We start from the raw sequence: 72089 nt of genomic DNA on the forward strand, positions 1-72089 counted from the left end.
TGCCAGAACATGTGACCTGAGCTGCCACTTCAGCATCTGTTCTGAGTGTATAAAACTTAGGGGCTGAAAACAATAACCATTCACTTTTCTCAGGAATCTGCCATGTGGGTAGAGCTGGATAGGGATGAAGTCTTTCTGCTTTCCAATGTCTGGTATGTTATTTGGGATCACTTGAATAGCTTAGACTGGAATGGCTGGAGGTGTACTGGGCATCTCTTTTTGAGGCAGTTTTAGGCCATCTCCCTTTAAACTCTCCAAGGGTTCTCTTCAACAAGATGGCCTCGGAATAGTTCGTGAGCAAGTATTCCAAAAGACAGAGGCTGATGCTGCAAACTTCTCATGTCCTAACTTTGGAAATTCCAGAACACCATTCCTGTTGTTTCCTATGCAAAAGCAAGTCACTAAGACCACCCAGATTCAAGAGGAATAGTGTCAATGAATTTACAGCCATTTTTAATCCATGATAACATTCCATCATAATTCATCCTCTTAATTTCTCAACTCTATACTCTTCACAGAGGCTTACAAAAAAAGCAACCAGGAGGGATTTGTTTTGGACAAATTAGCCCTTAATTCTACTTCCTCTCTTCTCATCCAAATGGTGACTTCCACGATTTATACCTTACTATATCAGTGATTCATACCATTTCAACTAAAAATTACTGTAAGCATAAGCCCTGACATGGCTATGGGACACAGCTATGTATATTTAGGATTGTATAAACATATTTTTCGATGTATAGAAAAAGAAAAATGTGGCACCACTTGAAGTCTTCTAGTAAACCAGGAGACAACCCATCTAAAAATCCTCCAAGAGAAGATGTCCAATGATGCTGACGTTCAACAATCATCTGGATCCTCTCCAATGCAGGAGACTGTTGACATTGATCTCTATACAACAAAATGTCCTGGCCAGGATGTATATACCTGCTTCCCGCCTTCCTTCCTTCCTTGCTTCCTTCCTTCCTTCCTTTTCTTTTTCTCTCTTATGTTCTTCTTTAGTATTGTTTCATAAGGGCATAGATAAAGATACATTTTTAAATCCAGTATCACTGGAGTTCCATGAATGAAATGTGGGAAACTGGATATAAAAAATTTTTCAGCCTTTAATTTACTGATAAATTATCAGTAGATTAATCTTCAAAGGTTATCCATCTGAAATTGAAAATTAGCTCGTGTGGCTAGTGATTCTGTTTTGGATTACTGAACACATAATTCCTTATCTATTTTTTATTATGAGTTATTTGTTATCTTCAAGATATCCTTTTCACCCAGAAGAAGACTACACATAAGTAAAATTCTCTATATTGTCATATAACAAGCAATGTTTTGCTGTAACAAAGACAACAATCAACTTTTTTCCTTAGTTTTGATTCAAATTGCAAAACATGGTATTCTAATTATGTAGCTAGTAAATTGCAACACTCACTTTTGTAAAGGCTCTTAAACATTGCCACAAAGTTATTTAGTTAAACTCCTTAATATTTTAAATTGAATTTATAAATTTATTTTCATTCCTTCTTAATCAGATTAGGTATCTTGTTAACAAATAAAATAAACACAAGTCTGTAAATACTGCTTATATATTAACACAATATTATGGTGCATGTACTTAGTGCCACTGAACTGTACAGTTAAATATGGTTAAAATAGTATGTTTTATATTATGTGACTTTTACCGCAATAAAAAATTTTTAAAAAAGGAACAAATTATCTTGATTACTTCAATACAGCTTAAAATCAAACTAAGATTTTCTTTCAGTTTCAAAAAAATAGCTCTAGGTCAACTTTTGAATTATATATTTGAAATTAGGTTTACAAATATGATCAGTCTGATGATCTAATCTACAACGTCTCTCAAACTTTGTGTTTTATTAGTTGAAGTATATCATTTTATGTTTAATAAGAGAAAATTTAATAATGCAATCTCGATGAATTGAATAATACACTACAAGGAGGAAATAAAGTTCAGAAGGAAAAACATAAATGGAATCGTAAGAGGCTCCATGTAAAATCAGCTATGCTAATTATTACATACCAAAAGAAAGACTGACAAACTAAATCAGGGTTTATTGGCCTCAGCATTATTGCCATTTGGGACTGGATGATTTTTCATTATGGAGACTGTCGTGTTCATTGCAGGTCAACATTAGATGCCAGTAACTTCTCCCCTCTCCAGTTAGGACAACTAAAGATGTCTTTAGACATTGTTAAATATCCCCTGTGGGGCAAAATTGCTTAGGTGGAGAGCCACTGGAGTAGATTAAGAAAACAAATAAATAACTACCAAAACAACAAAAAAACAAGAAACAAGTATATGCAATTTATAAGAGATACAGGATACAGACAGGTAGAATGCAAGAAGATGGGGAAAGTTATACAACGCAAACACACACTTGGAGGAAGCTGACGTAACTATAATATCTGAAAAAGAAAACATTAGGGGGAAATATTATTTATAAAAAGGGATATTCCTTAATTGTAAAATAACAACTTAAATTGGAAGGAAAAATGATCCTAAGTTTGTACTTACCTAATAACTTGCTTCAAAATACTTACAAGAAAGGAAGTGATAGTGAGATAAGAAAGTGAGATAAGATTATGTAGAGGAAAAATTTTACAAGAAAGGAAATTTTAGCACTCTTTAGTGCTAAAGTCACATTTTACCCGACTAAAGTGAATGGGTTGTCATAAAATCTGAATTTATTGTAAATTTGTAGCTTTACAACTTGTCTCTGTTAAAAAATTTAAAACACATGAGTCAAGCATTTAATTCAGAATTTATTTTTAATGATCAAACCAAACCTATAGAAATCAGGAGAAAGGCAATGATTTTTTTTTGATACACACAATTTCAACGAAAAAAGCAGTTTACTGAACCTTGTTGACACATCAAAGAAGGTAGGATTTTTAATGTTTTCAGATAGCCACCAAAGTGATATCACTTCATGCAGATCTTTAACTTGATGAATTTACAAACATTTCATGTCCAAAGCACTTCGATATGAGAGTCTCAATTTTTCCTATGTACCCTAACACATGCATCCTCGATTTCAATGACAAGGGATAATCAAAGGTTAAACTTGCAGGTGTATACTGAAAGCTGCAAAAAAGTACATAGGAAATGACAGAAATATTGCTTATGTATATAACATATGCATACTTAACTATCAATCTAGAGGAACACACACAAAGCTGTTGTTAACTCTTAGGGCATTTCTATTTCCTTAAATTGTTCAGTATTTTTCAAATTTTATCCAATATTAATATATGCCATTCTAAATCCAAAGTTGTGAAGTGCTGAGTTTTTCCTTAGCTGTTTGTGTGCTTGTCCTTTAAATCAGTCAAAAGTATAAACCACAAGTGAATATTCTTTAAGAAAAAACCACTGTGCATTGAAAATACTCAGGAATGTGAGTGTTCTAATGGTAATGGCCAGCATGTATTAGTACTGCCTTAAATGGTTTACATCTATTGTCTGGTTTAATCTTTACAGTAACTCTATGGACCTGGATTTATTATTTATTTTGTGCAGTAGAGGAAACTGGAGGCTTAAAGTTTCAGTGATTTTAAAGGGTTATACAGCTAAAAGGGTAGCAGATCTGGAATCTACATCCTGGAATGTTTGTTTCCAAAGCAAGTGCTTATGATCATTCTGCTATATTGCTTCTCCACAAAATGAATGAGATAATTTCTAAACGTGTTATCATTGTTCCCAAACGGGAGCTATTTTCCATCGTAAAATTCTCTGAAATGGATTATGCATGGGAATGTGTATGACATAGTTTAAAAGGTGACAACTATATTTTTCATTTTGCAAATCAGTTGCCCTTAAAACCACATATATTTAGACCATAGATTGAACATGTTTCATGGTTTCCAATTACAGTGTGGATTGCTAAAGGCACATTCCTGGAAGTGCCCAAGATCATATTAGGTCAAGCAAAGGATGGTTCAACAGAAAATAAATAAATAAATAAATAAGTAAGTAAATAAGCAAATAAATAAATAAATAAATAAATAAAGGATTCAACTGTTTCTGGAAAAAGACCAAAGATATACATTATAGGAAAGAAAAAAAAAAAGAACTTAAAGTCTAGAATCACTGCTATTTTAATTTCCTGTAGCCCTGTCTCTTCTGCATGACATTAATGAGAGCATTTTTTACTTCTTTATTTCTAAGACTATAGATGAGAGGATGCAGCATGGGGATGACAATAGTATAAAAAACAGAAGCCACTTGATCCTTTCCCAAAAAGTTGGACTTAACTGGTTTTAAGTAAGACCAAATCGTAGTGCCATAAAAGATGGTGACTCCCGGAAGATGGAAGGCACAAGTAGAGAAGGCTTGTCGCTTTTGTGAAGTGGAAGTAATTTTCAGAATAGTAGACAGGATGAACACATATTGTGATGTGAGGCACCATTCGGGTGGAGCCAGCGAAAATGAATATCACGATTTCAGTGTCGTGTGTGTCTGTGCAGGACAGGACTAAAGTTGGGGGAACATCGCAGAAAAAGTGATAGATTATATTCGAGTCACAGAAATGCAATCTGCTCATGCAAAGCACATTGACAAAGGAGTCCATAAAGTCACTCAAATAAGATCCAAAGACTAGGCAGCAGCAGCATGTTATGGACATAACAACTGGGTAATGCAGAGGATTGCAGGTAGCTACATAGTGATGCTAGGTCATTGAGGAGAGAAGGAAAATTCAGTGGCACTGAAGAGAACAAAGAAATACATCTGGGTGGAGCAGTTCAGGTATGAAATATACTTGGTGGAAGTCAGTAAATTTTCTAAGGTTTTAGGGGTAATGACAGTTGAATAACTGAGGTCAAGAAATGACAGGTGGGCTTCCCTGGTGGCGCAGTGGTTGAGAATCTGCCTGCTAATGCAGGGAACACGGGTTCGAGCCTTGGTCTGGGAAGATCCCACATGCCGCGGAGCAACTGGGCCCGTGCGCCACAATTACTGAGCCTGCGCCTCTGGAGCCTGTGCTCCGCAACAAGAGAGGCCGCGATAGTGAGAGGCCCGCGCACCGCGATGGAGAGTGGCCCCCAATTGCCGCAACTAGAGAAAGCCCTCGCACAGAAACGAAGACCCAACACAGCCATAAATAAATAAATAAATAATTCCCATTAAAAAAAAAAAAAAGAAAGAAATGACAGGTGACTGAGGAAAAAATATATGGGGGTGTGAAGCTGGAGATCCAGGCGGATTATCAACATCATCCCTGCATCCCCCAACACAGTAGTTAGGTAAATCAGGAGAAATAGTGTAAAGGACCAGCCAGATCTCTTCAGAATCTGTCAATCCCATGAGGATGAAGTCAGACACATTTGGGATATTCCTTCTACCCATAGTGTTCAATGCTTAAATGGCTGAGAAATCAAATTTAATACTTAGCAGGAATTACTTACAAACGACTTGTGTTTCTGTGAGCAACATTACATATTTACATTAGTGTTTCTAGGAAGTGATAATAATGAGGTGTGTACAGTGTATGAAGAGAAAAATCTTAATTTGATTGCCAAATATAGAAATAGGCATAAATTCATATTTGGATATAATATAATAAAAGCTAATATATTGAATAATTAGAATAAGCCTGACACTGTTCTAAATGCTTCCCTTTATTAAAGTATTTAATTCCCATGAGATTATATATGATATGTACTACAGTTAGCCACATTTTTTAGATGAGAGAATGGGCACAGCGAATTTAGTAATTTTTCCAGAGTCAGAGCTCTTAAATGTTGGCTCCGTAATTCTACTAAAATAGATTGACCCCAGAGAGAATGTCCATAATACTATATTCCTATGCATAATTAATTTTAGCAAGACGAAAAAAATTCTAGATATATAATCAACGATGATAGAAGAATAGTTTTAATACACCATATACTGTTCATTTTTCCCAGTATTATTTAATAGTAATTAAAAGTAAGTTTCAACCTTTGGACTTCACTTGTGTGTAATAAAATGATAGACCTCACATTAGTATTAATTTTCAAAAAGTATGATGTTCTAAAAATATAAAAATTTTAAAACTAGTTCAAATCCTAAAAAACACATATGTTTTGTGTGTGTATATTTGTGTATAAGTCTGTGTGAGTATGACGCATTATTAACATGAACATTATGACAAACCCAAGACTAAATATATGTTTAGCAATAATTGTTAATGCACCTAATATACCTTTAAAAAGAAAACAATTTCAGGATAGTTTTTGAAAAGCCAAATATTTTACACAGTATTTAAAAAGGTAATAATAAAAGCAAGGATGCATATACATTTAGCAATACCCATGAACAGAAAGCACTGGTTTTAATTTTAATACTAAAAAATATAAAATGCAGGGAAGAGTATCAAAATTTAAAAGGATACTTTATAATAATAGATTTTGATTATAATAATAGATTTTGATTCACAATAAAGACTTACTCGTACGTGTTACCTATGCAAATGATAATGTAGTAAGAAATATCATGCAGTAAATTTTTCACAGAGCAGGTGCAAAGACAGAAATGGGCATAAGTATTGTAACATTAGGAAAACTTATCACACCTCTATTAAATATTTTCAGTCAAGAAAACATTAATTAGGATATAAAATAATTAAACTTCACATTCAATAAATTTTTTTTATAGATAAACATATATTAAGCTTTGACCATATATAAGAAAAATTATCTTACTTTTCAAGTGTACATGCAGCATTTATGAAAACTTCCATAGTATTGAAAACTAACATCTGAATAAAATTAATTTAAAAATTGCATTCTGATTAGACATGAATAACACATTTTTAAGAACTCTCAAACCGTATCATTTTGGCATTTAGAAATAAGTTACTAAACCCCTCCTAAGCCAAATAGAAATAAGAAAAAAATTAGAAGTATTCATAACTGAGGTATGACATAATAAAATAGTGGGTTGCCACTGACATAGTATTCATTGGTAAAACCATACCCAATTCAGAACACTAGAAAAGAAGAATAAAGTAGCCCAATTAAAAGAAGAGAAAATTTTTAAAAAAGGAAAAAAAAATAAACCAGAAAATCTAAACAACTGTGATGGTAACATAGTATAGTAAAATATGTTCTATTGTATTTGTATTGTTGAGGTGTTATTTATACTTAATAATCCCATTTTAGGGAGAAATCTTTAGGTTAGATTCTCTATTTTAAGGAGATAGTCCTATTACAACTAAAGGGATTTCACACTCAAAAAATATTAATGATAATGAAAGGATGGGGAGATGGAAGGAAAAATACATATAATTAACTTTGAAAGATACATATCCTTGCAATGAAAATGAGGTCTGTTGGAAGCAGGGTTAAACATGAGCGCAGTAGGGATGTTTTCCTGTACGTTGTTCTTCGGCTTGGGCACTGAGGAACGATGGCATCTACAAGGGCATCACAGAGTGGGAGGGGTCAAAGGAAAAGAGAGCAAAGCTGAGTCAGGACCAGGCTTGCAAGGAAGCCCATGAACATGTGGTGGATCTTACTTTTCTAAGAGCCCAGTCTGCCAGCCATTCTTACCTTACTCTCTGAATTGTGCTTATCTTTTGTCATTCTTGAGATTAAGTATAATCTTGGTAATGCTAATGCTTAGTCTCTGTACTCTGTGAGAAGTAATAGAATGAGTTTAGTGTCCATACTCTGGATGAAATAATAAGAAGGGGAGAAACACACTCGCACAAAAAGTGTAGTAATGACACCAGAAATTTGAACACATATGTGTGGTCCCTGAACTGCAGGTTGGGGTTAGACTGCTGCCAATATATAGATCTAAGGATAGAGCAGAGTGCTTTGAACCGGAGTCAGTACCAACAATTCCGTGGAAGGTGGTATGGGAATGTGTGACCTGTGATTTTCCTATTGATTAGGCAGTATTTGCTCAAGTTCGTCAGGTATAATTATAAAGTTACTAATAATTGCAACTACAGGAACCTAGCCAACTTGAGTTATATGAGATAAAAGCTAATACTATATATTTTAAGGATTACATGCATTTGTGACTGTGTGTGTATAAATATACAAATAGTATATACCAATATTTATATGTTGAAATCCTAAATCTCTGTAGCTCAGAATGAGACTGTATTTGGCAATAAGATCTTTCTGGAGATAATTAACTTGAATTGAGGTCTTTAGGGTGGACCCTAATCCAATATGACTGGTGTTCTTATAAGAAGAGGAGATAGAACGCAGAAACACAAGGAGGAATGATGACGTGAACACAAAGGGAGAAGGCTGCTATCTACAAGTGAAGGAGAGATGCCTCAGAAGTCAACTCTGCTTTCACCTTGATCTTTAGACTCCTGGATTCTAGAACAGTGAGAAGTAAATTTCTATTGTTTGAGCCAACAGTCTGTGGTAATTTATTCTAGCAGCCCTGAAAAATTTTACATTTTTCTCTGTTCATATACTCATTATCCTTGCAAAGTCCTTGGGTGTATTTTTGAGAAATATTTCTGTCAAAAATAAATCATGGCTATTTCTTTAATATCTCATGGTTTCTTAAGGATTCTTTAAATTATTATAAAAGGAAAATCACTCAGTAATAGATCATACAATTTATAGAAGCTATTGCTAAAAGAATAAAATCACTACATATGCTAGAAATTAGTGTTTTATTTCCGGTATGTTTCCCTATGCTGTCAGACTTTTTCTCATTCTGTGGAGTATGAAAAAGATAAGGGCATTAAAAATTGCAGTACACTTGAAACATTGTAAATCAACTATTAAAAAATTGGGAAATAGAACCAACTCTCAGTCAGATGGGACATGGTCACTCACTGCCTTACACGGTAGTATTTCAATCATGACACTGGCTCTAATAAAAACTTTACAGTCATCACTCTCAAAAAAAAGGTGAGGAGTCACCTGTACCTGGACTGAAAGTCTTCATGATTGAAAAGTATTAAATATTGCATCTACCATGTTTAGGAGCAAGATTTCAGCCCTGTGAGTCTTGTTTTTCCTGCAGTGACATGGACCAAAATGTACTCAAAGGAGTAAAAAATCTGCAGTGTATAAAACCATGGGTATAAAAATAATTTATACTTGTGACATGAAACATTATATTTTTATCATATTGAGATTTCCATACATCAAGAAAGAATCAGAAAACCAGCTTAAAACCATTCATAGAAGAAAAAGAAAGCTGCTTGTCTTTATTTTCCCGGAAAGTTCTCAGATCCATGTGAAAGATTTTTTTAACACAAAGACTAAATAGATTTTTGAATGTGCAGATATTAAATGAAAAAAATATATACTTATTTAATTCTTAGAGAATTCGAGAGTAAAAAAAATATAATAAATTTAAATTTTGACTTCTGTGTACTACAGACAAATTATACATTACTCCTGTGAACACACACACACACAAAATGTCTTGTAATAATAATACTATAATTTCCAGCTTAGTTTGAATGGTTACATTATTAAAATAATATAAACCATCAATTAATAATATAAATACGTATTACTTTGTTATTTTGGTATCAAATCTGTTCAAATCAAATCTGAACAGATTTTCAAATAACAGATAATTCAAATCTGTTAAAACAATTTCTCTCTCTTTTTGTCCCTCCATTTCTCGTTCCCTCTCTCGCTCTCTCTCTCTCATCTCTAGGTTATATACAAAGATATGCATGAAAGAGAGTTGGGAACAAAACAGAAATTAAGCATATAGGAATAAGCACAGTGAAAATAAATGAAAATATGTGTACCACATCTTCTTTATCCACTCCTCTGTTACTGGACATTTAGGTTGCCTCCATGTCTTAGTGATTGTAAATGGTGCCGCAATGAACAATGGGGCGCATGTATCTTTTCAAATTATGGTTTTCTCCAGATACATGTCCAGGAGTGGTATTGCTGGATCATATCATAGGGCTATATTTTGTTTTTTAAGGAACTTCCATACTGTTCTCAATAATGGTTGTACCAATTTACTTTCTCACCAACAGTATAGGAGGGTTCCCTTTCTCCACACCCTCTCCAGCACTTCCTGTTTGTAGATTTTTTGATGATGGCCATTCTGACTGGTGTGAAGTAATACCTCATTGTAGTTTTGATCTGCATTTCTCTAATAATTAGTGATGTTGAGCATCTTTTCATGTGCTTTTTGGTCACCTGTATGTCTTCTTTGGAGAAATGTCTATTTAGATCTTCTGCCCATTTTTTGATTGGGTTGTTTGTTTTTTTTGATATTGAACTGCATGAGCTATTTGTATTTTGCCATAAAAAAGAACGAAATAATGCCATTTGCAGCAACATGGATGAACCTAGAGATCGTCATACTGAGTGAAGTAAGTCAGACATAAAAAGACAAATATAATATAATATTGCTTATATGTGGAATCTAAAAATATGGTACAAATGAACTTATTTACAAAACAGAAATAGTCACAGATGTAGAAAACAAACTTACGGTTACCGGTGGGGAAGCAGAGGGAGGGATAAATTGGGAGATTGGGATTAACATATAAACACTATTATATATAAAATAAATAACTAATAACGACCTACTGCATAGCACTCTCCACTCAATACTCCGTAATGATCTCTATGGAAAAAGATCTTAAAAAGAGTGGATATATGTATACGTATAACTGATTCACTTTGTTGTATACCTGAAACTAACACAACATTGTAAATAAACTATACTCCAATAAAAATTTAAAAAAGAAAACAAATATACGTAAGCGGTTTTGGAAAAATATATAAATAAGTAGTCTACTAAAGGTATTCATCACAAAATACATGTTGACTGACATACACAAGGGAAATTTTACTTTTAGTACAATTCTAACCTTTATTTAACTGATGTGTCTGATGTAGCACAATTGTGGAAGATGAAGAACATTGTATTTGGACTCTAAAACCTTATATTAAAACATCAGATTTAGCACCTAGTGTGACATTGGAAACGTAACCTTAAGCTTCAAATCAAAAAGTAACTAAGATTGGCCAAAATTTTTGTGCATGTCTTGTTCAACTATCAATACATGGACACGGTGTGATTGCAGAGTGCTTAGTTATGAAATACGTTAAATATGTTTTATAAAATTAAAATGTTTTCCTTATATGTGGAGTATGCATACATGTGAAATATGACTTCTAAATTTTATTTACTTATGAAATATTAATAGGGAATTAAAATCAGTTCATCAAAGCATTGAACAATGAATGGTCACCAAACCAGAAAGTAAGTATTGCTTCTTTTACTTATGTATGTTTGTTATACGATATTAAGATATACTAAAGTACTTTTCTTATGAGATTAAATCCAGAGAATCTGAATATTCTATGTTATCAGTCACCTTAAAAATACATTTCTGTTACTGCATTCTGACTTTGGGCATTACAGTAAAATAATAGTGTGTTTGCTTAAATTCCCCTGGTAACTTTGCCCATAATAATTTTCTCATAACTCTCGACTTCTCTGATTTTATCTGTAGTGCTAGATGGTGGTTTATGAATGAAAGTATATTTTAGTACAGATTATATTCCATTAGAGTAATTAATTTTCTACTTCACTCTAAGGAACTGGAGGAATAATAGTCAAAAAGTATAAGGTTTATCTACCCATTGAAGATGTTCTTCAAACAGGCATTTCTGTCAACTAATACTTAAGGATATTGGAACTGATTGTGTTTTGTCTTGCTGATTTTACTTTAAGAGATATAAGCTAGAAAGACAAAAATAGAGATCTCAAATTAAGAAAACATGGTCACTCTGGATAACTAAAATCAAATCAGTTCTTCAACCCTCATATAGTCAGAAAACAAAGTGCCATATATCAAGGGAAGAGTACTACAAACACTAAGCTTGAGAAGAAGGAAAGCTACAGCTATAGTAGCAACTACTGCAAGTTATTAAGTGGCCACTAGGTGTTAGAAACTTTGTGTACATTATCTTATGTAACGTACATAGCAAATTGCAAACTAACTCAGCATCCTTTTACAGATGAGAAAACTGAGAACCACCTGACCTGTAACTTGATCAAGTCACACAGTCAGTTACCAACAAAGCCAGGATTCATGTCTAGGTTTCTCTGTCTCCAAACTTTAAGCTACTTCCACTTGACCATATTACAGACTCATTGTGATATGCCATAGTTCTGGAAATGTTATCCTCTGGAAACAATACAACAGCTTCATGTATTTTAATTCTTTTGTAAAGCCACAAGCTTAAGCAGACCATTATATTAAACAAAACAAAACAATAAAAACAAACAAACAAAAAACCCAGTAGTGGATTCTAGATGAATTAGCTAATTAGTACAATAAATTAAAGAAAAATTTTTATCCCTCTGTAAGGAAAAAAATTATGATCTCCAAATGTCATATATTCAATGCTCAGTTGATAATTTTATCTCCATTTAATAGTTTTCCTGAATTTTAAATATAACACCTTATTTCCACTACCTCATAATGACTTCAGTTATATTCCATCAAGGAAATTAAATAAAATTTCTAATTTACAAATCTATTGACCTAAACATGCAAAGAGTCTTTACTGTTTTCCCTGTTATGTTCCTGTGAATTCTCTCATTTAATTTTTATTCAACTCTGAGTTAACTAGAAATTTCTATCTCAGATTTACATACTAAAGATTATAATCTAGTTTGAGATTCATGGTTATAACTTCTGGTATATCAATATTTTGTAGGTGATGTAAAATATTTCTTCTTACCTGTGGAAATGCACTGCTCATTTTATTAAGGTGTGCTATGGATACCAAATGTTTGGACTCTTATACCAGGTTCTCAAGCTCTTCTTGAAATCTACAGGAATGCCCCAAGGGAAAACACACTCTTCTGGGACCAAAAAGTAACAAGAGGATTTTTTTCCCATGGTAAACAAGAGAATGGTTCTGGAGCAATGAACTACATGATAAAAATGACTACATGAATGAACTTTGGCTTCTGGTACAAAATGATCCTTCAGTGGAAAAAGAATATGCATAGGACTGGAAAAGAAATTTAATGATATGAGACATAGTCCTAGCTCTGACACTAAGAGACAGCTTAAATTCTCTGAAATCCAGTTTCTTTTTCCTGGGGATATAACCTGTTTACTTCTCTCAAAACCCTATCAACATGGACATGAAGAAATAATAATAAAAGCATAAGCTATGGCAGAATTCAAAATCACTTAATAGAGATTACAATACTCATTTAACTTTAAAGATGCTACCCTTCTAAGTAGTATGAAAGATATTTTAAAACTCATTGAGTAGTTAATAGAAGAAATAAGATATAAATAGATGAATAGAAAGTATTGACAACAGAAATGGGAGAGTATACAGATAATTGTTATTCTATGTAATATAACATTAGAATTAGAGCTCTGTCAAAGATAAAGGTCAGAATTTGAGTCGTATAGCGTCTTGTCTGAGGACCCTTTATATTGGGTTGGCCAATAAGTTTGTTCGGGTTTTTCTCTATGATGTTACCAGAAAACCCAAACGAACTTTTCGACCCACCCAATACTAATCTATAGACTAGTATTAGGCTATGTACTTAAAGAAATTCTTCAAAAAATTGTGAAAAATACATAGATGCTTAAGCTCACACCCAGAGATTCTAAATTAGTAGATAGGCAATGATGGCCGTGGAATCTGAGTTTTAAAAGAAAGATAGAAGGAAAGCAGAAAAGAAGGAAGGGAGGAAAGAAAGAAAGATGATACTGATACTCAGCCTAATTGTGAACAAAGGATCTATTAATTAAATGTAATCCCAAATGATCCGTATATTCAATGCAACCTTAATTAAAAATAAACAAGAATTTCTGAAAAAATTGATAAGGTAATTCTACAATTTACAAGAAAATAAAAAGAGAGAGAAACTAAGGGAGTCGGGGCAATTTTGAAAAAGAAGAATAAAGTAAGATTTACATAATCTAATTTCAAGATTTGCCACAAAACTAAAATAATCAAGAGAGTGTGGTGTTGGTGAAAATATAGATATCTAGATCAATGGAAAAGAACAGAGTCTTCAACAATAGATCCACAGAAAATAGGCAATTGATTTTTAACAAAGTTGCTAAGGAATATCCATGGAAGAAGGATAGTAATTTTTTTAGTGACACTGAATAGGTAGACTAACCTTATGTCACAAAAAAAGAGACATGAGTCATTCTTTGCATCATATATAAAAGTTTTCTCAAAATAATTCTTAGGCCTTAGTAGAAAACCTACTACAATAATATTTCTAGAGAAAAAATAGGACAACGCTTTTTCGACTATGGGTTAGTCACAAACTTTTGTATAAAACACAAGACTCATGAACCATAGGGGGAAAATGATAAATTGTACTTTATCACATTTAAAATCTGCTTCATGAGAGACACTGTTGAGAGAATGAGCAAACCACAAACTTATACAAAATATTTGCTTAGACAGCTATGTGATAAAGAACATGAATCCATGTGTCTTTCTGAATTATGGTTTTCTCAGTGTATATGCCCATGGTGGGATTGCTGGGTCTTATGGTAATTCTATTTTTAGTTTTTTAAGGAACCTCCATACTGGTCTCCATAGTGGCTGTATCAGTTTACATTCCCACCAACAGTACAAGAGGGTTCCCTTTTCTCCACACCCTCTCCAGCATTTATTATTTGTAGATTTTTTCATGACAGCCATTCTGACCGGTGTGAGGTGATACCTCACTGTGGTTTTGACTTGCATTTCTCTAATAATTAGTGATGTTGAGCATCTTTTCATGTGCCTCTTGGCCATCTGTATGTCTTCTTTGGAGAAATGTCTATATCTTCCACCCATTTTTTGATTGAGTCGTTTGTTTTTTTGATATTGAGCTGCAAAAAGACACATGCACCCCAATGTTCATTGCAGCACTATTTACAATAGCCAGGTCATGGAAGCAACCTAAATGTCCATCGACAGAGGAATGGATAAAGAAGATGTGGTACATATATACAATGGAATATTACTCAGCCATAAAAGGGAATGAAATTGGGTCATTTGTAGAGACGTGGATGGGCTGAGAGACTGTCATTCAGAGTGAAGTTAAGTCAGAAAGAGAAAAACAGATATCGTATATTAACGCGTATATCGGGAATCTAGAAAAATGGTACAGAAAAACTTGTTTGCAAGGCAGAAATAGAGACACAGATGTAGAGAACAAATGTACGGACACCAAGGGGGAAAAGGGGGGGTGGAAAGAATTGGAAGATTGGGATTGACATATATACACTAATATGTATAAAATAGATAACTAATGAGAACCTGCTGTATAGCACAGGGAACTCTACTCAATGCTCTGTGGTGATCTAAATGGGAAGGAAATTCAAAAATGAGGGGATATATTTATATGTATAGCTGATTCACTTTGCTGTACTGTAGAAACTAACACAACATTGTAAAGCAACTATACTCCAATAAAAATTTTTGAAAAGTGAATACATCCCATAGAAAATACAGGCAGGAAAGCTGAAGAAAGGAGGAATATATAGATGAAGAAAGCAGAACATTGATATGTTTTGATCCTCCAAACACGAAAACTAAGCCAAAGAAACAGAAAAGATATCATGTCATAATCAAGATTTTTTCCCCTGAAATGAAAGATTTGAAACTTCCTAATAAATGGATATAATATGTTCTAAGTCAACAAAGAATGATGAGTATTAAAGTATTTATTAAAGTCAATATTTCTTTATTTATTAAAGTTAAAATTTCTTTATACAATTTAAAGAAACAAATTTCTTTAAGATGTATGTTTTTTCTTATCTTGCCATAAAATATGATAATATATGCACTTTATTTCACACCTGTTTTAGCAGCATTAATTTTTGATGAGTAGAATTGCCCTTTTAAAGTTCATCAAAGATACTATAAATATTAATATAAAAGTAGCTCCTTTACACAAACCATCAAATTATCTCCTGAAATTCTGGTGTATGAGCAGACTTTCCTGTAAGAGTCACTTTTAAATGTACATGAAAATTGGTTTAATTATCATGAATTAATGAAAGATTCACAAGAATATTTTAATCTGATTCTCAGTCTATCCCTTTTTAAGAGTTTTCCTTTGTTTCCTCATCTTGGATAAATAATATTCAATAAAATTCTTAACATCTGAGGAAGATTTCATTAGAATGAAGATGTTCATGGGGTATCAGTCAATGCACAACACATGAATTATGGGTTTTATGAAAGGCTAGTATCACATTGGTCAGTGTGTCATGAAATTGTGGTTATAAAATGAGGGTGGATGCTGAATATGCAGTATGATACTAATTATGCAAATCTAGATGTATAAAAATAAGCATTCTGTAAACAACAAATAATTAGGAGAAACTTATCAAAATGTTACAACAGTTTTGATTATTTTTACATTGTTCTTTGAATTTTATTATATTTTCATTTTCTTTCTAATGAACATATTTACTCCTATAATAGTGTCACACATTTAAAAATAAAAGTTTCATTGTGAAGCATGTCTGATTCCATCCCTGATGGTTTCAGTCACAGACTAAGTATTTCTCTAGAAATAGTTTCTCTACCACTCCAGGCATCAATTTAAAGCATCACAAAGGAACACCAAACCATTAGGTTCTTCATTGTGTGGCTTCTAGGGGAAAAGATGACTAGCTTCTCAAAACCTAGTATAGCTGCAATTAGTCCTTGAACTTTTGTTCTTGGAGACAAGCCAAGTAATCTTCCTTGGAAATTAGTCCACTGGGATGACAAAATGTTGTATTATCATCAATCCCCAGTATATGAAGTACCCTGAAATTATCAGGATGAGAGGCAAGGCATACTCGGCTCCGCTTAAGTGTGTATACAGTGGATCCCTGATACTCTTCTAAGACAAAACTTCCTGGCAAATTTTACATTTGATTGGGAGCTGAACAAAATTTCTAAGTTGATTTATTTTTCCCTCAGAATAAAACAAAATGAATACTCTAAAATTTAAAGAGAACTTATGCCAAAGAAAAATATTATATCACAGAAATTTTTGACTGAAATGGTCTTCATATTTTATTTGTGAGCAAAATTTGAGATTGACATACTTCTAGACACATTATATTGGTAGAAAGTGTTTTTTCACCAACTTTGGCTCCTGGTAAGTATTATTCTCAAAATTAGAAGGTTTTAGTTAGGATCAAATAAAATGGGGACATTATCAGAAAAATATGCATACAGGTATCATTTAGACCTTACCCTAAGTAATGCCAGGATTTGTGGAAACAGAAATACAGAGTTGATGTAATCAGGGTCTACAAGCAATGTGCATATTTTAGAAAAATAATTTTGGAAGAAATCTGATTTTGAATGGTCAAGTTAGGAAAACATATCTTTTTAAAATTAGTACTAACATGTGGTCTATCATTTTAATACACCCTACTAAAGTCCACTTGTTGAAATTTATTTGTCATTAGTATTATATACTATTAGAAATGAAAGAACAGCACATGGTGCACTAAAACTATTCTTCTATCATTGTTTTTTATATATCTAGTATTTTTTTCCTCGGGTTTGTTGAAATTAATTATAAATAGGAATATAGTATTATGGACATGCTCTCTGGAGTCAATCTATCTTGGTAGAATTACAGAGCCAGTATTTAGTAGGTCTAACACTGGATAAGTTACCTAAATTCTCTGTGCCCTTTTTCACATATGAAAAATGTGGCTAATAGTACTAATTATGGTATAATAATCTCATGGGTATTAAATGCATTAAAAACGAGAAGCATTTAGAACAGTGTCAGGCTTATTCTAATTCTTCATTGTATTAGCTTTTGTTATATCCAAATGTCAACTTGTACCTATTTCTATATTTGGCAATCAAATTAAGATTTTTCTCTTCATACAGTATACACACTTCATTATTATCACTTTCTAGAAACATAAACTAATATAACTATGTCATGTCAAGCATAGAAACACAAATCTTCTTGAAGTAATTCCTGCTAAGTATCAACTTTGATTTCTCAACAGTTTAGAGCATTTGAACACTATGGGTAGAAGGAATAGCACACATGTGTCTGACTTCATCCTCATGGGACTGACAGATTCTGAAGAGATCCAGCTGGTCCTCTTTACGCTATTTCTCCTGATATACCTGATCACTGTGTTGCTGAATGCAGGGATGATGTTGATAATCCACCTGGATCTCCAGCTTCACACCCCCATGTACTTTTTCCTCAGTCACCTGTCATTTCTTGACCTCAGTTACTCAACCGTCATCACCCCTAAAACCTTACAAAACTTACTGACTTCCACCAAGTATATTTCATACCTGAACTGCTTCACCCAGATGAATTGCTTTATCTTCTTGGGTGCCACTGAATGTTTTCTTCTCTCCTCAATGGCCTATGATCGCTATGTAGCCATCTGCAATCCTCTGCATTACCCAGTGGTTATGTCCACAAGACGCTGCTGCTCCCTAGTCTTTGGATCCTATTTTATTGGCTTCATGGGCTCCTTTGTCAATGTGCTTTGCATGAGCAGATTGGATTTCTGCGACTCCAATATAATCCATCACTTTTTCTGTGAAACACCCCCAATTTTAGCCCTGTCCTGCACTGACACACAGGACATTGAAATCACAATATCCATTTTCGCTGGCTCCACCCTAGTGGTGTCTCTTATCACAATATCTGTGTCCTATGTGTCCATCCTGTCTACTATCCTGAAAATTACTTCCACTTCAGGGAAGCGAAAAGCCTTCTCTACTTGTGCCTCCCATCTCCTGGGAGTTACCATCTTTTATAGCACTTTGGTTTTTACTTATTTAAAACCAAGTAAGTACTACTCCTTGAGAAAGGATCAAGTGGCTTCTGTTTTTTATACTATTGTCATCCCCATGCTGAATCCACTTTTATATAGTCTTCAAAACAAAGAAGTAAAAAAGGCTCTCATTAGAGTCACGCAGAAGGGAAAGAGCTCCAAGCATAAAATAAGACTGAAGCTAAACTTTTAAGCTCATCTTTTCTTTTTTTCTTCCCTATAGTGTATTTCCTTGCTCTTTCTCCAGAAACAAATTTATTTATTTATTTATTTATTTATTTATTATTTATTTATTTATTCTCTTAAACCATCCTTTGCTTGACCAAATATGATCTTTGGCATTTCAAAGACTATGCCTTTAGAAATACACATTGTAATTGTAATCCATGAAATATGTTAAATCCATGGTCCAAATATATATGGTTTTAAAGGCAACTGATTTGCAAAATGCAAAGGTACAGTTGTCACATTTAAAACTATATCGTACTAAATCCCATGCATAATCTAACTTCAGAAATTGTTATGCTTGAAAAGAGCTCCATTTTGGGAACAATGATACCAGTTTCAGAAACCATTTCATTTAATTTGTGGAGAAGCAACATAGCAGAGTGATTAAGAGCACTTACTTTGGAACCAAACATTCCAGGATTTGGACCCTAGCTACCCTTATAGCTGCATAACCCTTTAAAAAATCACTGAAACTTTAAGCCTCAAGTTTCTTCAACTGCACAAGATAAATAACAGTTGCAGGTCCATAGTGTTATTGTAAAGATTAAATCAGATAATGGACGTGAAGCATTTAAGGCAGTCCTAATAAAAGCTGGTCATTATCGTTAGAAGATTCACATTCCTGCAGTAGTTTTAGTGTATGATGGCTTTTTATTAAAGAATATTCACTTGTGATTTATAAATTTCTTTTGGTTGATTTAAAGGACAAACACACAAACAGCTAAGGAAAAAGTCAGCACTTCACAATTTTGGTTTAGAATGGAATATGTTTATATTGGAGAAAGTTTGAAAACATGGAAAAATTTAAGAAAATACAAATGCCCTAAAAGTTATTAACAGCTTTGTATGTGTCCTTCCAGATTGATAGTTATGTATTTATGTATATATTATATACATGAGCAATATTTCTGTCATTTCCTATGTCCTTTTTTGCAGCTTTCTGTGTACACTTACAAGTTTAACATTTGATTATTCCTTTGTCATTGAAATTTAAGGTGAATGTGCTTTTGGTACATGGGGAAAATTGAGACTCTCGTTTTGCCATGCTTTGAACATGAAAGGTTTGTAAATTCATCAGGTTAAAAATCTGCATGCAGTGATAGCTCCTGGGGGCTCTCTGAAAACATTTTAAAACCCTCCCTTTCTGTGATGTGTCAGGAACCTTCAGTAAACTGCCTTATTGTTGAAATTCTGTGTATTTCAGAACATCATTACCGTTCTCCTGATTTCTATAGGTTTGTTATGATCATTAAAAATAAACTCTTGAATTAATTGCTTGACTCATTTGTTTTAAAGGGTTTAACAGAGACAAGTTGTTCAGCTACTACCTTACAATGAATTCAGATGTGGCAATCCACAAACTTTAGTCAGGTAGAGAGCTAAAATTTATTTTAAAATTATTCTTGTACATAATCTTAGTTTGTAATTTTAATTTTCTCTGCTATTTAAAGGTCATTTAAGAATATATTTTTCATTTTCCAAGTATTTCATTTTTTTTGTTTAAACTTTAGTAACTAGGTAGTTTTTATTCAAAAAATAATGATTATAAAAAAATTTATTTTTTGAAATTTAGATTGTTTTCTCTGCAAAACTATGTATGATTATTTTTCTTACAAATGTTTTAAATGTCAAAAATTAGATGCAGAAGTGCAGACTTTCTTTTAGGAGTTAAAAGTTGAAATTATTTTTACCTATTCAAAATTGTCAACAAATTTACTCAAGTTTTTAAAATAAGCATTATTTTCCAATACTTCATTTATTTAAAAAATTCCCTTATCATATATGAGTGCCATTTGAAATTATTATGATTTTTTATTCTGATATCCATGTTTCCTACAATCTATATTTACAGCTATTGCTATATGTTTTTGCTTCCAGTGGTTTAATAATATACGTTTTTAAAAAATGTGTCAACTCTTTTTTTTTTTTAAATTTTATTTATTTTTGGCTGTGTTGGGTCTTCGTTGCTGTGCGCCGTCTTTCTCTAGTTGCGGCGAGCTGGGGTTACTCTTCACTCTAGTGCGCAGGCTTCTCATTGCAGTGGCTTCTCTTGTTGCGGAGCACGGGCTCTAGAGCACAGGCTCAGTAGTTGTGGCGCACGGGTTTAGTTGCTCCACAGCATGTGGGATCTTGCCGGACCAGGGCTCAAACCCGTGTCCCCTGAATTGGCAGGCGGATTCTGAACCACTGCGCCACCAGGGAAGCCCAATAATATACTTTTTTTGGCTCCTCTCTCATCTTTTATAAGCATATGTCATTTCCTATATTAATGGGCTCTTTTCATTTTTCTAGTCTTTTTTACAAACTTTGTTTTTACCATTCTTTCATTTCTAGTTCTATGATTAGTAAATGTACCCTGTTGGTTTGTGTTGGCAAATATGGTCAACAGGTTCTATGTTTTTTGTGGACAACACTTAACTTGGAAAAATTATAATTAAAGTAAACTAAACTCTAATTAAATTAAGGCTACCTATTCTTCTACAATACAGTTTGGAAACCATTTATGTACTATCATTACACATGTGTAATATAATCTATGGGGAATATAAAAGATTTAGACTTTTGCATTTGCCCTGAACATTCCTTGTTATATTAGTCCATATTGTACTTTATGTAAAATGTGGTCTGAAGTAATTTAAAACGTAATATGCTTTATTATGATGCCATGCCAAAATGCTACTTATCAACTCATGATAGAGGAAATAACACAAGAATAGAACATGCCCAAAACATAAACAGCTGTGTTTACTTCCCAATAATTGATTGCTATAATGGTGATAACATATTTTGCTAAGCACTTACCATGTGCCAGTCAACATTTAAGGAGCTTTAGATATAGAACGAAAACAATTGATCTTCACAAGGTAACTTTCAGGTAGGTACCAGCAATATCTACATGTTTTCTCAAGTCTTTCTACCTATTCAGACAAAGTCTTAAAAGGAATCCTGAAATTTTCTCTTTATCTCACATACCTTACATCCAATCTATCAGCATATTATGTTGATTCAAAATACAGAATATGTTTGGAGTCTGACTACTTCTCAACATTTTTTCTGCTACCATCCTGACCCAAAAATCCATCATCTCAGTCTTAAAATTATTGCTGCAGCCTCCTGGCTTTTCTCTGGCCATATCCCTCTTGAATCTAAGTGTCAATATAAGAGCCAGAGCAATACTGTTAAACAATAAGTTGGATTATATCACTTTCTTCACAAATCCTACAAGACTTCTCATCATACTAACAGTGAAAATGAAAACCTTCACGAGGGCCCACTGGTCCACAATGACTTTGTCCCCACTCCTACCTCTATGAACTCATTCCTTCCTATTCTATCACTCATACTCACTTTGATTAGACCACATGACATCCTAACTCTTCTGTACACATTAGTCCTGACACTACTTGGAATTTTTCTATTTCCTCATTCTGAAACTTCCTTTTCATAGACAGCTGCATGCTTTTTTCTTATTCTATTCTTAATAAAAACATCCTTACCATCGGATTTAAAAACTGTACCTGTTCCCTCCCCCCTTTTATGCCTCCTCTGTTTTCCATAGCAGTTATGTCTAGCTAACATTTTATATGTTTTGCTAAAGCATTTTGTGTCTTGTCTGCCTCGTCCCACACACTATCATATAAGCTTAATGAGTGCAGGATTCTCGCTTACTTTGTCCAACATTGTATCCCCAGCGCCTAGATATATACCTCAATAAATGTATCTGAAGGTTGCAATTTACAGATCTTGAAACTGGAGACCACACAGATTAAATAACTGGGTTCATGGTCACTTCACTAGTTAAAGAACAAGTTCACATTTGAGCCCAGATAGTCTAACCCTAGTGTTCATATTCTTCATCAGACTCTCTGATACGACATTTTCTACCTAATTATACTATGATCATCAGAGATGAAAAAAATAGAATTCATTACTATATTAAAGAAAGCTTTAAATAAAATACCGGGGATTGTGGAAAGGTGTATATTTCTGGCAGATATTCTCTAGAAGTGCTGATAGAAGGCAACGTGATTTGGGCACTACTAGCTAAATCTTCTCCAACATACAGGCACAGTCCTATTCACAGAAGGAAAACTCCACAAAAGAAAGAAGAGTTTATCTATTGATGATATTGTTCTCAGAAGAGAGTTTGTAATAGTCAGGGTACAGGCTATCCTGGTGTAACAATGGGATTCAGAAACAGAGTGGCTCAACTAAGAAAAAAGAAGCGTCCTTGGTTATAACCTCGCAGAGATTAGCTGACTAGGGTATGAGGATGGTTCTTTTTCAGAGTAATCCTGGAAAATAGGTTTCTTCTGTGTTGTTGATCTGTTGTCTACCACATGTTGTCCTTTTCTGCATTGTTGAAAGAATTGATTTTTCTTTTTAATGCCTGGTACAATACACCAGTGAAACCATCTGGGCTTGGGCCTACTCTTCAGTATCAACCAAGTTCACTGAAAGCATAAATTCACTTAAGCACTTGCCTGAAAATGTTCATAAGCATTATGAATGATAGCCAAAGAGTAGAAACAACCCAAATGGCCATCAGATGATGAATGAATAAATGAAATGTGATGTATCCATGCAATGGAGTATAGTATGGCAATAAAGAAGAAATGAAATACTTATACATCCTACACCATGGGTGGGTGAACTTTAAAAACTTTATTTTAAGGAAATACCTTAGTTACAAAACACAACATACTATATGATGCCACTCACATGAAATATCCAGAATAGGCAAACTGATATACAGAAAGTTGATAGTAGTTCCTAGTTTTGGGGGGGAGAGTATGGAGAATAACTGCTAGCTGCTGCAAGGATTCTTTTAGGAGTGATGAACATATATAACCCTTTAAACATATTACACATCATGAATTATACATTTTGAATATATAATATAATGCAGGTGAAATTTATGGTGTGTATATTATTTCTCAAGAGAGTTCCTACCTTTATATACCTCTAAATGTTATTTACATGAGATAAGGGGGAAAAGGTCATAGGAAAATTTTTTCAAAAGTGAACACATCCAAAAAAAGAAAAATACAGTCAGAAAAATATAAGAAAGGCAGAATATATAGATGAAGAAAGCAGAACATGCATATATTTTAATTCTCCAAAGATGAAAACCAAGCCAAAGAAACAGAAGAGTTATCACAAACTATACTCAAGATTTTTTCTCCTGAAATGAAAGGTGATTTGAAACTTCCCATAGGAAACATATAATGTGTTCTAAGTTAACAAAGAAAGATCAGTATTAAATTATTTATTAAAGTTAATATTTCTTTATGCAGATCCAGACCGAAAGATCTTGTTTCTTTTAAAGGTTAGCCAAGCACCCATATCAAGCTTATCAACAGTACTTCATGGCAGGATAAATGGAAACAAGCAACGAACAAAAGAAAAATATGAATATAAGTTTAAAGGCAGTCCAACAGAACTTCAACTACTTGTTAATCCAATATTTCTCATAATAGGAAATTAAGAGATAGCACCTAAAATGTGGGGATAACAGGGTTAATATAGCAGGAATTTTTAAAACTAAATATATTTCCAAAGTACAAAAACATTTTAGTAAACAAATAAACAAACTAGAAAAGAATAGCAAAATAGACTAATAGAAAGAAGAGGAAAAATATTTAAAGGAAGTAATAGACTAGAAAATCTAAACAGTAACTAATATTTACACAGAAAATGCTATCTCTGTTTATGTGTCCCTTAATTGAATTAAGTAAAATGGTTTTCACAGTTTCCAACCTATAATATTTATTCATCAAGGGAATATATATGAGGCACAATATGGGTGAGATATTGTTCTAGACTCTGGAATAGTGGCATTCTGAATTTCAGGCCAGTTCTCCTTTTATTACACATAGTGTTACAATGCAATTTGTCTTAAAAGCTAAGATAACTAAGAACGTCTGAGTAAGAGATATATTTGTACTTTTATTAGATGTCTGATCATTTTATATCTCACCCAAGAAAAATAGCTTTTTTTCTGAATGTCCTTCAAGTATCTCAAACCCAGCATTTAAAAATAATCTTAGCAATGTCCCTGCACCCAATTTCTATTCTTATATTATTTTTTTCTGATTAAATATGTTTCCAATCAGTCACACCAGCTAAATCCCTAATTGCCAGCCTAGGTTCATCACTCTTACTTTATCCAAATATTTATTGGATTAAGTGTTGTCGCTCTGTCCCCAAATGCCCTTGAAATAAGTTTTCCCTTCTTTATTAATCATCATTGGTGCTGTCTCTGTTCAAGTCCCCATGTTCTCGGATCCTAACTATTGAAGTAGATTTCTGACTTATTCCATTGCAATTTGCCTAGTTTCCATTTAATATATCTTCATTTTTATCCTAGAACAAAGGTTGTGGTCATAATTCTTTTCCTAGTGCCATATATTTTCTCCTTTTTCAATAAGAAGTCCAAATTGCTTAGCCTGTTTACACTTATCTTTAGATTTTACATTTCCTCTTATTGCCTCTTCATTCCCCAACCCCATACTATAGATCATATATAGTAAATGTCTTATTTCTTCAAATTACTGTGATGTAAATTCTTTTCTCCTTGCCCTTGCAAACATCTGTCATTTTGTTTAGAATCTTTTCTCTACAGTGCAGTAATGATTCTCAAAAACCAAGGGCAAGAATTCCTACCACTCCAGAGATGTTCTTGATAACTTTCTTGAGAAAATTGGATTATTTCCTGCATTGTTCTATCATTGCACATTGCATTGTGAAAATTAACTGTAAATATTTGTTTTTACTTCTAATTCCTCTTCTGGGCTGTTTATTCCTATAAGGAAAAGACTGCCTCATATTTAACTTCGTAGTTCTAGGATAACTGGAAAAGTGCTTATTACATAGTAGGTGCTCAATATTTACTAATTTAATAAATTGGTGAGTTAATTATTTCAAAGGATTGTTTTCTTACCTTTATGTCCTAGCATATTTGATATTGAAGAGTAAGTAAATTTTGAACATAATTTAAAAATTAGAAGTTTTTCTATTTAGTACAATTAAAAAACAAACAAACAAACAAACAAAAATTACAGCCACTTATTGGAGTCAGATTTTCAATAATATTTAAAGTGATGGTCATATAAATAGTAAACAATGATATAAAGAAGTGTTCTTCACACATAGTGATGAAATAAACATCTAATAAGATAACCTTTGATTGATCATGCTCTGTTAAATATGAAACTTGATAAGATGTAAATGGTCAGTGTAGGCAAGGTTATGTTGAAACTGATGGTCAAGGACAATGCTCATGGAAGTTAAAATTTGGCAGACTGGTCCAGAAGGCCTCACACTAATATGTAGCAGAAAGGTGTAGTTTTGTCCCCTCAGTACGACCTCTGGTTATTTATCTAAAGAATAGAAATCAATGTGTATTCTGCATTACTTTTTAAAAATAAAGGAAAATTGTGATTAATGTGAAAGTCCAACAGTGGAAGAAACAGTTTAATAAATGTGGATGTATTGATATAATAGATTATTATAAGGCCATTTATATTGAGAGCAGGGAATATTGACTGACTACCTAGTATAATCTCATTATCATGCAAGATATTTTATATGTGTTATTTAATTTCATCTTCACAAACGCATGAGGCAGGTACCACTATTGTCACTTTGCAGACAAGGACACTGAGGATCAAAGAGATTAAGACATTTTCAGATGGTCATAAAGCTAGTAAATGATATTTCTGGAAACCAACTCAAAATTATGGTTCCCAAATCTAAACATTTTTAACCACAGCATAGAGTCTTCATTTGAAAAGTTATAATGACAAAGACTTAAAATTTAAAAGCATTAAAATGTTAAAGATTTGTGACATATTCTTAAGTGCAAAATACAAATTCACACATGAAAATAGAATATGATGTCCAGATCCTGGTTCCCAAATGCCACCCTCTCATAAAATATAGCAGGGATCCTTGGAGAAGTGGTTGTTTCTAGAGCTGAGTCCATGAAAGTATAAGATGAACCTGGAGTACATTGTGCTCCCAGGATGTAAGAAGTGAAAACAAAACAAACAGGCAAAAAAGGACAAGAGCATGGCAAAAAAAGGACAAGAGCATGTCAAAAAGCAAAGCACCAGGAGCTAACTGAATGATGGTTTTGTTAGCAAAACTAGAATAACTTGAGCAACTAATCAAATAATAATCCCAAAGAAAGAAATAAGTATCAATGTGTGCATATTAGTATAAGTAACTAGCTAACTAACTAAATACATGAGGAAGAAAGAATTGTTCGTTACAGAATAACTACAATTAAAATATATTGAAAGAATAAAGGGAAATGGAAATTTAGAAAACAACATAGCAGTCATCAGTAGAGGCAACATATTGATGGAAGCCAAAAAGTATAAATGAAATATATACAAAATCTAAAATTTCTTCCATATTCATAATAAACATATATATGTATACATATATATGTAATATACATAGGTACACATATGTGTATATTATGTATATGGAAGAAAATAATATATATATATACGACAAAGTAAAAATTGTAACTTTACAGTAAAGAAGTCTGGGGGCTTCCCTGGTGGCGCAGTGGTTGAGAATCTGCCTGCCAATGCAGGGGACACGGGTTCGAGCCCTGGTCTGGGAAGATCCCACATGCCGCGGAGCGACTAGGCCCGTGAGCCACAATTACTGAGCCTGCGCGTCTGGAGCCTGTGCTCCGCAACAAGAGAGGCCGCGACAGTGAGAGGCCCGCGCACCGCGATGAAGAGTGGCCCTCGCTCGCCGCAACTAGAGAAAGCCCTCGCACAGAAACGAAGACCCAACACAGCCAAAAAGAAAGAAAGAAAGAAAGAAAGAAAGAAAGAAAGAAAGAAAGAAAGAAAGAAAGAAAGAAAGAAAGAAAGAAAGAAAGTCTGGCAGACACTAATTAAGTTACCAAATTTAACATCACTAATAATATCACTTAACAACATCATGTGTCCTCTGATAATATGAAAAGGGCATATGTATCGTCTCACTGGTACTTTTTCCCGTAATGAATAACTTCAAGTTAATCAGGAGCAAACACCAGGCTAACTTAAATTGAGAGACATCCTGTAAAATACTTGGCTAGTAATCTTGAAAAGTATCACAGCCATGAAAGAGAAGGAAAGAAAATAGGGCAGTCACAAATTGCAGAAGGTAGGCTTCACCAGTTCTCTGGTAGACATCTGTGTGATCAGCAGTTTGGCATTCTGTTATGTCAGCATCAATCATTTTTCTGTGACACCACAGCTTTTTTGGCGCTTTCCTGCGTGCATGCATTCAGCACAGAAATGGTGATCTTCGTTTTAGCCGGGTTCACCCTGCTTAGTTCTCTCTTCCTCACCACAATCACCTACATTGCCATCATCTCAGCCATCCTGAAGATCCAGTCTGCAGCAGGCAGACAGAAAGCCTTTTCCACCTGTGCCTCCCACCTCGTGGGGGTGACCATCTTCTATGGGTCCCTGATTTTCACATATTTGCAGCCTGATAACACATCATCCCTGACCCAGACACAGGTGGCAACTGTATTCTATACCACTGTCATTCCAATGCTGAATCCACGCATCTGTAGTGTGAGGAACAAAGACATAAAAAATACTCTCCGGAGAGTCATACATAGAAAACTGTTTCCATGACAAATCTCTGCATGTTGCAGTTAAAGCAAATCTGCATGGCTTCAGGCATTCAATTGCTACAGCAATTAGGAAAATAGTAGAGTAACCCCCAAACGCATGACACAAACTAAATAATAACACATGGGAGGTGAATTATCATCTTTCTGTTCCTATGGAATACTGAATCACCGTGTAGGGAGTTCATTTCAGTACACAAATTATTCAGATATAGACCTGCACAAATTAGTAAAGAAAGCTTCTGAACGGTGACTAAATTCGTCCATGATCATTCTTGTGTGAGCATGTTATCACACTACATGTTAAACCATTATTAAATTGACTTTTCATATGCTTTGACATCCTGTTTTCTCAGTCATTGACAAAGTGAGAGTAGAAAATTAGTAGATTAAGTGATGATGACTCAAATATTATTAACAAGAAATGATAGCTGATAACTGGAGAGCAAAGGAAAGAGTGCAGAATTAACAAAAGCAAATATAAGTCCCGGGTTGGAGGGGCAAATGGTTGAAGTTATTTCAGTAATGACTAGCGATTACAAGAGACATTGTGTAATATACAGAAATCTCTTAGTAATGTGGATTCATTTTGCCATAACAGCTAAAAGTTTGATCATTTATCTGCAAAAAATGATCTTTGATTACGCAGAAAAGAGATGCGTTTATGCAATGGAGTATGGAATCCATCAAAAACAGCAGAGTTGAATTTCTTAATCACCATAATGTGCCTCCCTAAGTTCAAAGACTTCATATAAACTTTTAAATCTCTGTGTGTGTGTGTGTTGAGAGATTCTCAATTCTCCACATCAGGCAGAAAAACTTTAAGTCTATAGAATTAAAAGGAGGAACTGGGTTTTAAAAATTTTTCCCTTGAAAAGAGACAATGTAAACCTCATTTAACCAACTCTTCGAGACATTGTTACAAAATGACCCCTGGAAAAGAAGAAGCTCTCAGTACTGCCTTCCCTGTGCTTAAATCATTGAGTAGTAGTCAAAGGAGTTGGGCAATCATATTTCAATGTATATTGAAAGGAATTGAAGATTAATTTGATGAGGTGCTTTTAAGAAAAATGTGTGTTTTTATTGTTTCTCTCTCTCCAACAAGATTGTAAACTCTGTGAGGGAAGAGTTGGCTTAGTCATATTTTTGCTCTCCACAGCATGTAGCAAATGTGCAACATATGCAATATGTAAGTAAATGTTTTCTTTGCTTTTTGTTTGCTGGTGAAAGCGCAGTGATGAATTCATTAAGGTCAAGGATTCTCCTTACTCAAGTTTATATCTTTCTTTGGTATTTGGACAGTCCGGTGAATATTAGCAGTCAACAAACATTAGTTTAGTTGAAAATTCTATTTCTGGAAATCTTTAAAAATCACCCCTTATTTATATATTAAAAAAGGCATAGTGATTAACAGATTTCTTTTGAAATGATTTTTCTCCTTAATGGTTAAGATGTGGAAATGAGTGTACACAGGTTTATACTTTGTTTATATGATTTTAAATCATCGGAGTCAACTGGTTAGGACTTCTCAAGAATCATACATCACATACAAACCTCCGATAAAGATAATCAGCCTTCAGTCTTGGGAGCAGCTGAAGATAATTCATGTGAAGGGATCTGTGTGTGCACATGTAAATATTTGGTTTTAAATTTTCAATTTTCTTCTCTGATCTATAGTACTTGTGTCTGACTCCTGCAAACTTCATTTTACAATGTATTTTACATTATAAAGTATTGTAAGTGACAACTTATGAAATATACTATGCATTATTTTAGGGACTTATTGAGGCTACTGTCTGAACTCATCACTCATTCCCTTTATTAAGTCTACATGAATTTTTTCCTTCCAAGAAGAGTGTCTGATTCTGATCGGTTGCTCTCAAGATATTTCATCATCATCACTGAGAATCATTAAACTGATATGTTTCCCTTTCTTTCTTTTTCCACCATGGATTTTCATTCATGCATTATAACTACAATGCACAAATTTTTATAATTGTGTGAAACATTTCAGCTGTTGAAACTTACTTGTGTTTACCATGGTTCTAATTATACGTATTATTCTTATTTTCACTTGCATTGAATGTGTATTCTTCTGTAGATCATTTCAGGACTTTATTTAGTATTAGTAAGATTATGTAGCTAATTGTTATTTTTATGTTTTAATGTTTCCTTGCTAGTCTAAGAGCAGAAACATGCCATGCTATTCTTATTAATCATAAGAAGTAGAAATATATTTTATGTGTCCAGAGTTATGATTAAATGTCCGTATATATTTCAATATACTCCTCATATTTATCCCTGGTGTACTTTCATCATTCTCTCTTCTAACTCCTCTTTCTGTACCTTCCCTCTAAACCTGTAATACATATCTTTCCTATTACTAGGTGCTAGAGAAAAAACAATAAATTCAACCTGAAGGGGAGCAGAATTTTCAGTACCAAAATATGCCTCCTTGGCATAAGGATTATCATGAGCTGGCTATTTTTAAAAAGCAGCAGACACAGGAGAAGTTCTAAAAACTAGTAGAGGTTACCCTTTGGCAAGAGGCATTTACATTTAAAAGGAAATCTCCATTTGCAAGTATGTCTCCCTCTCTGTACCATGAAGAGAAAGATGACTAAATCTCTATTCAATGAATAAGGCATGGACTTGAATCTGCATTAACAAACATACCCTTGTTTATTATAGTTTCTTGGCTCCCTTCCCACTCCTCACAACTTATTTTGTCTTTTGCTGGAGATGGTTATCAAGGTAGTGGTTTGAAGCCTTTTAGGGGAGTTACTCAGTTTTCCTGGGTATCTCCCATGTATACAGGGTGTATACATATTATTAAATTTCTGTTTGTTTTCTCCTGTTAATCTGCCTTCTATTACAGGGGGTGTGAATCTCAGCCAAAAGCCTAGAAGGGTAGAGGGAAAATTATCTGTTGTCCCCCACAAATCTCATAAAGTAGGGGAAAAAGTGATAGAACTTAGATAACATTTAATGAATTAGAAAGCAAAAAAGAATTTAATAGCATTTATCCAAAAAAAAAAAAAAATTCTTTCATCAGTCAAAGAAAAAAGAAAATAACTAGAATAATCCAGGAGAGAAAGAAAAAAAATACGTATATTGCATAATTAAAACTGTAATGAATTAGGGAATGAAACTATATCATCATTAAATCAAAAGAGATTTTGAACATCTCTGATCAGGCTTTGGTTTCTGCTATGACACAACAAATAGTATAAGAATAGCCGGAAATCGTAAGTAACACTGAACATGAACAAAATGGATTTCAATCTTGGGAGAATATTAAGCAAGAAAAACTTGCTCCTGCTAATTTTGCAACCACCATGGTTTTTGAGGGGCATTTACATTAAAAATTACCGTTAGTCTCTTATTTGGCTTAACTCCTAAAGTTACCAATTGTCAAATAGGTTTATGCGTGCTTTTTAATTATCTCATAAGCCTGTGTCGATGAAAAAAATAATTGGTCACTCTAAGAAAGAAATAGAAAATTTTATTCAAGGCAAGTTGAGGATTATAACCTGGGAACAGCATCTCAGAAAGCTTCAACAACTTCCCCTTAGAGGTCAAAGGACAGTTATATAAGTTTTGGACACAGAGGCCTGTACATTAAATGATGTTTTATTGACAGTGGACACAATCCAGATCTAAGCAAGAATAGGTAGTGGGTCATCGTGGCCCCATATGAGATCAATAAGGAATGCTATATTGTAAGGAGTTTTCTTTTTGAACCTGGGAGAATGTTGCCCTTCAGAGTTGAGCAGGTATTTCTGCTGATGGGGGAGGTTTTGTCAATGTGTAATACAGATACACAATACAGAGGAAAGGGGAGAGAGGAGGCCAAAGGCCAGAGAAAAATTTTTTTTGTTTAAATTTTTCTTGTCTTGCCATAAAACATAAATTTTATTACACATCAGTTTTAGCAGCACTTAGTTTTGATGAGTCGATCTGCCCTTCCAAAGTTCATACAATACATACAAAAGTAACTCCATTATCCACACCAACAAATTATCTCCTGAAATTCTGGAGTATGAGCAGACTTTCCTGGAAGAGTCACTTTTAAATCTACACGAAAATTGGTTTAATGATCATGAATTAATGAAAGATTCACAGGAATGTTTTAAACTGATTCGAAGTCAGTCCCTTTTTAGAGACTTCCTTTGGTTCCTCATCTTGGATAAACAAGCCTCAATATAATACTTAACATCTGATGAACACTTCTAGAGGGAGGTTGGTTATGGGGTATCAGTCAACGTGTAATACATGAAATTATGGGTTTTATGAAAGGATAGTATAACATTGGTCATATTACATTACGAAATTATTGTTATAAAATGAGAATGGATACTGAATATACTGTGTGATAATAATTATGCAAACCTAGAGGCCTACAAACAAGCATTCTATGAACAAAAAAATTTAGAGAAATTCATTTAAATATTACAAAAGTTTTGAATTGTTTTTGTATCATTTTTTGAATTTTGTTATATTTTAATTTTCTTTCTAATGAACATGTTTACTCCTATAATAGTGTCACACATTTAAATACAAAAGTTTCATTGTGAAAAATGTGTCATTCCATCCCTGATGGTTTCAATCATAGACTAATTAAGTATTTCTCTAGAAATAGTTTCTCTACTGCCCCAGGCATCAATTTAGAGCAACACAAAGGAAGACCAAACTATTAGGCTCTTCATTGTGTGGCTTCTAAGGGAAAAGACAACTAGCTTCTCAAAACCTAGCATAGCTGCATTTGGTCCCTGAACTTTTTTCCTTGGAGACATGCTAAGCAATCCTCCTTGGAAACTGGTCCACAGGGATGACCAAATGTTGCATTATTATCAATCCCCAGTATATAAGGTTCTCAAATTATCAGGGTGAAAGGCAAGCCATACTCTGCTCTGCTTACATATGTACCCAGAAGATCCCTGAAACTCTTTTTAGACATAACTTCCTGGCAAATTTTACAGTTGATCAGGAGCTGAAGAAAATTTCTATGTTGATTTATTTTTCCCTCAGAATAAAATAAAATGAGTGCACTAAAATTTAAAAAGAACTTATTTCAAAGAAAAAATACTATACTACAGAAATATATTATAGAAATGGTCTACATATTTTATCTGTGAGCAAAATTTGAGGTTGACATACTTCTAAACAAATAATATTGGAAGAAAGTGTTTTTTTCACCAACTTTGTCTACCGGTAAGTATTATTCTCATAATTAGAAGGTATTAGTTAGGATCCAATAAGACGGTACATTATCAGAAGAATATGCTTACAGATATCATTTAGAACTTACCCTAAGTAAAGCCAGGATTTGTGAAACCTGATATATAGTGTTGATATTTTCAGGGCCTGCAATCAACATGCATGTTTTAGCAATATAATTTTAGAAGAAATTTAATTTTGAATGGTCAAGTTGAGAAAACATGTCTTTTGGAAATTAATACTAATATATGGTCTATAATTTTAATACACCCTACTAAAGTCCACTAAGGTTGAAATTTATTTTTCATTAGTATTAAATCATATTGGGGAAAAAAAAGAACGTACATGGTGCATTAAAACTCTTCTTCTATCATTGTTTATTGTATATCTATCAGTTTTTTCCTCAGTTTTGCTGAAGTTAATACAAATAGGAATATAGTATTATGGACATACTCTCTGCAGTCTATCTTGGTAGAATTACAGAGCCAATATTTAATAGGTCTGACCCAGGATAACTTACCTAAATTCTTTGTGCCCTTTTTTTCATCTAAAAAAATGTGGCTAATAGTTCTACCTATGGTATAATAATCTTATGGGGATTAAATGCATTAATAACAGGAAGCATTTAGAACAGTGTCAGGCTTATTCTAATTATTTAATATATTAGCTTTTATTATATTATATCCAAATATCAATTTATACCTATTTCTATATTTGGCAATCAAATTAAGATTTTTCTCTTCATACACTGTACAGCCCTCATTATTATCACATTCTAGAAACACTAAACTAATATAAATGTCACGTCATTCATAGAAACACAAATCTTTTTGAAGTAATTCCTACACAGTATTAAATTTGATTTCTCAACAGTTTACAGCATTTGAACACTACGGGTAGAAGGAATATGTCTGACTTCATCCTCATGGGATTGACATATTCTGAAGAGATCCAGCTGGTCCTCTTTAGGCTATTTCTCCTGATATACCTGATCACTCTGTTGGGGGATGCAGGGATGATGTTGATAATCTGCCTATGTCTCCAGCTTCAAACCCCCATGTATTTTTTCCTCAGTCATCTGTCATTTCTTGACCTCAGTTACTCAACCATCATCACCCCTAAAACCTTAGAAAACTTACTGACTCCCACCAAGTATATTTCATACCTGAACTGCTCCACCCAAATGCATTTCTTTGTCCTCTTCAGTCCCACTGAAGGTTCTTTTCTCTCCTCAATGGCGTATGATCGCTATGTAGCTATCTGCAATCCTCTGCATTACCGAGTTATGGCCACAAGACACTGCTGCTCCCTTGTCTTTGGATCCTATTTTACTGGCTTCATGGACTCCTCTGTCAATGTGCTTTGCATGAGCAGATTGGATTTCTGCGACTCCAATGTAATCCATCACCTTTTCTGTGAAGCACCCCCAATATTAGCCCTGTCCTGCACTGGCACACACGACACTGAAATCACAATATCCATTTTTGCTGGCTCCACCCTAGTGGTGTCTCTTATCACAATATCTGTGTACTATGTGTCCATCGTGTCTACTAGCCTGAAAATTACTTCCAATTCAGAGAAGTGAAAAGCCTTCTCTATTTGTGCCTCCCACCTCCTGGGAGTCACCATCTTTTATGGCACTACTCTTTTTACTTACTTAAAACCAGGTAAGTCCTACTGCTTGGGACAGGATCAAGTGGCTTCTGTTTTCTATACCATTGTTATCCCTATGTTGAATCCATTAATATATAGTCTTCGAAACAAAGAAGTTAAAAATGCTCTAATTAGAGTCATGCAGAAGAGAAAATGCGACCTAGAGGGGCAAGATGGCGGAAGAGTAAGACGCGGAGATCACCTTCCTTCCCACAGATACAATAGAAACACATCTACACGTGGAACTGCTCCTACAGAACACCCACTGAACGCTGGCAGAAGACGTCAGACCTCCCAAAAGGCAAGAAAATCCCCACGTACTTGGGTAGGGCAAAAGAAAAAAGAAATAACAGAGACAAAAGAATAGGGACGGTACCTGCACCAGTGGGAGGGAGCCGTGAAGGAGGAAAGGTTTCCACTCACTAGGAAGCCCCCTTCGCGGGCAGAGACTGCAGGTGGCAGAGGGGGGAAGCTTCAGAGCCACGGAGGAGAGCGCAGCCACAGGGGTGCGGAGGGCAAAGTGGAGATATTCCCGCACGGAGGATCGGTGCTGACCAGCACTCACCAGCCCGAGAGGCTTGTCTGCTCAGCCGCCGGGGCGGGCGGGGGCTGGGAGCTGAGGCTCGGGCTTCGGTCGGATCGCAGGGAGAGGACTGGGGCTGGCGGCGTGAACACAGCCTGAAGGCGGCTAGTGCGCCACAGCTAATCGGGAGGGAGCCCGAGAAAAAGTCTGCAGCCGCCGAAGCGGCAAGAGACTTTTTCTTGCCTCTTTGTTTCGCAGCACGCAAGGAGAGCGGATTCAGAGCACCGCCTAAACGAACTCCAGAGACGGGCGCGAGCCGCAGCTATCAGCGCGGACCCCAGAGGCGGGCGCGAGCCGCGGTTATCAGCGCGGACCCCAGAGACGGGCAGGAGACGCTAGGGCTGCTGCTGCCGCCACCAAGAAGCCTGTGTGCGAGCGCAGGTCACTCTCCACACCGCCCCTCCTGGGAGCCTGTGCAGCCCGCCACTGCCAGGGTCCCGTGATCCAGGGACAACTTCCCCAGGAGAACGCACGGAGCGCCTCGGGCTGCTGCAATGTCACGCCGGCCTCTGCCGCCGCAGGCTCGCCCCGCCTCCTCCGTACCCCTCCCTCCCCCCGGCCTGAGTGAGCCAGAGCCCCTGAAGCAGCTGCTCCTTTAACCCCGTTCTGTCTGGGCGTGGAACAGATGCCCTCAGGCGACCTACATGCAGAGGCGGGTCCAAATCCAAAGCTGAACCCCGGGAGCTGTGCGAACAAAGAAGAGAAAGGGAAATCTCTCCCAGCAGCCTCAGAAGCAGCGGATTAAAGCTCCACAAACAACTTGATGTGCCTGCATCTGTTGAATACCTGAATAGACAACGAATCATCCCAAATTCAGGAGGTGGACTTTGGGAGCAGGATATATTAATTTTTCCCCTTTTCCTTTTTTTGTGAGTGTATATGTGTATGCTTCTGGGTGAGATTTTGTCTGTATAGCCTTGCTTTCACCATTAGTCCTAGGGTTAGGTCCGTCCGTTTTTTGTTTGTTTGTTTGTTTGTTTGTTTTTTACTTAAAAAAATTTTTTTTCCTAATAAATGTTTTCTTAATAATTTTTTCCTTATTTCCTATTTTTAGAAATTAAAAAAAAATTTTTTAATAAGTTTTTTTATATTTTTTATTTTTAAAAATTAAAATTTTTTTCGTAATAAATTTTTTCTTAATTATTTTCTTATTTTTTATTATAAAAAATTAATATATCTATTTTTAAAAATTAAAAAAAATTTTTTCTGAATACATTTACTCTTAATAATTTTTTTCTTATTTTTTATTATAATAGCTTTATTTTATTTTATTTTATCCTCTTTCTTTCTTTCTTTCTTTCTTTCTTTCTTTCTTTCTTTCTTTCTTTCTTTCTTTCTTTCTTTCTTTCTTTCTATTTTTTTCTCCCTTATACTCTGAGCTGTGTGGATGAAAGGCTCTTGGTGCTCCAGCCAGGCATCAGGGCTGTGCCTCTGAGGTGGGAGAGCCAACTTCAGGAAACTGGTCCACAAGAGACCTCCCAGCTCCACGTAATACCAAACGGCGAAAATCTCTCAGAGATCTCCATCTCAACATCAAGACCCAGCTTCACTCAATGACCAGCAAGCTACAGTGCTGGACACCCTATGCCAAACAACTAGCAAGACAGGAACACAGCCCCATCCATTAGCAGAGAGGCTGCCTAAAATCATAATAAGGCAACAGACACCCCAAAACACACCACCAGGCGTGGATGTGCCCACCAGAAAGACAAAATCCAACCTCATCCACCAGAACACAGGCACTACTCCCCTCCACCAGAAAGCCTACACAACCCACTGAACCAACCTTAGCCACTGGGGACAGATACCAAAAACAACGGGAACTACGAACCTGCAGCCTGTGAAAAGGAGACCCCAAACACAGTAAGATAAGCAAAATGAGAAGACAAAAAAACACACAGCAGGTGAAGGAGCAGGGTCAAAACACACCAGACCTAACAAATGAAGAGGAAATAGGCAATCTACCTGAAAAAGAATTCAGAATAATGATAGTAAAGATGATCCAAAATCTTGGAAATAGAATACACAAAATGCAAGAAACATCTAACAAGGATGTAGAAGAACTAAAGAGGAACCAAGCAACGATGAAAAACACAATAAATGAAATTAAAAATACTCTAGATGGGATCAATAGCAGAATAACTGAGGCAGAAGAACGGATAAGTGACCTGGAAGATAAAATAGTGGAAATAACTACTGCAGAGCAGAATAAAGAAAAAAGAATGAAAAGCACTGAGGACAGTCTCAGAGACCTCTGGGACAACATTAAACACACCAACATTCGAATTATAGGGGTCCCAGAAGAAGAAGAGAAAAAGAAAGGGACTGAGAAAATATTTGAAGAGATTATAGTTGAAAACTTCCCTAATATGGGAAAGGAAATAGTTAATCAAGTCCTGGAAGCACAGAGAGTCCCATACAGGATAAATCCAAGGAGAAACATGCCAAGACACATATTAATCAAACTATCAAAAATTAAATATAAAGAAAACACATTAAAAGCAGCAAGGGAAAAACAACAAATAACACACAAGGGAATCCCCATAAGGTTAACAGCTGAACTTTCAGCAGAAACTCTGCAAGCCAGAAGGGAGTGGCAGGATATACTTAAAGTGATGAAGGAGAAAAACCTACAACCAAGGTTACTCTACCCAGCAAGGATCTCATTCAGATTTAATGGAGAAATTAAAACCTTTACAGACAAGCAAAAGCTGAGAGAGTTCAGCACCACCAAACCAGCTTTACAACAAATGCTAAAGGAACTTCTCTAGGCAAGAAACACAAGAGAAGGAAAATACCTACAACAATAAACCCAAAACATTTAAGAAAATGGGAATAGGAACATACATATCAATAATTACCTTAAATGTAAATGGATTAAATGCTCCCACCAAAAGACACAGACTGGCTGAATGGATACAAAAACAAGACCCATATATATGCTGTCTACAAGAGACCCACTTCAGACCTAGAGACACATACAGACTGAAAGTGAGGGGATGGAAAAAGATATTCCATGCAAATGGAAATCAAAAGAAAGCTGGAGTAGCAATTCTCATATCAGACAAAATAGACTTTAAAATAAAGACTATTACAAGAGACAAAGAAGGACACTATATAATGATCAAGGGATCGATCCAAGAGGAAGATATAACAATTGTAAATATTTATGCACCCAACATAGGAGCACCTCAATACATAAGGCAAATACTAACAGCCATAAAAGGGGAAATCGACAGTAACACCATCATAGTAGGGGACTTTAACACCCCACTTTCACCAATGGACAGATCATCCAAAATGAAAATAAATAAGGAAACACAAGCTTTAAATGATACATTAAACAAGATGGACTTAATTGATATTTATAGGACATTCCACCCAAAAACAACAGAATACACATTTTTCTCAAGTGCTCATGGAACATTCTCCAGGAGAGATCATATATTGGGTCACAAATCAAGCCTTGGTAAATTTAAGAAAATTAAAATCGTATCAAGTATCTTTTCCGACCACAACGCTATGAGACTAGATATCAATTACAGGAAAAGATCTGTAAAAAATACAAACACATGGAGGCTACACAATACACTACTTAATAACGAAGTGGTCATTGAAGAAATCAAAGGGGAAATCAAAAAATACCTAGAAACAAATGACAATGGAGACACGACGACCCAAAACCTATGGGATGCAGCAAAAGCAGTTCTAAGAGGGAAGTTTATAGCAATACAAGCCTACGTCAAGAAACAGGAAACATCTCGAATAAACAACCTAACCTTGCACCTAAAGCAATTAGAGAAAGAAGAGCAAAAAAACCCCAAAGCTAGCAGAAGGAAAGAAATCATAAAGATCAGATCAGAAATAAATGAAAAAGAAATGAAGGAAACAACAGCAAAAATCAATGAAACTAAAAGCTGGTTCTTCGAGAAGATAAACAAAATTGATAAACCATTAGCCAGACTCATCAAGAGAAAAAGGGAGAAGACTCAAATCAATAGAATTAGAAATGAAAAAGGAGAAGTAACCACTTACACTGCAGAAATACAAACGATCATGAGAGATTACTACAAGCAACTCTATGCCAATAAAATGGACAACCTGGAAGAAATGGACAGATTCTTAGAAATGCACAACCTACCGAGACTGAACCAGGAAGAAATAGAAAATATGAACAGACCAATCACAAGCACTGAAATTCAAACTGTGATTAAAAATCTTCCAACAAACAAAAGTCCAGGACCAGATGGCTTCACTGGCGAATTCTATCAAACATTTAGAGAAGAGCTAACACCTATCCTTCTCAAACTCTTCCAAAATATTGCAGAGGGAGGAACACTCCCAAACTCATTCTACGAGGCCACCATCACCCTGATACCAAAACCAGACAAAGATGTCACAAAGAAAGAAAACTACAGGCCAATATCACTGATGAACATAGATGCAAAAATCCTCAACAAAATACTAGCAAACAGAATCCAACAGCACATTAAAAGGATTATACACCATGATCAAGTGGGGTTTATTCCAGGAATGCAAGGATTCTTCAATATACGAAAATCAATCAATGTGATACATCATATTAACAAACTGAAGGAGAAAAACCATATGATCATCTCAATAGATGCAGAGAAAGCTTTTGACAAAATTCAACACCGATTTATGATAAAAGCCCTGCAGAAAGTAGGCATAGAGGGAACTTTCCTCAACATAATAAAGGCCATATATGACAAACCCACAGCCAACATTGTCCTCAATGGTGAAAAACTGAAACCATTTCCACTAAGATCAGGAACAAGACAAGGTTGCCCACTCTCACCACTATTATTCAACATAGTTTTGGAAGTGTTAGCCACAGCAATCAGAGAAGAAAAAGAAATAAAAGGAATCCAAATCGGAAAAGAAGAAGTAAAGCTGTCACTGTTTGCAGATGACATGATACTATACATAGAGAATCCAAAAACTGCCACTAGAAAACTACTAGAGCTAATCAATGAATTTGGTAAAGTAGCAGGATACAAAATTGATGCACAGAAATCTCTTGCATTCCTATATACTAATGATGAAAAATCTGAAAGTGAAATTAAGAAAACACTCCCGTTTACCATTGCAACAAAAAGAATAAAATATCTAGGAATAAACCTACCTAAGGAGACAAAAGACCTGTATGCAGAAAATTATAGGACACTGATGAAAGAAATTAAAGATGATACAAATAGATGGAGAGATATACCATGTTCTTGGATTGGAAGAATCAACATTGTGAAAATGACTCTACTACCCAAAGCAATCTACAGATTCAATGCAATCCCTATCAAAATACCACAGGCATTTTTCACAGAACTAGAACAAAAAATTTCACAATTTGTATGGAGACACAAAAGACCCCGAATAGCCAAAGCAATCTTGAGAACGAAAAATGGAGCTGGAGGAATCAGGCTCCCTGACTTCAGACTATATTACAAAGCTACAGTAATCAAGACAGTTTGGTACTGGCACAAAAACAGAAATATAGATCAATGGAATAGGATAGAAAGCCCAGAGATAAACCCACGCACATATGGTCACCTTATCTTTGATAAAGGAGGCAAGCATATACAGTGGAGAAAAGACAGTCTCTTCAATAAGTGGTGCTGGGAAAATTGGACAGGTACATGTAAAAGTATGAAACTAGAACACTCCCTGACACCATACACAAAAATAAACTCAAAATGGATTAAAGACCTAAATGTTAAGCCAGACACTATCAAACTCTTAGAGGAAAACATAGGCAGAACACTCTATGACATAAATCGCAGCAAGATCCTTTTTGACCCAGCTCCTAGAGCAATGGAAATAAAAACACAAATAAACAAATGGGACCTAATGAAACTTAAAAGCTTTTGCACAGCAAAGGAAACCAGAAACAAGACCAAAAGACAACCCTCAGAATGGGAGAAAATATTTGCAAATGAAGCAACTGACAAAGGATTAATCTCCAAGATTTACAAGCAGCTCATGCAGCTCAATAACAAAAAAACAAACAACCCAATCCAAAAATGGGCAGAAGACCTAAACAGACATTTCTCCAAAGAAGATATACAGATGGCCAACAGACATATGAAAGAATGCTCAACATCCTTAATCATTAGAGAAATGCAAATCAAAACTACAATGAGGTATCACCTCACACCAGTCAGAATGGCCATCATCAAAAGATCTAGAAACAGTAAATGCTGGAGAGGGTGTGGAGAAAAGGGAACCCTCTGCACTGTTGGTGGGGATGTAAATTGATACAGTCACGATGGAGAACAGTATGGAGGTTCCTTAAAAACTAAAAATAGAACTACCATACGACCCAGCAATCCCACTACTGGGCATGTACCCTGAGTAAACCATAATTCAAAAAGAGTCATGTACCACAACGTTCATTGCAGCTCTGTTTACAATAGCCAGGACGTGGAAGCAACCTAAGTGTCCATCGACAGATGAATGGATAAAGAAGATGTGGCACATATATACAATGGAATATTACTCAGCCATAAAAAGAAACGAACTTGAGTTATTTGTAGTGAGGAGGATGGACCTAGAGTCTGTCATACAGAGTGAAGTAAGTCAGAAAGAGAAAAACAAATACCGTATGCTAACACATATATATGGAATCTAAGGAAAAAAAAAAAAAAAAGGACAAGAAGAACCGAGTGGCAAGATGGGAATAAAGACACAGACCTACTAAAGAATGGACTTGAGGATATGGGGAGGGGGAGGGGTGAGATGTGACAGGGTGAGAGAGTGTCATGGACATATATACACTACCAAATGTAAAATAGATAGCTAGTGGGAAGCAGCCACATAGCACAGGGAGATCAGCTCGGTGCTTTGTGACCACCTAGAGGGGTGGGATAGGGAGGGTGGGAGGGAGGGAGATGCAAGAGGGAAGAGATATGGGAACATATGTATATGTATAACTGATTCACTTTGTTTTTAAAGCAGAAACTAACACACCATTGTAAAGCAATTATACTTCAATAAAGATGTTAAAAAAAAAAAAAAAAAAAGAGAAAATCCTCCAAGCAATTAAAATAACAGTGACACTAAACTTTTATGCTCACCTGTTTTTTTCTTTCCTGTAGTGTATTTCCTTGCTCTCTCTCCAGAAACAAATTGAACTTTCTTTCTTTTTCTCTTTCTTTTTCTTTCTTTCTCCCTTCCTTCCTTGCTCTTTCTTTCTTTCCTTCTTTTATTTCTTTCTTCCTTTCTTTCTTTCTTTTTCTTTCTTCCTTCCTCCATTCCTCTCTCTCTCTCTTTCTTTCTTTCTTTCTTTCTTTCTTTCTTTCTTTCTTTCTTTCTTTCTTTCTTTCTTTCTTTCTTTCTTTCTTTCTTTCTTTCTTTCTTTCCTTCCTTCCTTCCTTCCTTCCTTCCTTCCTTCTTTTCTTTTCTTTCTTTCTTTCAAAATATTCTTTGCTTGACCAAATATGATCTTGGGCATTTCCTGGAATATGCATTTAGAAATCCACATTGTGATTGGAAACCATGAAACATGTTAAATCCCTGATCTAAATATATATGTTTTTAAGGGCAACTGATTTGCCAAATGAAAAACTATAGTTATCACTTTTTAAACTATATCATAGAAATTCAGATAATATTATGATGGAAAAGAGCTACATTTTGGGAACAATGACAACAGTTTTAGCAATTATTTCATTTACTTTATGGAGAAGCAATATAGCAGAGAGACTATGAGCACTTGCTTTGGAACCAAATATTCCAGGATGTAGATTTTAGATCTGCAACCCTTTTAGCTGTGTAACACTTAAAAAACATTGAAACTTTAAGCCTCATGTTTCCTCAACTGCACAAAATAAATAATAATTTTAGGTCCATAGAGTTATTGTAAAGATTAAATCAGATAATGGATGTAAAGCATTTAAGGCGGTCCTAATAAATGCTGGCCATTATCGTTAGATCACTCATATTCCTGCAGTATTTTTAATATACAATGGCTTTTTCTTAAAGAATATTCACTTGTGTTTTATAAATTACTATTGGTTGTTTTAAAGGATAAACACACAAACAGCTAAGGAAAAACTCAGCACTTCACAATTTTGGATTTAGAGTGATATATTCTAACACTGGAGAAAATTTGAAAAATATTGAATAATGTAAGGAAATAGAAATGCCCTAAAAATTAGCAACTTTGTAAATTTCTTCTAGATTGATAGTTATGTATGTATGTGAATATATTATATACATGAGCAATATTTCTGTCATTTCCTATGTACTTTTTTTCAGCTTTTTGTGTACACTAACAAGATTAACCTTTGAGTGTGTCTTTGTCATTGAAATCTAAGGTGAATGTGTTTTTGGTGCATGGGAAAAATTGAGACTCTCATTTTGCAATGCTTTGGACATGAAATGTTTGTAAATTCATCATGTTAAAAATCTGCATGCAGTGATATCTCTTTGGTGGCTCTCTGAAAACATTTAAAACCCCTACCTTTCTGTGATGTGTCAACAAGCTTCAGTAAACTGCTTCTTTGTTGAAATTCTATGTATTTTATTTTATTTTATTATTTTTTTTTTTTTGTGTGGAGTTGAATCCAATCAGTGTAACTCCTGAATGTACTTTTTTTTTTTTTTAAGCATCTTTATTGGAGTATAATTGCTATACAATGTTTTTTGGCTGCATTGGGTCTTTGTTGCTGCACGTGGGCTTTCTCTAGTTGCGGTGAGCAGGGGCTACTCTTTGTTGAGGTGCACTCAGTAGTTGCAGCACGCAGGCTCAGTAGTTGTGGCGCATGGGCTTAGTTGCTCTGCAGCATGTGGGATCTTCCCTGACCAGGGATCAGACCCATGTGCCCTGCATTGGCAGGTGGATTCTTAACCACTGTGTCACCAGGAAAGTCCAAATTCTGCGTATTTTAAAACATCATCATCATTCTCTTGATTTCTATAGGTTTGTTATGATCAGGTTTGTTATGATCATTAAAAATAAATTCTTGAATTAAATGCTTGACTCATTTGTTTTAAATTTTTTAACAGATACAAGTTGTGTAGCTACTAATTTTAAATGAATTCAGATGTCGTGACAACCCATAAACTTTATCAAGTAGAGTGCTAAATTTTCTTTTATTTTAAAATTTTATTTTAAAATTCTTCTATTTTAAAATTTTATTTTAAAATTCTTGTACATAATCTTGAATTGCCATTTTAATTTTCTCTGCTATTTAAAGGTTAAGAATGTACTTTTCATTTCCCAAGTATTTCATATTTTTTGTTTAAACTTTCATAACCAGATGGTTTTTATTCAAACAGTAATGATTATAAAAATTTTATTTTTTGAAATTTAGATTGTTTTCTCAGTAAAACTATATTTGATTATTTTTCTTCCATACTTTTTTTTTTTTTTAAAGACTGGGTAGGATCTTTTTATAAAAATTTTATTATTTATTTATTTATTTTTGGCTGCGTTGGGTCTTCGTTTCTGTGCGAGGGCTTTCTCTAGTTGTGGCAAGTGGGGGCCACTCTTCATCGCGGTGCGCGGGCCTCTCACTATTGTGGCCTCTCTTGTTGTGGAGCACAGGCTCCAGACGCACAGGCTCAGTAATTGTGGCTCACGGGCCCAGTTGCTCCACGGCATGTGGGATCTTCCCAGACCAGGGCTAGAACCCGTGTCCCCTGCATTAGCAGGCAGATTCTCAACCACTGCGCCACCAGGGAAGCCCCTCTTCCATACTTTTTAAGTGTTAAAAATAAAATGCAAAAGTGCAATTCTCTTCTAGGAGTTAAAAGTTTAAATTATTTTTACTAATTCAAAGTTGTCAAAAAATTTATTCAAGTCTTTTAAATATGCATTATGTTTCCATACTTGTTATTTAAAAAAATTCCTTATCTTATATGCATGCCATTTGAAATTATTATGACTGTTTTGCTCTGATTTCCATGTTTTTAGACTCTATATTTACAGCTATTGTTATGTGGTTTTGCTTGCATTTGTTTAATAGTATACATTTTTGGCTCCTTTTTCATCTTTTATAAGCATAATGTCATTTCCTATATTTACAGGCTCTTTTCAGTTTTCTAGTCTCTTTTATAAACTATGTTTTTTCCTCTCTTTCATTTCTATTTCTGTGATTAGGAAATGTGTCCTGTTGTTTTATGCTGGCAAATACTGTCATCAGATTGTATGATTTTGTGGACAGCACTTAAGTTAGGAAAGTTATAATGAAAGTAAACTAAACTCTAATTAAATTAAGACAACCCTATTTTTTTCACAATGCAGTTTGGAAACCCTTTATATAATTTCATTACACATGTGTAATATAATCTATGGACCATATGAAAGATTTAGACTATTTGCATTTGCTCTGAACATTCCTTGCTGTATTAGAGCACTCATATTTTATGTAAAATATGGTCTGAAGTAATTCAAAACATACTATGCTTTTTTATGGTGCCGTGACAAAATGCTGTTTAATGGAAATATGATAGAGAAAATAATACAAGAATAGAACGTGCCAAAAACACAAACAGCTGTGTTTACTTCCAAATAATTGATAGATACAATGGTGATAACATGTTTTACTAAGCACTTACCATGTGCCAGTCAACATTCAAAGAGCTTTAGATATATAGTGAAAACAGTTTATCTTCACGAGGTAACTTCCAGGTAGGTACCAGCAAAATCTACATGTTTTCTCAGGTCTTTCTGCTTGTTCAGGCAAAGACTTAAAAGGAATCATGAAATTTTGTCTGTATCTCACACATCTCACAACCAGTCTATAGCATATTACGTTGATTCAAAATACAGGATATATTTAGAGTCTGACTACTTCTCAACATTTTTTTTCTGCTACCACCCTGGCCAAAGAACCACCATCTCTCAGTCTTAGAATTATTACTGCAGCCTCCTGGCTTGTCTCTGTTTAGACTTATCTCTCTTGAATCTAAATGTCAATGTAAGGGTCAGAGTAATACTGTTAAACAATAAAACGGATTATATCACTTTCTTCACAAATCCTACAAGACTTCTCATCACACTAACAGGAAAAATGAAAACCTTCATAAGAGCCCACTGGTCCACAATGACTTTGTCCCCACTCCTTACCTCTACAAACTCATTCCTTCCTATTCTATCAGTCATACTCACTTTAATTAGACCACATGACATCCTAACTCTTCTGTACAAATTAGTCCTGATACTTCCTGGAATTTTTCCATTTTCTGTTCTTCATTCCAAAACTTCCTTTTCATAGACAACTGCATGCTTTTTTTCTTATTCTATTCTTAATAAAATCATCCTTACCAACTTATGTAAAACTATACCCCTTTTCATGCCTCGTCTGTTTTCCACAGAAATTATCTCCAGCTAACCTTTACAGATTTTGCTAGTGCATTTTGTGTCTTGTCTGCCACCCGCACCCCTTCCCCCACCACACTATCATGTAAGCTTAATGAGTGCAGGATTCTTAATGAGTGCAGGATGAGACAATGGGGAATAACTGTTAGCTGATGCAAGGTTTCTTTTAGGAGTGATGAACATACATATAACCTTTCAAACAGATTACACATCATGAATTATACATTTTGAGTATATAACACAGGTGAAATGTATGGTATGTAAATTATTTCTTAAGAACGTTCCTATCTTTATATACCTCTAAATATTATTTACATGAGATAAGGGAAAAAAGGTCATGGGAGATTTTTTTCAAAATGAATAAATGCCACAAAAATACAATCAGGAAAATAGAAGAAAGGAGGAATATATAGATGAAGAAAGCAGAACATGTATATATTTTGATCCTCCAAAGAAGAAAACTAAGCCAGAGAAACAGAAAAGATATCACAAGACATAATCAAGATTTTTTCCTCTGAAATGAGAGAAGAATTGGAACTTCCTATTGAAAGGATATGATGTGTTCTAAGTAAGTCAATGAAGAATGATCAGTATTAAATTTTTTATTAAAGTTAGCATTTCTTTACACAGAACCAGACCAAAAGATCTTGTTACTTTTAAGGGCTAGCAAAATATCCATATCATGCTTCAACAGTACTTAATTGCAGGATAAAATGAGAACAAGGGCAGAACAAAAGGCGAATATGAATATAATTAAGTAGTCCAACTGAACTTCAGCTACTTCCTAATGCCAATATTTCTCAAAGTAGGAATCCAAGAGATGAAACCTAAAAAAAATAGGGGTAACAGGGATAATATAGCAGAAATTTTTAACACTAACTATATTTTTAATATACAAAAACATTCTAAAAGTAAACAAATAACAGCACAGTGGGTAATGAAGACAGACCACAAAGGGAAAAACTTCATGTTTGTTTGTGTATGACTATGTATATATGCCTGAATAAATCTGTGTGTGTATACTACATGTTTGTAACACGAACATTACGTCAAAGCTAAACCAAACGTATGTTTACCAAATTATAATTGTAAAGGCACCTAACATGGCTTTAAAATGAGAAGACTTTCCATATAGCTTTTTTTTAAGCGAAATATATTACAAATTGTTTCAGAAAGTTAAAAATAAAAGTATGGGCACACATTTAGGCAATACATATTCAAAGAAACCACTGGTTGTAATTTTAATGTAAAAAATACAGAATGCAGGGAAGATGATCAAAATAAACAAAAAAGAATACTTTGTACTGATGGATTTTAATTCACAATGAAGACTGAAAAGTAAGTATTATCTGTGCAAATAGTAATATAGCAACAGATATCTAAAACATGGAGCTTCTAATACAGGGAATGCAATACACAGAATCATACAAATATTAGCAAAACATAATATGCCTCTATTTTAAAAAGTTTAGTCAAGAAAACATTGAAGAGGACATAAATTCTTAAGGCAGTCATTTAATCTGATTACTTTTATAGGTAAGTATGTATTAAGCTTTGACTACAAATAAGAGAGTATTCACTTCCTTTTCAAGTATATTTTCAGTGTTATAAAAACTGCCATATAATAGTGAAAACAATGACCTGGATTGAAAATATCTAAAAGTTTCATTCTGTTTAGAAATGAATGACAAATAAAAATCTCAAAATATTACATTTAGGCATTTGAGTTATTTGTAGTGAGGTGGATGGAGTTAGAGTCTGTCATACAGAGTGAAGTAAGTCAGAAAGAGAAAAACAAATACAGTATGCTAGCACATATATATGGAATCTAAGGAAAAAAAAAAAAAAGGTTATGAAGAACCTAGTGGCAAGACGGGAATAAAGACACAGACCTACTAGAGAATGGACTTGAAGATATGGGGAGGGGGAAAGGTAAGCTGTGACAAAGTGAGAGAGTGGCATGGACATATATACACTACCAAACGTAAAATAGATAGCTAGTGGGAAGCAACCGCATAGCACAGGGAGATCAGCTCGGTGCTTTGTGACCACCTAGAGGGGTGGGATAGGGAGGGTGGGAGGGAGGGAGATGTAAGAGGGGAGAGGTATGGGAACATATGCATATGTATAACTGATTCACTTTGTTATAAAGCAGAAACTAACACACCATTGTAAAGCAATTATACTTCAATAAAGATGTTTTTAAAAAAAGCTACTAAACTACTCCCAAGTCATAGAGAAATAAGAAAATATGACATATTTAATATGATAATGAAAATATGACATATTAAAAATATGGGATGCCACTGACACAGGGTACATTGGAAAATCCATATCGAATTAAGAAAACTAGAAAAGAATAGCAAGAGAGACTAATAGAAAGAAGAAAAATATTTAAAGGAATAATAAACTAGAAAATCTAAACAATAATTTTGACACAGAAAATGCTGTCTCTGTTTTACTTGTGTCCCATAATTTACTTAAATAAAATGGTTTTCATAGTTTCCAACCTATAATATTCATTCATTAAGGGAATACCTATGAGGAACAGTATGTGTCAGACATTGTTCTAGACTCTGGAAAATAGATTAGACAATAAATCAGATATAAATTAAATGCATATTATATAAAATAATGACAAACAGAATGGTTCCATTCAGTAAACGAGGAATATGAGGAGATGAAAAGGTGGTAAATTGCATTATTATAATGTAGACAATGAGACTTTACTAAGAAAAAAGCATTTAAAGGAAGAAATCATGTGAACAGCAGTGGGGAGAGTCTTCCAAACAGGAGAAAAGAATGGCAGAAAAATTGTGAGGGAAATATGTTTCAATAAGAAATATCCTGTGTTCATACTGTTGAGGTGTTATTAAACTTAATAATCCCACTTTAGGGAAATATACTTAGATTGTACTCCATGTTCCAAGCAGATTTTTTTGGTTGAAATCAAAAGAGTTTTCACAAAATACAAATAGAAATAATAATAATAATAATAAAGGAAAGAAAAAAGAAGGAAGGCAGGAAGGAAGACCACTGCCATTAAGAATTGACTTTGAAGGACACATTTCCTTACAATAAAAATGAGGTGCGTTGGGAGCAGGGATGTTTTCCTGTACCTTGGTTCTTAGGCCTGGGCACTGAGGATTGGCGGCATCGACAAGGGCCTCACAGAGTGGGAGGGGTCAAAGGAAAACAGAGCAAAGCTGAGTCAGGACTAGGCCTGCAGGGAAGCCCATAAAGAGGGGTGTGGGATTAGTTCAGAAAGAGCCGAATCTGTCAGCCAGATGTACCTTACCCTCTAAATTGTGCTTGTGTTTGTCCTTCTTGAGTTTAAATATAATCTTGATAAATGCTAATGCCTAGTCTCTGTATTCCCTGGGAATTATAAAACGATTTGAATGTACATGCTCTGGATGAAATAATTAAAGGGGGAGATATAAACTGTCACAAATAGCATGGTTGTTACGCCAGGGATTGGAGCACATATCTGTGACCCCTGACTCGCAGGCTGGGATTAGACTGCTGCCAATGCGTAGATCAAAGGATGCCGCAGAGTGCTTTGAACTGCAGTCCAGTACCAATAAGTCCATGGAAAGTGGTATGGGAGCATGTCAGCTATAGTTTTGCTATCAATTAGATGGTATTTGCTCAAGCTTGTCAGATATAATTATAAAGTTCCTTGCAATTGCAACTTGGGATTCTATGCAATATGACTTGTATTGAGATAAAAGTTAATACTATACATTTTAAAGTAAATATTTCATGCATGTGTGACTCTGTATGTCTGTAAATATACATATAATATATACCAATATTCGTATGTTGAAATCCTAACTCCTTTATGCAGAATGTGACTGTACGTAGTGATAAGATTACTGTGAAAGTAAATAAATTAAAATGATTCCTTCAGGGGGCCCTAATCCAATATGACAGGTATATTTATAACCAAAAGACATTAGGACGCAGACACACAGAGAGAAAAGAACACTTGAAGACACAGAGCAGGGACGGCCATCTACAAGTCAAAGACAAAGTCCTTAGAAGAAATCATCCCGACTTCACCTTGATCTCAGACTTCTAGATTCTAGAAGAGTGAGAACTAAGTTTCAGTTGTTTAAGACACTAGTCTGTGGTACTTTGTTGTGGCAACACTGAAACTACTACAATCAGTATCAGCATGTATGTACGTATATGTATATATGTGTGTATTTATGTATGTATGTGTATCTAAGAGTGAAGTAAGAAGCAAATAGATGACATTTTTTCTGCACATGTGGAAACGGCACAGGTGGAGGTATGATTTTGATCTTTATATAAAAATATCCAAAGAGAATAGAAACACACTAATAAACTTTAATATTATTAAATTTATTAATATTTTATCATAAGTTGATATGGAGACAATGAACAACATTCTTCATTTGCTTCAATTTAATGGTTAGTGTGAAAAATATACTTTATTGATACATCCATTTTTACCAAACACTCTCTTCATTGCCTCTTTGACATCTTTATTCCTAAAACTGTATAAGTGATGGGATTCAGCATGGGAATCACAATGGTGTAAAATGTCGACATGATCATGTCATGGTCCAAAGCATAGCTGGAACTTGGTCTCACATACATGAAGAGGATGGTTCCGTGGTAAATTGACACTCCAGTTAGGTGAGAGCCACATGTAGAAAAGACTTTCCTTCTCCCCTCAGCAGAATGCATCCTCAGAATGGCCAACAGCATGAAGCCACAGGAGATCAGGACAATCAGGGCAGTGACTGTCTCAACAGAGCCCACAAAGTAGAAGAGCACAAGCTGGTTTGTGTGAGTGTCAGAGCAAGAAATGGTGAGGAGGGGAGGGAGGTCACAAAAGACACGTCTGATTTCATGGGATGCACAGAAGGATAGACTAAATGTGGCCACTGCGTGTACAGAGGCATGCAAGATGCCTCCAACATAGGAAGCAATGGTAAGGGACACATAGACTCTGGGTGCCATGCTAACTGAATACAGGAGAGGGTTGCAGATGGTTACATAGCAATCATGTGCCATTGCATCCAAGAGAAATCTTTCTGTGGTCCCAAAAGTAACAGCGAGAAACATCTGGGTTGCACATCTAAGATAGGAAATGGTTTTATTCTCTAACAGGAAATTGACCAACATTTTTGGAGTGACAACAGAGGAATAGCAGGCATCCAAGAATAATAACACACTCAGAAAATAGTACATAAGGTTGTGGAGCAGAGAATCCACAATGACCAATAAAACCAATCCTAAATTTCCTACCAGTGTAGAAAGATAGATTGCTAGAAATGTAAAAATAGGAAGATTTGCACATTAAAATCATCCATGAAGCCCATCAATATAAACACAGTGACTTCAGTTGCATTTTCCATCTGAATCCTGTATGAATCTAAATCTGATATCAGCCCTCTGTCTCAAAAAATTATACAACTATACTTTGACCTTTAATAGGCGGAACAGTTCTCGGAGCTTTCTGAGAGGCTGTTCCTGGGTTACAATTCTTTATTTGGTTCAAATAAAATCTTGCATTTCTTTCTTAGATCAACTGATTATTTTTTTGTCGACAGCTCCCAGAAATTTCACCTGATAGGGAGAAGTTTCTGCCTTGGCCCATTTGGACTGTGCAGGCTAAAGCTGAGCATTCTATTACATTATAATAATTCTATCTGGCATTTTATCTGATTGAGTTTTTTGAACTCCAATTACTCCTCCAATTGAAAGTATTGCTTACAGAATTCCAGATTTTCATGGAGGACAAACTGAATGTGAAAGGAAGGGAATCCAGGTGGATTAAGCTAAAGCAGGTTCATTATCTTCAATCAGAGCAGTTCTACTTGGTTTTACTGACTTCCCATGTAAATTTTATGAAATGCAGAGGGTGGCACTTAACACTGAAATATTTTAAAAATTACTGTATATACTGCATTGTACTATTTGAGAACTCCACAAGAATTCTCAGACAAAAGTGGAAGTGTACTAAAGAAAATTGTGATACCCTTGTATAAATGAATGAAGTCTATATTTCTATATTAATATTTATATGGTGTTTTTTAATCAATGGATATGTTCCAAATATTGCTGACTCTATTTAGAGTTTAACCTGTAGTTAACAGTGCATGTGGTTTCACACGGATCCGTCTTCTTGAGAAGTAGAAGATTCTATCATTTATTTTAGTTTCAAAATCAGATATCAGAAATTACTTTTCTATCCCCTATTATAAAATAAAAATCCACTCTGTCTATACATATTATACTTTATTTAGATGACACCACATGAAAGCTAATAACAACCTGTTTCTTTCCAGAAAAGCTAACTGGACTAAATTGGCCAACAGAATCTATCATCACTGACTGAATTCATTCTGATGGGAGTCACAAGGCAGCCTGAGCTGCAGGCCCCCCTTTTCGGAGTCTTCCTCATCATCTACGCAATCATAGTAGTGGGAAATCTGGGCATGATCACCTTGACCCAAGTGGATTCCCGCCTACACACACCTATGTACTTTTTTATCAAACACCTGGCTTTCATGGATCTTGGTAATTCTACTGTCATTTGTCCCAAGATGCTGGTAAATTTCACTGCGGATCAAAATTCCATTTCCTATTATGCATGTGCCACACCGTTGGCTTTCTTCCTTATGTTAATTATCTGTGAATTTTTTGTCTTGTCGGTCGTGGCCTATGACCGCTATTTGGCCATCTGTAACCCTCTGCTCTACAATGTTATCATGTCCCAGAGACTTTGTCATGTGCTGGTAGGCATTCCATACCTCTACAGTACCTTTCAGACATTAATGTTCACTATTAAGATTGTTATACTGACTTTTTGTGCCATTAGTCATTTCTACTGTGATGATGTTCCCTTGTTACTCATGCTGGGCTCAAATGTACAAAAAATAGAATTATTGATCATACTATTTTCAGCATTTAATTTGATCTCTTCCCTTCTGGTGGTCCTGGTGTCCTACATAATGATTCTCATAGCAGTATTCCGAATGCATTCTGCAGAGGGCAGGAAAAAAGCTTTCTCCACATGTGGTTCTCATCTGATGGTGGTGGTTGTGTTCTATGGGTCTCTACTATTTATGTACATGCAGTCCAACTTCACTCGCTCCTTTGATACCGATAAAATGGCCTCCGTGTTTTATACTTCATAGTGAACCCCATGCTTAATCCCTTGATCTACAGCTTAAGAAACAAAGAAGTAAAAAATGTCTTCCACAGGGTTTTTAAGAATAAATGCAAACTTTGTACCTAGCATCCAATATGAAATATTGTTTAAATAAACTATCATAAAGGCAACTGTCACTTAATAATATTTCCAATAAATGTAGTTGCATTCTTTTTGGCTCCAGAGCAAAGGCGAATTAAAATGCACAGACAAATAGATTGTCTCCCTTATATTCAGCCAAATTAATCCTCATATTTTAGATCCCAATTAAATGTCACTCCCTCACCAACAATCCTTGATGTTGATTCAATGTTTCCTTTAACAATTCTTCAAAACTCCGCATCTCTACCAATAGAAACCTTATCAAAACTCTAAGTTAGGGAGGGAGCTGTGAAGGAGGAAAGGTTTCCACACACCAGGAAGTCCCTTCCCGGGCGGAGATGGGGGGTGTCAGAGGGGGAGCTTCGGAGCCACGGAGGAGAGCGCAGCCACAGGGGTGCGGAGGGCAAAGTGGAGAGATTCCCGCACAGAGGCTCGGCGCCGACCAGCTCTCACCAGCCCAAGAGGCTTGTCTGATCACCTGCTGGGGCGGGCGGGGCTGGGAGCTGAGGCTCAGGCTTCGGAGTCAGATCGCAGGGAGAGGACTGGGGCTGGCGGCGTGAACACAGCCTGAAGGGGCTACTGTGCCACAGCTAGCCGGGAGGGAGTCCGGGAAAAGGTCTGGAGCTGCCGAAGAGGCAAGAGACTTTTTCTTGCCTCTGTTTCCTGGTGCGCAAGGAGAGGGGATTCAGAGTGCGGCCTAAACGAGCTCCAGAGGCGGGCGCGAGCCGTGGCTATCAGCGCGGACTCCAGAGGCGGGCGCGAGCCGCGGCTGTCAGCGCGGACCCCAGAGACGGGCAGGAGACGCTAAGGCTGCTGCTGCCACCACCAAGAAGCCTGTGTGCGAGCACAGGTCACTCTCCACACCGCCCCTCCCGGGAGCCTGTGCAGCCCGCCACTGCCAGGGTCCCGTGTTCCAGGGACAACTTCCCCGGGAGAACGCGCGGCGCGCCTCGGGCTGCTGCAACGTCACGCCGGCCTCTGCCGCCGCAGGCTTGCCCCGCCTCCTCCGTACCCCTCCCTCCCCGCGGCCTGAGTGAGCCAGAGCCCCCGAAGCAGCTGCTCCTTTAACCCCGTTCTGTCTGGGCGGGGAACAGACGCCCTCAGGCGACCTACACGCAGAGGCGGGGCCAAATCCAAAGCTGAACCCCAGGAGCTGTGCGAACAAAGAAGAGAAAGGGAAATCTCTCCCAGCAGCCTCAGGAGCAGCAGATTAAATCTCCACAGTCAACTTGATGTACCCTGCATCTGTGGAATACCTGAATAGACAACAAACCATCCCAAAACCAAGGCGGTGGACTTTGTGTGATTTTGTGTGTATAGCTTTGCTTTTACTATTTGTCCTAGGGTTCTGTCTGTCCATTTTTTGTTTTTTGTTTTTTTTTAGTATAGTTTTTAGCACTTGTTATCATTGGTGGATTTGTTTTTTGGTTTGGTTGCTCTCTGCTTTCTTTCTTTTTTTTAAATTACTTTTTAATTTTTTTATTTTTAATAATTTGTTTTTATTTTTTGTTTTAATAGCTTTTTAATTTTATTTTATTTTTCCTGTCTCTCTTTCTTTTTTTCTCCCTTTTTTCAGAGCTGTGTGGCTGACAGGGTCTTGGTGCTCTGGCCGGGTGTCAGGCTGTGCCTCTGAGGTGGGAGAGCCGAGTTCAGGACATTGGTCCACCAGAGACCTCCCAGCTCCACGTAATATCAAATGGCCAAAGCTCTCCCAGAGATCTCCATCTCAACACTAAGACCCAGCTCCACTCAATGACCAGCAAGCTCCAGTGCTGGACACCCTATGCCAAACAACTAGCAAGACAGGAACACAACCCCACCCATTAGCAGAGAGACTGCCTAAAATCACACTAACAAACCAAAAAACACCAAAAAAACACCACTGGATGCAGTCCTGCCCAACAGAAAGACAAGATCCAGCCTCATCCACCAGAACACAGGCACCAGTCCCCTCCACCAGGAAGCCTACACAACCCACTGAACCAACCTTACCCACTGGGGGCAGACACCAAACATAACAGGAACTATGAACCTGCAGCGTGAGAAAAGGAGACCCCAAACACAGTAAGGTAAGCAAAATGAGAAGAAAGAGAAACACACAGCAGATGAAGGAGCAAGGTAAAGACACACCAGACCAAACAAATGAAGAGGAAATAGGCAGTCTACCTGAAAAACAATTCAGACAGTAAAGATGATCCAAAATCTTGGAAATAGAATGGAGAAAATACAAGAAACATTTAGCAAACAAACAATGATGAACAACACAGTAAATGAAATTAAAAATTCTCTAGAAGGAATCAATAGCAGAATAACTGAGGCAGAAGAACAGATAAGTGACCTGGAAGATAAAATAATGGAAATAACTATGGCAAACCAGAATAAAGAAAAAAGAATGAAAAGAATTGAGAACAGTCTCAGAGACCTCTGGAACAACACTAAATGCACCAACATTCGAATGATAGGGGTCCCAGAAGAAGAAGAGAAAAAGAAAGGGACTGAGAAAATATTTGAAGAGATTATAGTTGAAAACTCCCTAATATGGGAAAGGAAATAGTCAATCAAGTCCAGGAAGCACAGAGAGTCCCATAAAGGATAAAGCCAAGGAGAAACACACCAAGACACATATTAGTCAAACTATCAAAAATTAAATACAAAGAAAAATTATTAAAAGCAGCAAGGGAAAAGCAACAAATAACATACAACAGAATCCCCATAAGGTTAACAGCTGATCTTTCAGCAGAAACGATACAAGCCAGAAGGGAGTGGCAGGACATATTTAGGGTGATGAAAGTGAAAAACCTACAACCAAGATTACTCTACCCAGCAAGGATCTCATTCAGATTCGACGGAGAAATTAAAACCTTTACAGACAAGCAAAAGCTAAGAGAATTCAGCACCACCAAACCAGCTTTACAACAAATGCTAAAGGAACTTCTCTAGTCAGGAAACACAAGAGAAGGAGAAGACCTACAAAAACAAACCCAAAACAATTAAGAAAATGGTAATAGGAACATACATATTGATAATTACCTTAAATGTAAATGGATTAAATGCTCCAACCAAAAGACATAGACTGGCTGAATGGATACAAAAACAAGACCCGTATATATGCTGTCTTTTTATAAAAGACATGCACTTATATATACTACCAAATGTCAAATAGATAGCTAGTGGGAAGCAGCCACATAGCACAGGGAGGTCAGCTTGGTGCTTTGTGACCACCTGGAAGGGTGGGATAGGGAGGGTGGGAGGGTGACGCAAGAGAGAGGAGATATGGGGATATATGTATATGTATAGCTGATTCACTTTGTTATAAAGCAGAAACTAACACACCATTGTAAAGCAATTATACTCCAATAAAGATGTTTAAAAAAATGATATTTGTATATCAGCTCTCCAGATGCCATTTTAGATCATTGAAAACCCAACTGATGCATATACCTTGTTCATTTAAAAAAATGTTTATGCTGAACTGGGTATTACTCTTGCTGGAAAACTGGGAAATCATTCTATGCTGCGTTGAAAGATCTAATATTATGTACATAACATAGTGTGTGTCACCTTTTATTTTTTAATCTAGCTGTCCTCCTTTTGAGAGATGGTGATTTGTTCAGGCAAGGATATAATATTTCTGCTGTTAGATCCAAGTCTTTCAAAATCTCTTATGCTTGAGAAAAAATAAAATATTTTTTTAAGTGATGGACTTAATTAAGCTAGAAAAATAAAGAATTTCTTTCTTGGAACTGTATCTTTTTGATAGATGGAATCCATAATTTTTAACTTTAAAATAAACATTAATGCTACATTTATTGTCAAAGTAGAAATTATTCATAATAAGCAAAAGAGGATTGGAATAAGTAACATTTCAATTTTCTCAGAATTTCTAGGCTGTCAGGAGCTAAGTTCATTTTTAACAAGGCATATTCCTGGAAGCAACTTAACATCAAGAATCAACAGACCTGGGTTCTGATCTGAGGTGGCTACTGCCATTTTAAATAAAATGATAACCTCTAAAACTATTTTTCCCCTACCTTTCTTTTTTTTTTTTTAATAAATTTATTTGTTTATTTATTTATTTATGGCTGTGCTGGGTCTTCGTTTCTGTGCGAGGGCTTTCTCCAGTTGCGGAGAGCGGGGGCCCACTCTTCATCGCGGTGCGCGGGCCTCTCACTATCGTGGCCTCTCTTGTTGCGGAGCACAGGCTCCAGACGCGCAGGCTCAGTAGTTGTGGCTCACGGGCCTAGTTGCTCCGTGGCATGTGGGATCTTCCCAGACCGGGGCTCGAACCCGTGTCCCCTGCATTGGCAGGCAGATTCTCAACCGCTGCGCCACCAGGGAAGCCCCCCTACCTTTCTTAATTCAGTGAGACTTTTAAAAGATCACAAATGTGACTACATACTTTGAAAACTAGAAGTGAAAACTATGTATTGCATTCTCTATAACATCATGATTTCTTCATCTCTGTAACTCGCTCTTCAGCTATATTTGCTTTACCTTCCAATTGCACCTATGATATGTCTCCCTAGAGTTTCATGTGTTCTCATGTGGAAACTTCTCCTTCTTTAATGTATGGCTTATATGCAAGCTGGGAAGTTGCTGAGCTTGTTTGTAGAATTACAATTGGGAATGTAAACTCTAAAAGGCATTTCTTCTCTAATCTCTCTTATTTTCCTCTATAGTTTTTAAAAACATAAAATAGGCATACGTGTGAATGTCTACATATATGACGCATACACCAATGTTTTTACAAATAAAAAGGGTTGAAGGTGTTGTATGAGACATAGGATACAGGTAAATAGCATAAATTGAGAAAATGTAAAAAAAAACAAGCCCTGGACATGGTATGGAGGCAAAGATAAAACCTGCTGCACATCAACAGGTCCTACCCACTGCTCTGTGCAGACCACAAATTTGACTCAAAACTTTCTAGCAGCCCATATATACAATTAGCATTCGAAAGACAAGTAAATCAACCAAAAGATTGGACACAACATTACCATTCTTGATAGTAACTTTGAAATCACTTCTCCCAAGTCCTTGTAAAGAGAATGAGTAAAATATAATGCATAATATAATATATTGAATAATAGTCCTATATATGTAGACACACACAAAAAAGAGCTTTTCTGAGCTACCTTTACTTGTCATTCATTCATAGACTTAAAGTTGGCTGCATGCCTTGTTAGAGGGACACTCAGAAACCTTCCTCCCACAAAACATCTCTCTTCCTCATCTTTCAAACATCTTCCATCCCAGGAGACCTTTCTAAGAGGTAGATGTTTCTGGGAGTGGTCATCCAAAAGAAGCTGATCTCTTCGCGATCTCCCAGTCCTCTCCAGGCTTAACGTACCTGCCATCTGTGTCATTCAGTTTGATATTTTAATCAGATAATTTTTGTGATACTTTAATTAGATATTTCTTGAATTATATATTAATTATAATAGTACAGTATGATCCTGAAGATATATCTATATTTATATATAAAATATATTTATCTATATCTACATTTTATATATAAATCTTAGATGCTAAGAAAGAAAAGTGAAATATATATAGAACTATAAATACAGATAGATATATTATATATGGAAATAGATATAAATATAAATAAATATATAAACAGATATAGAGATAGAGATAGATGGATGAATGGATAGATGGATAGAAAGATAGATAGAGAGAGAGATAAAATTGTACTCTTTCTCTTAAAGAGCTTCTCTCCCATGTACTTCGTAACATAGAAAAAGAAATATTTCAAAGTCATGAAAATATTGACCCATATTAATATCTCTATACTCTGACCAACTCTAAGGACAGATAAGTTTGCTGAAAGATAAAAGGAGGGGCAACAGTGGACCACACAGAGCTACACACTACTACAGAGGGTTTATGAGAATGAAAACATGAATCAAGTACCTATCTAATTGTCTGTTTCACTGAAAAGGAGAATAAGAATGGAAGGAAACACATCTGGAGACATTTCAGCTTCCTTCATCAAATATAATTTTAGGAAAGAAAACCTTATTATATTTCATGAAGTAGAATTATGTTATGCTTTGGTTATATTAAGAAGTTTTTGTTTTTGCCCATACAGTGATTTACTGACCTTTTTCACCTGACTAATTAAACATAATACTTGCCTTGTGAAAATAAACAGTTACTTCATTTGAATTTCAACTCAAGTCCAGATTTTCTCACATTACCTTAGAATAAAAAGTGCCTTCTATTCACTCCACAGGAGTCCTATTTCCAAAGGTAACAATACTGGGAGAAAATATAAGCCAGAGCATCCCTTTGGGATACGTTGCTAAAAGCAAAGATCTTCACGTGCTATCCTGGTGCCAAGTGACCAATTATAATGCTCAGTTATGTTTCTGGAATGAAGTAGGGAGAGATCATTCATCATGAATGTAATTGGTCCAATTAATCTGTAAGACCCTTTGGCTTTGTGAGTTTCATCATGCATTTGTGATAAAAGAGAATTCGGCAGAAAGGAATAGCCAGCAGAATAGTCAGCACACAATAGATGCTCAAGAATTATTTGCAGTCCATAACGATAATGACAATAATAATGATAACGACTATACAACATCTCTCTTTGCCTCCAGATCCAAGACAGAGTTATGTCCAAACAGAACCCAGATGGAGAGTACAAGGAAGGTGCTGGAAGGATACATGTATACACCTGAGAAGTAGTGAGACTGTGCTATTTTTCATAGTAAGGTCTGGGAAGCTTGCCAGGAAGGTATATCAGGGAAGTTGAACAAAGATGGATAAACCATGAAATAACAGCAACAGGGGTCCACAATCAGTACAACAGAGACACAAGACGAGCCTTTACATACTGTAAAGTAAGGAGTCTAAAGCTTGGGGAGACAGGAATGCTGGTGTAGATCAATTAGGTGCAACTTATTCAACCATGAACTAAAACTGTGGTTCTCAAATCTTTTGATCTTAGCAACCCTTTACACTCAAAAATTATTGGGGACCCCAAAGAGATTTTGTTTATGTGGGTTATATCTATCAATATTTACCATTTCAGGTGTAAAAAATAAGAAATGTTAAAGGCTTTATTAATTCTTTTAAAGTAAATAATAAACCCATTACATGTTAACATAAAAAATAGATTAATAATAATACACCCATACATGTCAACATAAAAATAGATTAATAAATACATATAACTACTTTTCCCTAACAAAAGATATGTAGTGAGCAGATTTTTATGTTTTTGAATTTTTTATAAATTTCTGGCTTTAACAAGACAGCTGAATTCTTACAACATTTGTTCTGAATTCAGCATACAGTTGGCCCTTGAACAATGCGGGTGTTAGGGACACCAACCCTCCATGGAGTCTAAAATCCACATATAATTTATAGTCAGCCCCCATATGCATGGTTCCTTTGTACTCACGGTTTCCCATCTGTAGATTCAAACAACAGGGGGTCATAATGTACTATTTACTGTTGAAAAACAAATCCATGTGTAAGTGGACTCATGCAGTTCAAACACTTGCTGTTCAAGGGTTAACTATATTGAGATATGTTGTTTTGGTTGTACCACATGAAGAAAACACATATGCACATAGCCTTAAACACATATGCAGTTAGAAAAGGCAAGAATATTTAAATAATCTTCAGATAATTATGATACTCTTCTCTGATAGTATAACAAACAGAAGTATTATTTTTAATTTCAATATGAAATATAAAGCCAATATCTATAATATCTTGGGCTATTATGGAAATATTGAGCTTACAGACCCCCATGTAATTGTCAAGAACCCCCCCCAAATTCCCTAGATGGCACTCTGAGAACCACTGGTCTAAACGTATCCCTTGAAAGAGTCCAAAGGACATTCCTTTAGCACAGCAAAAGGAAACGCATTAGTGAGAAGATCATCAAAAAATCTCTGTGACTAATAGGCTGATGAGGTTTCTTTTTTTATGACAGTGATATTTCATTATATATATATGTACCACATCTTCTTTATCCATTTCTCTGGATTTGAATGAGAATAATAGAATCCTGGAGAGTTGCAGTTAAGAGAAAGTCTGCAATCATCAGAGATAAATTGATAGAATTACTAGAAGAGCCACAGGAATATTTTCAGCTGCAGTAACTGAAGAATAGAAATGATTATGCATCAACTGTGCTATATCATAGAGCTAGTGACGTGCAGAAATAAACAAGATTCAAATCCAGCTCTTCCCAACTCCAAAACATATTCTCTCAACTGCTATAACATCCTCAACATCTTGCAGGAACATACAAGTATTAGGGAATATGCCGGTCAATGGGAACAAATGATAGAAAAGGTATAGGCCCTTTCCTCAAGGAAAGAATAGTATAATAGGGGAAAGAAGCATCTGTCATCAAATAAGTGCAATAAAATATGTAAGAGATGCAATCATAGATTTATGTAGAAGGTACAGGGAGAGGAAAAAGAAGTGTGCATTTGATATATTAGGGGAAATAAGGAAATTGTATAATAGTCTGACAAAGTTTGTACAATGGAAGAAATATTACTCTGTGCTGAAATATAGTAAAATTGGATCAGTTATTAAGCTACGGCTTCTCAGCTTCAAACCCACTCTTATACTCTGCTTTAGGATGCTTTGCCTGGGACAGTGCATTTCTTCCTTGCCAACTGGTCTCCTGCTTGATTTTAACCACAAAAGGTGAAGGAGGCTGGTGAGCTGGAAGAGGGTAAAAGACTTGCTCCTTTCTGTTTTCACTTCCGGTCCCTATCAGTGTCACCTTAGAAATGCTTCTTCACCTAAATATAGCAATTGTATTCCAGTGGTTTCGTGTTTGATTCCAGCTGGCAGCTTTTCCAACATTGGTTGAACCAGCCTTATTACAGCACCTCAAAGACACAAGCCTCAAATATGTGGGTCTCAACACCACATGATAGGTGTGGGTCTCTGAACTTTGCTGAAGAGCAACACTTTCTCTGAGGTCTGAGTTTAGCTTTTCAGGATCTATAAATTTTAATAATTTCAACCTTTTCCTTTTTTTGCCCCAACCCTAAATGTTATAGCTGCTCCCTAAAGTTGCTACTTCTTTTATACTCAAATTTTTCCTTTTGGTCTTTTCAATTCTTCAACAACCAGTTAGCAATTTTTACATTTAAATTTTCTCTGTAAAAATAATTGCTGGGATTTCTGTTTCCTGGCCAGAACCTAGCTGAGGCAAAGAACATTTCTTCCAAAGAAAACCGTATATGCAAAGACTTGGAAGTATGAAAAAAATTAAGTCATGAATGAATGAGTTATAATACTGTCATTTTCCTCAAAATAAAGTTTATTAGAGAGAGAATTTTTTTTTAAAAATCTGTTCTCCTTTATAAAATTTATTAGCACATTCTGCCTTTTATTCCCCTGATTCGCTACCACATAACTTATATTCATTAAGCCCTAACTTGAGGGAGGCACAGTAATAAGCACTCCTAATCTCATTTATTCCTCACTTGAAATCCCGTTTTATTATCTCTAGTTTTTAGGTGAGGAAGTTTTGGTTTAGGAAGTTTAAATCAGTTACACAAAATATCCAGATGGTAAGAGGCAGAACTGGGGATTTAAATTAGGCACTCTCCCTGTAGACACTCCAAATAAAAGAAAATAAAATCTTGCTGGAGATTGCTTTCATAATTTCAATAACAGTTTGTAATAAAATATAAAAAATAAAAAAATGGAACTACATTTACTTTCACTTCCCCAGTTTTAAGATTGAGAAGTTCTGGAGATCCAATATACAGCATGGTGATTATAGTAAATAATAGTGTATCGTATACTTGAAATTTGCTGAGAGAGTAAATCTCAAGACCTCTTATCACTCACAAAAATATGGTAACTATGTGAAGTAATGAATGTGTTAATTAGTTTAATAGTGATAATCATTTCCCAATGTATATGTATATCAAAACATCATATTGTACATCTTAAATATATAAAATTTTTTGTTTGTCAATTTAAAAAGATTGCCTTTTGATGTACTCAAGTATTCATATCTGAGTCCTGGAAAGAAAAGGAGGAAACAATACTTTGTCAGGCAAAGTGCTGTGTCTTAGAGTCCCTATAAAACCTACAAGTCACTCCTATACTGTGACTTAGAGAGAGTCTTTCACCACTACAGGTGGGACAGGAGAGCACTTCCTCCATCTAAACAACATCCCCAGTGCTCATCCAAGCATGCCCAATCTTGAAGCAAAGAATGGAGGGGGAACTAAGGTAAAGCAAGGGCAGAAAACATCAGAGCACCTAGGATTGCTAAGGACCACTCAGGGAATGCAAGAGGACAAAGCTGCTTAGTGCAACTATGTCATACACAGGGGCCAGAGGCCATTTTTTGGAAGGATAGAATAAAGGAACAAGATCATATTCAGTGACTGTGTTCTTCAATTTATGAGAGACTCTTACATAATAGGGTAGTTCCCCCACAAAAAGACTGGACAGCCTTTTTTTTTTTCAACATCTTTATTGGAGTATAATTGCTTTACATTGTTGTGTTAGTTTCTGCTGTATAAGTAGTCATATATTTATTGGCTATTTGTATTTATTCTTCTGTAGTATAGCATATAAAATGCCCAAAATTTCTACCGAGTTCTTTCTTTTGTGTTACTAAGTAGACAATTATAAAAAACCTTCTATTTTATAACTGTGACAGATAATATCTCACAGTATATGTTTTGTCAGTCTGCTGTTTGCCTCTGACTTTGTTTACAGTGTCTTTTGCATTAAAATATTTTTTTTTACCTTTACAAAATAAAAAAAGACTGGACAGATTAAGGCTGAGTCATTTGCACTTCTATAAATAGAACCTAAATTAAAGAAAAATGTTACTGCTTGTGACCCTACTGTAAATCACCAGCCCCTCTAGACAACCTCGGACCAATATGGGAACTTGACAAGATAATGGGTCAAGCTCCTCTACATGACATAAAAAGGCTCATAAATTACAGCCTCCCCTTCCAGCCACATCTTCTGCTACTCACCAGCACCATGCTCTCTATGGGGCAGACCCTTAGAACTCCATGTTATTACCTGGGAAAGCCTCTCCTTGGATCTGAATATGCTGTTCCTTGTGCCTGCAATGCTCTTGCAAGCTACTGCACCTTGCATGCTTCTACTCATGCCACACAATTCAAGAATTAACCTAAAACATTTGGCATTCCCTACTTTCCCGCATAAACTGTCTCAATCACTCACTGCACTTTGTACCAGGTAATCCCCAACCAGGTGTACTTTGTACTAAGCACTACTAACACCAATAACTCAGGGTTCCCTCCACACCTGTCCCTAAATTTCAATACTTAATAGAAGGAATATTTTAAAATTCTAAGTGCTTGCTAAATGCCAGGCACAGGGTTGAACATTTTATGGATATTATCTCATTCAAACCTCAAACAATTCAAAGAGATAAAACCTGCCTAGAGCAGTGGAGAACTTTCCTAAACATCACACAACTAAAATAAAAATGTATAAAATGTAACATTTCTCTAAGAAATAAAATTGTTTTTAAAAACTGTAAATGCACAGCAACTGTGTTTAAGATTCTATGAATAATTTGTAAAATAAGTTAATACACGTAAAGCATTCAGAACCTTGTTTAAAATATATAATATATAAATTTAGAATTAATATTAATATTGTTGTTGTTTAACTTCTCTATTTTGAACACTGAGGTGCTCTTCATATCCTTGGGAGGAGACGGCATAAAATCTCAGAAACTGCAGCTTTTCTGGTAATGTGAAATTCCTATCTAATTTTTCATAACTTTCTACCCAGTGGTGCTCTGACAAGACTGTGAGAGATATATGAGAGGTGAGACAAATAGGCATTGCAATTGTTAAAAATCAAAAGCAAACAAACATGTAGTCCCTACCTTCAGGAAAGATAACTTAATCATGGAAATGTAACAGCAAGCAAAATATTTTAATATTGTATCTTTGTGGGCAAATGTAAAGGGAAAAAAAATCTGTTCAAAGGAGTTATCTTCTGTACTCTCCAAAACATTTTGCCATGAAACTAAAATTAATCTTAAAAAAAAATAAATTTGAGTTTGAAGCAGGCTAAACATAAAGGGGAAGGTTGAAGGGAGCTTTCATTTTTCTTCTATATACTTTAGGGATTTTGACTCTTCTTAGTAACAGGCATGCATTAATGTAACCTACGTAACAGAAATAAAAAAGAATTATTTTCCTTTATTTATAAATGTATTAAATACAATTAATGACATTGTTTATGAATGATATATTTTAAATGTTTATTTTTCTATATAATTATTTATGTCCATATGTGTACAGTCAAAAAATACATTCCAACTCCAGCAAAGCAAGGAAAGACGCTTTTCTTGGAGAAGTTCTGCCACCTTGTGGTGTATAAAAATAATACCGTGTTTAAAGTATCCACACATGTGCTCAACAAGAAGCATCTTCCATTAGCCAGTCTCTGCTGCTCTAATTACTTAGAAAATCCATACCCTTCCAAGTGTCCATGACCAAGAACACCAACTTTGCAGGCCTTGTTATGCTGAACAGTGTACATATATTTGCAGTTATATATTTCCTTGTCTCTTCCCTAAACCACAAACCCCCAAGGACACTATTTTTGCTCACCAGTGTATTATGTCCCTGCCCTAGCATAGACCCCATATAGCACCTAGCACAGTAGCACTTGATAAATATATGTTGAGTTAGTTAGTTAATTAAAATACTGAAACATATTTATCTCTGAGCTATTTTTTAAATTAGAAAAAAAGAAATGCTCATAAGTGTGTACAATATCTTCCCATTTGCCTGAGAGTAGAAAGATATACTCATATATACATTCTTGTAAATGGATAAAAATCCTCCAGAAGGAAACCCAGGAACTATTAATACTGATCCATGTTAGAGAGCGAAGCTGGAGATCTGGGCTGGGATGATCATTTCTTACTGTGTACTCACTTGCATATCTTATTGGAATCTTATTTACCATGAACATATATTATTTTTAATATAAATGCATAAACCAAACAATAAACGGTCTAGTTATTGCCAAATGTAGACAGCAAATTACTTGTATTTTTCATGCTATAAAGGGAGAAAGTAAAATTCCACATGCTTTTTTCAAATTTTATTTTTTAATTGTATATATTTAAGAAGTACGACATGATGTTTCATATACACATAGTGAAATAATTAATACAACCAAGCTAATTAATACATCCATCTTCTCACATCATTATCATTTTTTGTGTGCGGTGAGAGCACCTGAGATTTACTCTCTTAGCAAGTTTCCAGTATAACATAAAGTAATTATTAACTGTGGTCACCATGCTGTACATTAGATTTCTTGAGCTTGTTCATCCCACGTAATTGAAACTTCGCACCATTTGACCAATATCTCCCTATTTCCCATACCTCCCTGTCCCTGATAACCACTGTTCTACTCTCTATTTCTATGAATTTGACTATTTTAGACTTCACATTTAAGTGAGATCACGCAGTATTTGTCTTTCTATGTCTGGCTTATTCACTTAGGATAATATCCTCCAGATTCATTCATGTTGTTGCCAAATGCAGGATCTCCTTCATTTTTAAAGTGAATAGATAGATATAGATAGATGATATAGATATAGATATAGATATAGATATAGATATAGACATAGACAGACACAGACATATAGACATAGACATAGACAGACATAGACATAGACATAGATATATCACAGTTTCGTTATGCATTCATCCATCAGTGGACATTCAGATTATTCAAGGTACTGATTTCATTTTCTTTGGATATATATGTAGAAGTGGGATTGCTGTATCATATGGTAGTTTTATTTTTAGTGGAACCTCCAAACTCTTTTCCATAATGTCTGTAAAAATTTACATTCCCATCAAAAATGTACAAGGGTTTGCTTTTCTCCACATCCTTGACTACACTTGTTATCTTTTGTCTTTTTGATAATAGTCATCCCAACAGGTGTGAGATGATATCTCACTGTGGTTTTAATTTGCATTTTCCTGATGACTAGTGATGTTGAGCATATTTTTATATACCTATTAGTCCTTTGTAGGTCTTCCTTGGAAAAAATGTCTATTCAAGTCCTTTGCCCATTTTTCAAATAAGGTTGTTTGGTTTTTTACTACTGAGATGTTTGAGTTCCTTGCATATTTCGGATATTAACTCCTTATCAGATCTATGGTTTGCAAATATTTTTCCCAATGCACAATTTGTCTTTTCATTATGACGATTGTTTTCTTTGCTGTGCAGAAGCATTTTAATTTGATATAGTCCACTTGTTTATTTTTGCTTTTTTTTTTCTGGGCTTTTGTACCACATTCAAAAAATCATTGCCAACGCCAACGTCAAGGATCTTTCCCCCTATGATTTCTTCTAGTTTTTACAGTTTAAGGTCTCACATTTAAGTCTTTAATCTATTTTGAGTCAACTATTGCATATGCTGTAAAACCAGGATCCCACCCGTATTTCTTTTTGCATAATTACACATGCCTTTTTATTGCAACCCTCTCACTTTTATCTTAAAATTTAGTATTGTAATACCTATTTAAACTGATCATTTCATCATTTCAGGACCTCCCCCTAAGCTAGTATAATGTTTGCTCCGTTATATATTTGCTGTATTGTGTGTGTTTGTGTGTGTGTGTACAGTATGTGTGTGTATATGTAGACACATACAAAGTTTACATATATTAAAAATATATAAGATATATTTGCTGTATCCATTCAGAAGACTATATCAGTTAAATATCTCTCAGAAGAAAGATCCAATTTTTAACAAAGTTGACTATAAAAGAGAACAAAGTAGAGGCAATTGAGAGCAAGTGTCATTATTTCCCTGAGTGCTCAAAACTATCTCTTTCCCCTTACTGGCTTCATCAGAAAGTACCAGGAAGCACTGACTTTCTTTTCAAAAAATTCTCCTTTACTACTCTATCACATATTTCTAAAATTCCACAAGAATATAATTGTCCTTTTTTAATAGAAGGTCCTTTGGGAATAGTCATGAGTTAATCATAAAATGTTTCATATTCCCTTTCAGTGTGATTAGCTATTTGAGTTTTCTTTTCTTCTTTCCTTCCCTCCTTTCCCCCTTCCTTCCTTCCTTCTTTCCTCCCTTTTTTTTATGAGCAGATATCATGGTACCCTACAAAGAGTAATTGCCCTAAATATCAGGAGGACCAGGTGCTTAACAATATTGTACTTCCAATTGGAGGAGGAGTGATCTCAGGCAGAAGGAATATTATTACAAAAACCATGAGGGCACTTTTGGTTTCTAGGTCTGCATGTGAGGAGCTTGGAAGTCACCATTCTGCCCTAAAACTGAAAAGACTGAAAAAATCAACAACACTTCTTGGATCCTTAAGAGAGGAGAGGACACAGAGTAAACCATTGCCCCCAAGACTGGAGAGACCAACAGGTGAATGCAAGGAGTCACAGCTGACCAGAGCAGACTCACAAGAGGAAATCACTGTGGGAACTGTAGACTAAAAAAGGTATATTCACAACCTAAAAGTTGAGAGTTATGTTTTATTCAGAGGGAATTTTTAGGACTTCAAGCCCAGGAGGCAGCATCTCAAGTAACCCTGAGAAAACTGCTCCAAGGGGGCGAGGGAGGAGCTAGGATGTATAGGAGTTTTGCAACAAAGGGCAGGTAGTAAGAACAAAGGTTACTGTTAATAAGAGAAAAATAGATATCTCAAGTTAAGGAATTTACTGTTTTTCTATGTATGGGAAGATGCAAGAGTCTGGGCTCACTGAAATCATTCCTTTGATATGTATCTCAGCTGTCTGGGGCCAGTATCCTGTGTTTTTATATCCTGAGTTTCCTCAGGACTCACCAGAGGGAGTGGCTGCAGTCTGATGGCTGCCAGATGGCAGGTGTTCTTTTTCCTTCCTAAATTCCGTCGGGGCTCACCAGCTCACCTTCCTGTGGTGGCTGCAATCACTGATGACTGTGACATCCTCTGACTATTGATATGGCAGGCAATATTCCATTTATCAGAACCATGGACAATATGTGAGATTTACCTCCAGGAGATCAACCAGGTTCTCACAGTAAGTATCTGGGCAAAATCCCCCTATGCTTCCAGCAGGGGGAGGTGAAGAGGTACCATCTTCAAATACACCACAGCACTCTGTACTTCTAGGAGAAACTAGTTGACCAAAGCCTAAGCGGCTGGGGTATTATCAGAGCCCAACTGACCTGTGGGAAGCGAAATACCCAACTTCAGCCCACTCTAGCCATCCTATCCCAACTTATGGGGGTGGGGGGGGGACCCTGAGAAACAATTGTGAAGTTCACAATCCAGAGGCATAATTTCTCTAAAGAAGAGACCTAATCATAGGACATAGAACACTTCCCCTCCACGCACACTTCACACCACAGTACTAGAGACCTATTTACAGCTGTTCCTTTTACCCAGCACATCATGTCTGACTATCAAGAACAAATTAAAAGTATACAAAAAGGCAAAAACACAATTGGAAGAGATAGAGCACACATCAGAACCAGATATTGCAGGGATGTAGGAATTATACGACCAGGAATTTAAGTCAGCTATGATTAAAATGCTAGAGGTAAAAAACACTGTAACAAAAATAAAAACGCCTTTGATGGGCTTATTTGTAGACTGGATGTGGCTGAGGAAAGAATCAGTGTGCTTGAGAATATAGCAAGAGAAACTTCAAAAACTGAAAACCAAAGAGAATGAAGAGTGAAGAACAAAGAACAGAATATCTAAGGACTCTGGGATAACTACAAAGGGTATAACATGCATGATGGGAATATCCAAAGAAGAAAGAGAAAGGAACAGAGGAAATGTTTGAAACAAAATGACTGAGAATTTCCCCATTAATCTTAGACACAAAACCACAGATCCAGGAAGCTCAGAGAACACCAAGCAGGATAAATTCCCCAAACAAACAAACAACTATACATAAATATAAAATTTTCAGACTATGAAAATCAGTGATAAAGAAAAATTCCTGAAAGAAGCCAGAGGCAAAAAACACCTCACCTACAGAGAAACAAAGGTAAGGATTACATCTGAGTTCTCTTGAGAAACCATACCTTATGAAAATTGATGATCTCCTCCCAGGCACCAATACCACAAATCGGGGGATTTCAGTGTGTGCGGGCCTTAATTGACATAGAATTTCCCTGCTCCTGATATTGGAAATCACCCTTTTTTTCCTACAGAATAAGGACAACCACTTACAGAATAACAGGGTGTAAAATGCACCTCCAAGTGAATTTCTGTCACTGCCTAATATGAAGAATCAGCTGCAAACATTTCTCACTAATAAAAACAAAGCAAAACAAAATAAAA

At 35.5% G+C, this 72089-nt stretch overlaps 4 protein-coding genes and 1 pseudogene across 4 annotated transcripts; 3 read left to right on the forward strand and 2 right to left on the reverse strand.

Moving 5' to 3' along the window:
- Positions 1-4108: 4108 nt before the first annotated feature.
- Positions 4109-5362, reverse strand: LOC137772267 (olfactory receptor 8H1-like; annotated as a pseudogene).
- Positions 5363-18003: 12641 nt separating this feature from the next.
- Positions 18004-18969, forward strand: LOC137772268 (olfactory receptor 8H1-like). The gene has a single exon (XM_068556124.1). The coding sequence runs from the start codon at positions 18004-18006 to the stop codon at positions 18967-18969; it is 966 nt and encodes a 321-aa protein (XP_068412225.1).
- A 1049-nt stretch (positions 18970-20018) lies between these two features.
- Positions 20019-39874, forward strand: LOC137772269 (olfactory receptor 8H1-like; the record flags this gene model as incomplete). Its single annotated transcript, XM_068556126.1, is given in 3 exon segments — positions 20019-20065; positions 34750-35668; positions 39854-39874. Coding segments are annotated over 3 exon segments (987 nt in total), but the record flags the coding sequence as incomplete, so codon positions are not given.
- Positions 39875-51894: 12020 nt separating this feature from the next.
- Positions 51895-52846, reverse strand: LOC137772270 (olfactory receptor 5T2-like). The gene is given in 3 exon segments (XM_068556127.1): positions 51895-51987; positions 51990-52763; positions 52766-52846. Coding segments are annotated over 3 exon segments (948 nt in total).
- A 993-nt stretch (positions 52847-53839) lies between these two features.
- On the forward strand, positions 53840-54631 carry LOC137772060 (olfactory receptor 8K5-like). The gene has a single exon (XM_068555930.1). It carries the CDS (start codon positions 53840-53842, stop codon positions 54629-54631), a length of 792 nt encoding a protein of 263 aa, XP_068412031.1.
- Positions 54632-72089: the final 17458 nt, after the last annotated feature.

Source organism: Eschrichtius robustus, chromosome 11 (assembly GCF_028021215.1).
Source record: "Eschrichtius robustus isolate mEscRob2 chromosome 11, mEscRob2.pri, whole genome shotgun sequence".
Classification (NCBI taxonomy): Eukaryota; Metazoa; Chordata; class Mammalia; order Artiodactyla; family Eschrichtiidae; genus Eschrichtius; species Eschrichtius robustus.

Excerpts from the sequence above, each read along its gene's own strand:
- LOC137772060 (XM_068555930.1), top strand. The coding sequence starts at position 53,840 with ATGGGAGTCACAAGGCAGCCTGAGCTGCAGGCCCCCCTTTTCGGAGTC.
- LOC137772268 (XM_068556124.1), top strand. The coding sequence starts at position 18,004 with ATGGGTAGAAGGAATAGCACACATGTGTCTGACTTCATCCTCATGGGA.